The 71,426-nt window shown below is 49.8% G+C and overlaps 3 protein-coding genes across 4 annotated transcripts in view; 2 read left to right on the top strand and 1 right to left on the bottom strand.

The window, feature by feature from the left end:
- LOC147091931 (uncharacterized) overlaps positions 1–615 on the top strand; it is a 1,884-nt gene extending 1,269 nt beyond the window's left edge. Inside the window, exon 1 of the mRNA XM_085976940.1 lies at positions 1–615. This exon is cut by the window's left edge and continues 1,269 nt beyond it. The gene's annotated coding sequence lies outside the window, so the exon portion shown is untranslated.
- Positions 616–16,040: 15,425 nt separating this feature from the next.
- LOC147091930 (uncharacterized) lies at positions 16,041–34,647 on the bottom strand. 2 transcript variants are annotated; one of them, XM_085976939.1, is made up of 3 exons: positions 34,217–34,647; positions 30,246–30,457; positions 16,041–17,340 (listed from the first exon to the last, which is right to left on the bottom strand). In XM_085976939.1, exon 3 carries the CDS (start codon positions 17,231–17,233, stop codon positions 16,280–16,282), a length of 954 nt encoding a protein of 317 aa, XP_085833065.1. In that variant the 5' UTR covers positions 17,234–17,340; positions 30,246–30,457; positions 34,217–34,647; the 3' UTR covers positions 16,041–16,279. The 2 variants fall into 2 exon arrangements, with proteins under 2 accessions (XP_085833065.1, XP_085833064.1); XM_085976938.1 differs by having other exon boundaries at positions 34,378–34,647.
- A 367-nt stretch (positions 34,648–35,014) lies between these two features.
- LOC147091929 (uncharacterized) lies at positions 35,015–64,805 on the top strand. The gene is made up of 4 exons (XM_085976942.1): positions 35,015–35,110; positions 43,859–44,147; positions 49,773–49,927; positions 63,139–64,805. Coding segments are annotated over exons 3-4 (591 nt in total). The 5' UTR covers positions 35,015–35,110; positions 43,859–44,147; positions 49,773–49,925; the 3' UTR covers positions 63,728–64,805.
- Positions 64,806–71,426: the final 6,621 nt, after the last annotated feature.

Genomic DNA, 71,426 nt, shown 5'->3' with positions numbered 1-71,426 from the left:
GGGGGTCTGGAACTCACTGCCTGAAAGGGTGGTAGAGGCAGAAACCCTAACCACATTTAAAGAGTACTTGGATGCGCACTTGGGATGCTTTACCCTGCAGGGCCACGGACCAAGAGCTGGGAAGTGAGATTAGGCGGGATAGCTCTTTGTTGGCTGGTGCGGACACGATGGGCTGAAATGGCCTCCTTCCGTGCCGTAACTTTCAATGATTCTAAGTGGCAATAATCGATCCTCACAGTCACATTATGATTGAATTATTATTTGTGAATGTCGCTGTATTGTACAGTTATTATTCATAGAATAGATTCATAGGGACTTACAGCACAGAAGGAGGCCATTCGGCCCATCGTGCCTGTGCCGGCTCTTTGAAAGAGTCGTCGTGTTTAGTCCCACATCCTCACTTTTTGTCCGTAACCCTGTCAGTTGCTCAAGTTCCCGTCTGTAATGAAATCTGTTTGTCTTTATCCTGTATTTCCTGTACTCATGTATATTACCCTCCCCCACACGGTGTATAGTTTCACTTCCTCTTTCCTGACTCATTCCTGTGAGCCAGTCGGTGTGTTGAGATGTAGCTCTGATCTTAGTGATTAAAAGCCAACTTGTTAAAGTCTATAACTTCTAGTTTTGTGGTTATTGAAGGCACATCACCGTCCAACTCTGCTTTACAATTATTAACGGAATCAGCTTCCACCATCTTTTCAGGTCGAGTGTTCCAGATCCCCACAACTCTGAGTGGAAACATTTCTCCTCATCTCTCCTCTAGATCTTTTGCCAATATTTTTGAATCTTTGACCTCTAGTTATTGACCCACTCACCAGAGCGAATGTTTCTTTCCCAATTTATTCTATCAAAATCGCTCACCACCTTGAAAACCTCTAATAAATCGCCTCTGAACCTTCTCTGTTCCAAGGAGGACAGTCCGAACTTAGAACATAAGAAGTAGGAGCAGGAGTCGGCCATACGGCCCCTCGGGCCTGCTCCACCATTCAATAGGATCATGGCTGATCCAAACCTAGACTCACGTCCACATCCCTGCCCGCTCCCCGTAACCCCTAATTCCCTTATCAGCTAGGAAACTGTCTATCTCCGTTTTAAATTTATTTAATGTCGCAGCTTCCACAACTCTCTGAGGTAGCAAATTCCATAGATTTACTACCCTCTGAGTGAAGAAGTTTCTCCTCATCTCAGTTTTGAAAGGGCAGCCCCTTATTCTAAGATTATGCCCCCTAGTTCTAGTCTCACCCATCAGTGGAAACATCCTCCCCGCATCCACCCGATCAAGCCCCCTCACAATCTTATATGTTTTGATAAGATCGCCTCTCATTCTTCTGAATTCCAATGAGTAGAGGCCCAACCTACTCAACCTTTCCTCATACGTCAACCCCCTCATCTTCGGAATCAACCAAGTGAACTTTCTCTGAACTGCCTCGAGAGCAAGTATATCTTTTAAATATGGAAACCAAAACTGTACGCAGTATTCCAGGTGTGGCCTCACCAGTCTGCCAATATGCTTCTATTATGATCTCTTGATCTGTGGCCATAAAAACCTTCAGTCTCAGCCCTTATTATAGAATAATGGATGGAGTATATTCTTTGTGGCTTACACAATACTGCCTGAGCAATTTGGACTTCTGCTTAAAGCCCAAATCATAAGGCAGTAGAATGTACCAGGACAACCCTACCGGATTATTAATTTCAATTAATTTTATTACTTTTCCAACCTCTCCTCATAACTGAAGCCCCTCATCCCGGGTAACATCCTGGTAAACCTCCTCTGGCCCCTTTCTAAGGCCTTTACACCTTTCCTCAAGTGTGGGGCCCAGACTTGTCCACAACACTCCAGCTGAGGCCTAATCTGTGATTTATGAAGTTCCAGCATCATCTCTTTGCTTTTATATTCTACTATTCCTCTGTTTATAAAGCCAAGTAACCGGTTATTGGTTGTTTAATATCTGTGGGGCACTTGCCATCATGGGTTTTGCTCCTGTCTGGTGTCACTGGGGCAACTCAGAGTCACCCCTACAGGTGGTGAAAAATGGCCCAATCTCAATCGGATGACAAAGATGAGGAGAAATGTTTTCACTCAGAGAGTTGTTGGGATCTGGAACGCTCAGGGAGTGGGTTAATGAACCCCGGGATCCCTGATAGCCAGCCAGGATCTTGTGCTGCTGCTGTGCCAGAAGAGAGGAGAGGAGAGGAGAGGTCTCTCTCTCTCTGTGCCCAGGAGGAGAGAGCACATCTGTTGCTGCTGCAGCTACTATTGGGGTGCCAGAGGAGAGGAGAGGAGAGACCAGGAGACCAGGAGACCAGACCAGAGCTAACAACAAAGGGAAGCCATCCCATCATTGTTTCCCCAACTGGTCTCCATTACAGGAGAGGGAGAGAGGGGAGATAAACGAACATCCTACATCTGTTCAGAAGGAGGGACAGCCATTGGAAAACTTCTACAGGTGGGTGTCTCATGGGGCACTCTCATAAAGACTTCGTATTTAAGTGGGGGGGAAGGAAAGAAGGAGGAGAAGAAAACATCTAGGGGTGTGTGTGAGTGTCTTGTAAAAACTAGGCCACACACACCACTAGCAAACATCCCTCCCTATTGCTTGACCTGGGACAGCTGGAGCTGCCCAGGCGAAGTCATCATTTAATTATCACGTCGTTAAGACCTGGTGGTGGACAGAGCCTGGGCATCTCCAGCTTTATTTTCCCAGGTGAAGACATCTTCTCCCCCCACAAGAAGACCATCAATAGAGATTATTTTTCAGAGAGTGCACCCCTGCGAGCACCCACCCACCATCTTGAGTGGAGACCCAGCCCCTGCGGTCTCCCTCCTTCCCACCCCCCTTTCTCTCTCTCTTTGCCTCTCTCTAAAGAGGCACCTCATATCCATTAATTGCCCATTGAGCAGAGGGGAGAAGGCCCCTCTCCCAATTTAATCAACAAGGGGAGAGGTGTGCCTTCACTTTTAAAGCTCCCTCTGCTCAGGGAAAACAACCACTGAGGCCATTAACATCACCAGGCCTGTGACTTGGGGTGGGTGTAGCCCTTTATAATAAGCACCCCACGATGGTGACCACATCATCGCCAGTGACGGGGCCAGCAAGGTCATATGCAAGTGTGGCAGCCATGGCCAAGGCTGCTCCTGCTGCTTCTGCTGCCCCGTCAACTTTCCGCCTTCACACTAAAAAACATGGGGTGAAGAGCTACACTCACCCCAACATGACTATCGAAGCATGCGTGAAGGCCACGGCTGAGGTTGTCGGCCCTTCAGCCATCATCGTCGCCTCGAAAATGTATGACAAGGCTGTGTTCTTCCTGGGGTCGGAGCGGGCGGTGTCCCTGGCCGTAACCAAGGGGCTCACCGTGGGCGGGACCATCCTGCCGGTGGATCCTCTCAAGGCCACCATGCAGAGGATCCTCTTATCAAATGTCCCGCCCTTTGTTTCGGCTGAGCAGCTCCTCCTCCCCCACCTACGTCAACTGGGGGAGGTGAGGTCGGGGATCACACCGATCCCGCTCGGATGCAGGGAGGCCAGCCTCCGGCACGTCTTCTCCTTCCGGTGCCAGCTTTTTATTCAGCTGGCGCGGGAGGAGGACACCGAGGGCACTTTTATTGTGTGCCACGAGGGGGCTGCCCTCCGCGTCTTTTGGACGTCGGACGGTGTGCGGTGCCATGCCTGTAAGGAGGTGGGGCACGTACGAAAGAACTGCCCCACCTCCAAGACCACCAGAACATCTGAGGCGGCCAAGGCTGGCGCCGTCGCCGCTCTCCACCCCCCCCCGATTCTGTCCGCACGTCCTCAACATCTGATGCGCGGTCGACATCAGAGGCCAACACCATCATGGCCTCCGGCGGGGTGGAGGGAGACTGTCCGCACGGAGGGAAGGTGCAGAAGAAGATGAAACACCTTAGGGCAGGTCTCCTCGGTGAGCACGCGGATACGGACGATCTGCTGGAACTTATGCCCACATAATTTGCCCTGGTGGCGGCGGAGTCTCGGAGTTTGGGGGGGCCTCGTGCCCGGGTCCGCGATCGCAACTGCTGAGGCGGAAGAATTAAGACCTGCGACCGGGCTCGGGCTCGAGGGACCCGAGCAACCCGCTCGACGGGAGGGAGCGGAGGAGGAGGCCCTGGTAGGTATGGAGGTCTCCCAGCCTTCGTGTCCCTCCATAACAAAAAGGTGGCGCGATCCCTGCGAGAGGAGCAGGACCATGAGAGACAATGTCCCTCCTCGCGGAGGGAATCGTCACCCGCCATGGGTGCTGCGCCCCCCCCTACTATTACCGTCATCTGTATTCAGCAGGAGTTGCCTGTCCCTCGGGAGGGTACGACAGATGAGTCTGTCCCGCCTGCGACTCCTGGGGATGGGGAAGAGACCCTGCGCATGGGGGGGACCGCGGATCTACCCGCGGAGGAAATAACAAAAGAACCATTACATCTCGCCATGTCGGGCGCCCTGGAGACTGGGGTTGGTGAGGCCAGTGAGGCTGGGCTCGCCAGGACAGTCCTGACCATTCCCAGGCGCTGCTCGACGTGGCCAAGGAATGTATTCAAGCTCCCCAGTCTGCTGGGTCAGTGGCTGATGGTGGTGAGGGGGAAGAACCCCTGACTCCGCCTCCGATGCTGTCGCCGGGGGTGTTGGTGGAAATGGGGATAGTGTACTCCCCGGTTTCCCCATGCACCCCGGTGCCTGGGGCGGAGGGGGCCACCGAACCGCTGCTGCCTCCTGACCCGGCACCTCCGGAGGAGCCCAGGGAGGAATCCTCTGCTGCCGATCCTGGGGGTGGGATCGGGACCGAGGCGGGGCCGGCTGATGCCGACCTCTCGGAGGAGGACGGGAACCCGGTGGAGAGCACCAAGGACGAGTCAGTCTCCGTCGCCAGTGAGGCAGCGGATACCCTCGTGCCCCCCTCCGGGTCCCCCCTCATCCCCGTTGTGGAACTCCGGACTTTCTGGCTGCGTGCCGGGGTCGCCCTGGCAAAATCCGGCTGGCCCCAGAAAGATGGTCAGATCTGGCACTGCTCATCGGCTCCGTCCGTGCCGCTGTCAAATCCATGGGCGCGGACGAGGGCGCAGGGCCGCGTGAGCAGCGTTGGATCAACAAGTTCCTCGCTGGGCTGCTGAGGGAGTGGTGGTCGACAAGCGGCTGCTCTCCCTCCTCCCGTTAGGTTAAGTAGAGGTTGCACTATGCTCTTGTCATGAAGATAACCATAGCCAGCCTCAACATCAACGGCAGCAGAGATGCACGCCGTAGATTTAATAACTTCTTTGTCCTCCGGGACAGGAGGTATGCGGTGTGCTTCCTGCAAGAAACCCACACCGTTCCGGAGGGCGAGGCCACGTGGCTCCTGGAGTGGCAAGGAGGGGTCAGCATGAGTCACCTCTCCAACTATTCCAGTGGGGTGGCTATCTTGCTGGCCCCGCATTTTCAGCCAGAGATCTTGGGGGTCAAGGAGCATGTGCCGGGCCGCTTGCTCCAGGTCACTGTTCACCTGGGGGGCATGCCGCTCCATCTAGTGAACGTGTACGCCCCCGCGGCCGGTGCACAGCAAGTGCACTTCTTTGAACAAGTGTCCGCTCTTCTGGGCTCCATCGACATCGGCGAGTGCGTCATCCTCGGAGGGGATTTTAATTGCACCCTCGAGGCGAGGGACCGTTCAGATCCCCCGTACAGCCTGGCGGCGATGGAAAAGTTGAGGGACCTGGTCGGGTCCTTCGACTTGGTGGACGTCTGTCGAAATCTCCATCCCGACTCCAGCGCCTTCACTTACGTGAGGTCTGGAGGAGGAAGGTCCAGAATCGACCGCCTTTACATTTCCCGGGCGTACGTCTCCTGCGTTCCGGCGGTTTCCATGCGGCCGGTGCCAGGCATGGACCACCACCTGGTGTGGGCGGAGCTCGTTCTGTTACACACACGGGGGGGTGGTCCGCGTACTGGCATTTTAACAACCTGCTGCTGGAGGACGAGCGGTTCCAGGATTCGTTTCATCGGTTCTGGGCCGACTGGAGAAGGAAGGTGGGGGCTTCCCCTCCTTGAGGCTATGGTGGGACGTGGGCAAGGCTCACGTCCATCTCTTCTGTCAGGAATATGCGAGGGGGTCGACCAAGAGGCGGGAGGCCCAGGTCGGGCAGTTGGAGAGGGAGGTGCTCGACCTGGAGTCCCGTCTCGGTCAAGTCGTCAATGACCCGGCCCTGCGGAAGGTGTATGAAGAGAAGAAGGGCGCGCTGAAGGACCTACAGCTCGTCGGGTCCCGAGGCGTGTATGTGTGGTCGCGGATCCAGATCCTCTGGGACCTGGACCATGGCTCCCCCTACTTCTACTCGCTGGAAAAAAATGGGGGGTCCGTAAGCAGCTCTTGGGACTGCTGGCCGACGATGGATCTCTGCTCTCGGATCCGGAGGGGATCAGCGCAGAGACCCGGGCCTATTACGGAGCTCTGTTCACTCCGAATCCGTCCAGCGAGGATGCGCGCAGAGTTTTGTGGGAATACCTGTTGAAGGTCGGCCCGGAGGGCGCCGATAAATTGGACGCTCCGCTAAGCTTGGCGGAGCTGACCGGCGCCCTCGGCCAGCTCTCGAGGGGAAAGTCCCCGGGGCTGGATGGGCTAACCGTGGAGTTCCACAGGGCATTCTGGGACGTCCTGGGGGGTGACTACGCGCAGGTCCTGGGGGAACATCTGGTGACTGGGGAGATGCCTCTCTCATGACGCAGTGCGGTCATTGTCCTGCTGCCTAAGAGGGGTGATCTCCGCCTTTTTAAAAACTGGCGCCCAGTCTCCCTCCTTAGCACGGATTATAAAATTTTTGCCAGGGCCATGTCTGCCCGACTTGGCACCGTGCTGGCCCACATGATCCACCCCGATCAGTCCTACACGGTCCCGGGCCGGACTATCCACGATAACATCCATCTGGTTTGGGACCTGGTCCACCATTCCCAGAGGCCTGGTCTGTTGGTCACCTTCCTTTCCCTGGATCAGGAGAAGGCGTTCAACAGGGTGGATCACGGGTATCTCTTCGGGACTCTGCGTGCATTCGGGTTCGGGATGCATTTCATCACCTGGATCCGACTTCTGTACGCTGCCACGGAGTGTCTGATTAAAGTTAATGGGTCTTTGACGGCACCCCTTCGCTTCGGGAGGGGGGTGCATCAGGGATGCCCCATGTCCTTTCAGTTATATGCCGTCTGCATGGAGCCTTTCCTGCGCCGCTTGCGGAAGAGGTTGACGGGACTGGCTCTGCAAGGGCCGGGCGTGGAAGTTGTCCTCTCGGCTTATGCCGATGACGTGCTCCTCATGGTCACGGGTCCCGCTGACTTGCAGAGGATGCGAGAATGCCAGCAGATTTACTCGGACGCATCCTCCGCCAGGATCAACTGGGAGAAATGTTCTGGACTCCTGGTGGGTCAGTGGCGGGTGGACTCCCTGCCGGAGGAGTTCAGGTCCTTCGCCTGGAGCACCACGCACCTCCTCTACATCGGAGTCTACCTCAGCCCCACCGAGGACGCCTGGCCAGTCAACTGGCAAGAGCTGGAGGCCAAAATCACCGCTCGCCTAGGACGGTGGACAGGACTGCTCCGAGTGTTGTCCTATAGGGGTCGAGCGCTGGTCATAAACCAGCTGGTGGCCATGTTGTGGTACCGGTTGGTCACTTTGATCCCGCCCCCTGCGTTTGTCGCCAAGATGCAGAAGAAGCTCATTGACTTCTTCTTGGACAAAGGGAAGCACTGGGTCTATGCCGCGGTTCTGAGTCTCCCGTTTAGGGAGGGCGGTCAGGCACTGGTGTGCCTTCACACCTGGGCGGCGACTTTCTGTCTTTGGACCCTGCAGAGATACCTGTACATCGAGAATCCTCCTCGATGGTGTGCGCTGGCGACGTATTTCTTCCGCCAGCTGTACGGCCTCAACTATGACACGCAGCTCCTGTTTGTGGAATTGGGCCGTACGCGTGCCTACCTGCGGGAGTTGCCTGTCTTCTACCAGGAACTGCTGTGGGTCTGGAACAGCATCGCCTCCAGGTGGAGTTCTCCCCCGTCAGGAGTGGCAGCTCTCCTTCAGGAGCCGCTGCTCAGGAATCCGCACCTCCGTGACCGCTGGATCGGGCGGCTGGCGGAGGGCAGGGCTGTGCCTGGTAAGGTGACCAGGGTCGGGGACCTGCTCGATGGCGGAGGAGCGGGTTGGATGGTGCCGGAGGAGCTGGCGGCCAAAGCCATCGAGACGCTGAAAGTGGTGCTGGGCCCCGACTCCAATAGGTGTATCGAGAAGGCTCAGGCACGTGGGGTGATCCTGTCCAAACTGACCCCTGTTTGGACGGAATTCCTCATCGGCGCGCGGCCCTGAAACCTCTCTCGGGAACCGGCGCCTCACAACTTGAGCCGTCTCGAGGAAATGCCCTCCGTGCCTTTTAGTTCTGCGCGGAGGGGTTTCCTGTACGGGCTGCTCCTGCACACTCTCCACTTTGTCATCTTCACCTGCCGTCCGGACTCGCCTTGGCGTGCCATTTTGCCATCCGGCGGAGGTCCCCAATGGGGGGCTGTCTACGCGGGAGTCCTCCCTTTATCTGTTGGGGACTTGGCCTGGAGGGTGTTGCATGGAGCAGTCCCGTGCAATAAGATCTTAGATAAGTTCACGGACTCCCAGGCCTCTTGCTATTTTTGCGGCCTAGAGGAGTCCGTGTTCCATGTTTATCTAGAATGTGAGAGGTTGCAGCCCCTGTTCCATTATTTGAAGGGGCTGCTCCTCAATTTTTGGCTGCACTTCAGTCCCACGCTCCTGATCTACGGCCACCCAGTGCAGAGGAGAGAGGGCAGGTCAGAGGACCTCCTTGTAGGACTGCTCCTGGGCCTGGCCAAAGAGGCCATAAACAGGTCCAGGCAGCGGGCGGTCGTTCGGCCCGATTGCCTGCCTCTCTTCTGCGGCTATGTTCTCGCCCGTTGGCCCTGGAGATGGAGCACGCAGTGTCTGCTGGCACACTTGAGACCTTCCGAGAGCGGTGGGCGCCGCGGGGACTGGAGTGCATCATCACCCCGGCAATGTGATTTTAATTTAATTTGATAAGTTTTTAAAATTAATCCAGTGTTTTTCAGCTTCTTTACAGTCCATTTGTTCGGCTGGGAGAGGGGGAGGCTCCGCTCCGCGATGCAGAGAGCCCTGCAGGTGGAGAAGAATGTCGACCAGAGTCTGCTGGATCTGCACAAACTGTCCACTGGGAGCGCCGACCCTCAACTGTGTGAATTCCTGGAGACCCACTATCTGGATGAACAAGTGAAGATGATCAAGAAGCTTGGAGATCACCTGGTTAATTTGAAGAGGCTGGGACCCTTGCCTTGTAGGCATGAGGCCTTGTGACTTTGTACAAAGAGCCGAGACTTGAGCTCTGTGAATGTCATTAAAAAAAAAAAAAAAAAAAAACTGCGGGTAGGCCGCGCCACAGGGTTTATAAAGTTGGAGAACGGTCTCAGGCCCGAAAGAGATCCAGCGGCCGAATGTGTTCCGCCGGACGGCAGCGGTGAAGCTTTTTCTCAGTGACAGGCCCGGGTTACACGCCGCCATCTTGGTGAAGGAAAGAAAGACCGGCTGTACCTGCAGCAGGGCGCATGCGTGGCCATCTTGGTACAGGAACAAAGAGTGGGCGGGGCTTCAGGGTCCCAGTGACCAAGAGGGACAATCATTGACTCATTGATTTTATTCTCACTCTGCACACAGCGGGTGGAGAACTGAAGGTTTCAGGGTCCCAGTGACCAGGAGAGACAATCATTGACTCATTGATTTTATTCTCACTCTGCACACAGCGGGTGGAGAACTGAACCCAACCAGAGTAGAGGGAGGGGGGAAAATGGGAGTGGAGGAAAGAAATGTTGGAGATGGTGCGATGGGTTTGGATTTCAGCACAGGGAGGAGGGAGAGTGTGTGGGACGGGGATTTACAGCTTTGGGGTTAAAATGTGTTATTTTGGTCATATTTCTAGATTTGCCATTTTCTGCCCACAGGGCAATCACAGTGCACTGACCAACACCTCAGCTTGTCAGAATAGGGCAGGTGGAACCGAGCCAGAGGCAGCTCTGGGACTTCATCTTCTGAGCATTGGGTTGGGAAAGAAGAATTCCATTGTTTATTGGGCCCTGGCGAGCACTGACCTCCCTCCCACAATTTTAATATTTTGATGCATCTGTCTATTTATATACTAGGAATGTTTTAATTACTTTCACAGCAAAATGCATTTATTATTAAACCTCCACAGAAACAACTGTGGTAACAATTGAATAAAACTCAGAGAGTTGTGGGGATCTGGAACGCTCGACCTGAAAAGGTCATGAGCTGATTCCATCAATGATTTTAAAAGGGAGTTGGGCGGGTACTTGAGGATGAGGATCTTACAGGGTTATGGACAACAAGCAGGGATGTGGGACTAAGCACAAGTGCTCTTTCTAAGAGACAGCACAGGCACGATGGGCCGAATGGCCTCCTTCGTGCTGTACTTTTCAATGATTTTATGAAAACTAACAGAGCCAAACAAAGAAATGATCTTCCTTGGTTATTGATCATTTCACCCAATTTCAACAGAGTTCTCTATACACCAACAACAACTTACCTTTATATAGAGCTTTTAAAACATCTCAAGGCACTTTACAGTAGGGTAATAAGACAATAATCGACACACATATTTTGTTTGTGGTCCAGTGCACTGACACAAAGTTCCTTCACAACTATGACAATTTTATTGCGGTTGCTGTGAAGGCTGCACTCACTCTACTCGTACACCTGGTCTCCAAAGGAGGCAAAACAGGACTAATGCTGCCGAGCTCAGCTCTTTTTGATCAGAAACTATCAACTGTTTCGCCTCACCAGGAAATGCACAAAAGAGGCAGCAGTGCTGATTGGCTGCCCAGGGAAGTCCTATTTAGATTAAGCTCCTTCACCCAGAGGGTGCTGAGAATGTGGAACTTGCTGCCACAGGGAGTAGTTGAGGCGAAGAGCATGGATGTATTTAAGGGGAAGCTGGATAAACACATGGGAGAAAGGAATAGAAGGAGATGCTGATAGGGTGAGATGAAGAGAGATGGGAGGAGGCTCGTGTGGAGCATAAACACCACATGGACCAGTTGGGCCGATTGGCCTGTTTCTGTGCTGTACAATCTGTGTAATTCTATGTAATAAGAGAGGAGAATATGTTCCATAGAAACTAGAATTATCTGTTCCGAATTTTAATCCTGAACTTACAGTGATGTCTTTTGTAAACTGCTTTTACAGGAAATATCATCGGCCTTTGAATGTGGAAGGAGAAACGTTTGCCTGTTCTGTCTGTGGGAAAAGATTTCAAAGATCGGTGTGACTGGAAAAGCACCGAGACACACACACCCGAGTGAGAGTGTTCCAGTGCACTGACTGTGGAAAGAGCTTTAACCAGTTACACAGTCTGAAAAAACATCGCACCGTTCACAGCGGGGAGAAACCGTACACGTGTTGTGTGTGTGGATGAGGCTTCAACCGATTGTCCAACCTGGAGAGACACAAGAACACCCACACCACGGAGAAACTGTGGGAATGTGGGGACTGTGGGAAGGGATTTAGCTCCCCGTCCTGGCTGGAAACTCATCGATGCAGTCACACCGGCGAGAGGCTGTTCACCTGCTCCAAGTGTGGGAAGGGATTTAGTCAGTCATCCCACCTTCTGACACACCAGAGACTTCACACTGAGGAGAGACCATTCAGTTGCTCTCACTGTGGGAAGAGGTTCAGGCAGTCATCTCATCTCATTGAGCACCAGTGCATTCACACTGGGGAGAGACCGTTCACCTGCCCTGTGTGTGAGAAGGGATTCACTAATTCATCCACCCTGCTGATACACCAGCACATTCACACTGCAGAGAGGCTGTTCACCTTCCCCGTGTGTGAGAAGGGATTCACTAATTCCTCTGACCTTCTGAGACACCAGCGCATTCACACTGCAGAGAGGCTGTTCACCTTCCCCGTGTGTGAGAAGGGATTCACTAATTCCTCTGACCTTCTGAGACACCAGCGCATTCACATTGGGGAGAGGCCATTCACCTGCTCTGTGTGTGGGAAGGGATTCAATCAGTCATCCAACGTGCTGAGACACCAGCAAGTTCACAAGTGACTGCAGAGGTTCGATTCTGCTGTTATTGCTGCTGTTAATCACATCCAGGACTGAACCATGTTCATTCTGACAGTAGGGGTTTGTTTCTGCTGATGTTAATAACCACTATAACTGGGCTGGATTTTAATATTCTGGATATATAGCTGATTGAGTTGTCGGGGCTGCAGTGTCCCTTTAAGTACTGCTGTCTGATCTTTCCCCTTAATTTCTGATGAGTGTTCCTGAAATATTTTACAATAAAATTATGAACTTTTACTTCAATCGTATATTAATCTTTGCTATAAAATCTACAATTCATTGTCTGAAAGATTCCATTGATTATCATCTCCAATTAGAAAGTGCTGATTAATCCTCGCTGACAACTCTTACTGACTTGCACATTACACACAGTGGCACCTCCATTATCCACCAGAAAGAAGGGGAATGGGAATCGGTGAAGAATCGAGAGTCCCAAAATGTTGCCCCTCCCGTCTGGTACAGCAATCCCCTCGGCACGGGAATAGTGACAAGTCCAGTTATAGTGACGGGATGAGTTAAAGGTATTTACTCAGATGGGCGGAAGGTGGGAAGTGGTGTTCCATGGGGATTGGTGCTGGGACCACTGTTGTTCACCATTTACATAAATGATTTGGACTTGGGAATCAGAAGTACAATTTCAAAATTTGCTGATGACACTAAATTGGGGGGTGTAGTTAATACTGAGGAAGACTGTGATAGCATCCTTGTAGAATTATTCAGTTGTGTTCAGTAAATAACAACATTTTTTAATTTGCTTTGACTGATCGCATCACAATATAGTTATGTGAAAAACAGAAATCATTAAAAGCTCCCAATTTCAGAATTGTTAGATTCAAACTCAACTTCTTCCAAGTACAATCTAACATTTCAAACATTGTAATGGATGTAGGCGAGATATTAGGACTGTTGTCTAACACAATCCAAACACAGTGACACACAGACAGATGGGCAGGTGTAGCTTCACAGCGAATCCTTTCAAGCCTCACTAAAAAGTGGCAGACTGGCAATCCATTGTTCACTAATGGAGTTGTGATCTTTGTAAATTAAGAAATGGAAATGTGTCAAAGAGTTGATTAACAGAGTGGGGCATCATCTTCCTTTGATTTCTATTTCTGACACCAGGCAACAGAAAAAGGTCATTACAACACGACATAGACTCTTCAGGTGTGAGACATCAGACTTCAGAACAACACGTCTGCCAGCTCAGCCACAAACCCCAGTACAGTCAACCTTTCAGCAGCTGCAGCCCTGATTAAATAACTAGTAGTTTAACATGTCTAGTAGAACTTTTGTATCAAAATAGAAATGTATTTGTGACACACACACAATTAATAATTCAATCACAATGTGATTGTGAGAATCGATTATCGCCTCTTCATACCTTCTGTGTCCACCAGTCGAGGAAGGTATCAAGTGAACCGGTGGACACCGCCTGCTCCCTCTCCAGGGCCACCCGGGCAGGGACAAGACCATGGGAGAGAGGCAGGCAGCCAGAGTGACCCCCCGCCATGGGCCCCGCCCATCCTGGACCTACAAATTGCTGTTTTCGCCAGGCCCAAGAGCAGGTCCAGGAGAAGATCCTCCCACTTACCCACCACCCTCCGCACCGGGCGGCCAAAGATTAGGAGCGTGGGGCTAAAGTGTAACCAAGAGTTGAGGAGCAGCCCCTTCAGGTAACTACACAGGGGCTGCAACCTCTCACACTGAATATATACACGGCCCGTGGACTCCTCTAGGCCGCAAAAAACACATCTGGACTTGGAGTCCGGAAAGGAGCTTAAAATCTGTTGCACACAACAGCTCCCTGCAACAGTCTCCACCCCAGATCCCCAATGGAGCTGGGAAGGACTCCCGCATAGAGAGCCCTCCATTGGGGACCCCTGCCTCCACCAGACAGCAAGATGACCCGCCAGTCTGATTGAGATTGGGCAATAAACAAAATTAATCAATAAATGACACAGAAACCCGAGTCCCCGGGTCCTCAGCCCTGGTGTGAAGTACGCTGGCCACCAATTTTCCGTTACTAACTCGCACCTCAGGCCCCGCCCAGTCTGGTTTAATTACTAAATGTTTTCTAACTCGGGTTCAGGCCTGTCATTGTGAGGGAAACAAGGCCTCATTTATTGTTGTGCCCCACCCAAGCGGCTGTTAATGGCTTTAATAAACTGGCAACAAGGTTGTTTTTTGAAGGTGGAAAGAGGTGAAAAACGCAACTAGCGATGCCTCAAAACTCACGGACAGAGAAATCCACTTCATCAGCGCTCCTGCCACAGAACTCAATATCCACCCCCTCCACCACTGGTGCACTGTGTCTGCAGTATGTACGGTCTACAAGATGACCACGGTCAGGCCGTGTGGAGTCAAGGGCCAGGCAGCAGAATGGATGGAAAGATCGCTGCAAACTTCCCTTAACTCCAATCCTCTGATTTCTGTTTTGTAGCCAGCTTTCCATCCATTCTGCTGCCTGGCCCTTCACTCCACACGGCCTGACCTGGGTCATCTTGTCGATCTTACATACAGTTTATGGATAGCAAGCTGGTCACAAAACAGAAAACAGAGAGTAGGGGTTGGGAGCAGCTACTCAGACGGGCAAAAGTTGGGAAGTGGTGTTCCACAGGGATCGGTGCTGGGATCACTGTCGTTCACCATTTACAGAAACGATTTGGACTCGGGAATCAGAAGAACAATTTCAAAATTTGTCGATGATACCAAATTGGGAGGTCGAGTTAATACTGAGGAAGACAAAATGCAAGAAGGTATTAATAAATTTCAGAATGGGTGCGTAATTGGCAAATGAATTTCACTGCAGATCAGTGTGAGGTGGTGTGTTAATGAATTTCACTGTAGATCAGTGTGAGGTGGTGTGTTTTGGTGGGAAGAATAAGGAGGCCACACACTACTTGGACAAGGGGGTGAAATTGGATTGCTTTGTGCCTCCTGTGATATTCAGCGGGAGGTTAGCGGTGGCGGTAGACGGTAGCGCCCCGCGGCGGCGGTAGACGGTAGCGCCCCGCGGCACTGCACCGCTGGCAATGAAGTCATCGCCATGCACATCACCCCAGCTGCAACCTTGGGTTGCAACCCCTGACCTATCGCCGGACGATATGTCCGACAGGGTCAGGGGTCGTTCCTGCAGCCGTGGCGGCGCCACTTAAAGGGCAGGTGTCGGGCAGCAACTTTTTATTTTGGCTGACTGCCAGCACCTGCCCCCTTCCCCTTTCTTCTTTGGGGTGTCAGCCGCGATCGCTCAGCCCGGCGCTCCTCTTGATCCGTCACCCCACTCACCGGTGGTCCAGCAGGGCCCCGGTGTGCGCAGTGCTAGGCTCCTCCCCGTTAATCAGGGCGGGAGGTCTGCTATGACGCAGTGCTATGTGCCGACGGGCATGGCGCTGTTACACGAAGCACCGTGAAATTCACTGGTAGCGCCCCAAGAGGGAGGGGAGCGCTTCCAGTAGCACCCCGCCTCCTGCTTGGGGTGCTACCACTGAATTTAATGCGCAGGGGCGCTAACTTTTTCGGGGGGCTAAAATTAGCCCCGGTGACGTTAGCGACCCAAAGGGGGCACCACCGAATTTCCCCCTAAGAGTCTAAATGGGCTGGAGGAGCAGAGGGATCCAGGGATACAGATACACAAATCACTAAAAGTAGCAACACAGGTTAATAAGGCCATTAAAATAAAGCACTGGGGTACATTCCTAAAGGAGCCTTCTGTTCCGTGCCTAGGAGCTCTGAACCATGGCTGAGAATAGCTGGGACACGTTTCTCACACGCCTCGAGATTAACCCACACGGCAACTTTACTGTCAGTGAAGAGAGAGAAGAAAGACCAAAGTGCCGTTTGCCCCTCTCAGTGTGGCCCTGAAGGACTGCGTCCAGGCTGGAGTTCTGTTCCCGCCGTACGATCCTCCCCCAGATTGTCCTTTCTGAGCTCCAGCCAGGTGATGCTAAACATTCAGGAGGGAAGGACAAAAATCTACAACAATGTGTTTAAAACAAAGTTGATTTATTTGACATATATCCAGAATATTAAACTCCAGCCCAGTTACAGGGGTTATTAACATCAGCAGAAACAATCCCCAACTGTCAGAATGAACATGGTTCAGTCCTGGATGTGATTAACAGCAGCAACAACAGAATCCAACCCCTGCAGTCACTTGTGAACTCGCTGGTGTGTCAGGAGGTTGGATGACTGAGTGAATCCCTTCCCACACACAGAACAGGTGAACGGCCTCTCCCCAGTGTGAGTGCGCTGGTGTGTCAGGAGGTTGGATGACTGAGTGAATCCCTTCCCACACACAGAGCAGGTGAACGGCCTCTCCCCAGTGTGAGTGCGCTGGTGTCTCAGCAGGGTGGATGACTGAGCGAATCCCTTCGCACACACGGAGCAAGTGAACGGCCGCTCCCCAGTGTGAACACGTTGATGGCATATCAGTTCCCCGGAACTTTTAAAGCACTTCCCACAGTCCGAGCATTTAAAAGGTCTCTCCCCAGTGTGAACTCGCTGGTGTGTCAGCAGGGTGAATGAGCGAGTGAATCCCTTCCCACACACGGAACAGGTGAACGGCCTCTCCCCAGTGTGAGTGCGCTGGTGTACAGTGAGGTCAGATGACTGCCTAAACCCAGTCCCGCAGTGCGAGCACCTGAACGGTGTCTCGTCAGTGTGAACACGTTGATGGCGTATCAGTTCCTCAGAACTTTTAAAGCACTTCCCACAGTCCGAGCATTTAAAAGGTCTCTCCCCAGTGTGAACTCGCTGGTGTGTCAGCAGGGTGAATGATCGAGTGAATCCCTTCCCACACACAGAGCAGGTGAACGGCCTCTCCCCAGTGTGAGTGCGCTGATGTACAGTGAGGTCAGATGACTGCCTAAACCCAGTCCCGCAGTGCGAGCACCTGAACGGTCTCTCGTCAGTGTGAACACGTTGATGGCGTATCAGTTCCCCGGAACTTTTAAAGCACTTCCCACAGTCCGAGCATTTAAAAGGACGCTCCCCAGTGTGAACTCGCTGGTGTATCAGCAGGTGGGATGAGCGAGTGAATCCCTTCCCACACTCAGAGCAGGTGAACGGCCTCTCCTCGGTGTGAACGGTGCTTTTTGCTTCCATATTCAAAGGCCGATGATATTCAGTTCCTGATGAATCGAGTGACTGTCAGATCTTGACGTGATGTTTGGTTTGAGTTTCCCGTCTGCAAATCCTCCCCTTCTAATACCCTGTAAAATGAATTTAAAACGGAGCGTGAGAGAGAACCCACTAAAGAGGCAGGTTGTGAAATTGAGCTCAATGAATCTGGTCATTTGTGGGGCCGGCACTAGAAAAAAGCGACCATGAAAGCTGCCGGATTGTCATAAAATCCCACTGGTTCACTAATGTCCCTCGGTGAAGGGAATCTGCCACCTGGTCTGGGCCTCTGGCCTCTATGGGAGGAGAGAGATAGAGAGAGAGAGAGAGAGGTGGGAGTGGGCGAAGGAGATGGACTTTATACATCTGCAACTCGACCAGAACTTTGACAGAACCTCCAAAACCCGCAACCTCCAGCACCTAGAAGGACAAAGGCAGAAGGTGCATGGGAGCACCATCACCTCCAAGTTCTCCAAGTCACACACCATCCTGACTTGGACATATATCGCCGTTGCTACATCATCACTGGGTGAAAATCCTGGAACTCCTTACACAACAGCATTGTGGGAGTACCTTCACCACACGGACTACAGCGGTTCAAGAAGGCGGCCCACCATCACCTTCTCAACGGGAAAATGGGGATTGGCAACATATTCTGGTCTTGCGAGCGACGCCCACATCCCAAGAATGAATTAAAACAAATCTGTAGATGTAAACTGGGTTAAAAGCCTCTACAGAAATACTTCTTCCTAAAACAATACTCTTTTACATTGTAGGGACAGTGTCTGTGTAACAACCTAATCTCCCCCAGAATCCACCTCCCTTGACAGTCTCACATTGGAAATTGTTGGGTCCTCCTGGGCTCAGAAGTACTGGGGGTTAAACCCAGCAGCTTCTCCTCCATCTCCACTCCAGCTCAAACTGAAGCAACAAAAAGACCTACACAGGCGGCCAGGGACCTACCTTCCGTCAGCCTGCAATAAAACTCTTCCCGACAGCGGCTGACTAATGGCGGCCTCAGCGCCCACAATTCACCGCGCCCCAGAAACCGCTCTATCCAACGCGCTGATTTACCCGCTGAGAGTGCGCATGCTCCCCGGGGCTGCGGGCCATTCTGGGAGCCTGGCTCCTGTCCTTTGTCCCGAGTCGGACTTTGTGGAACCGGTTGAAGAAACCGGGAAGCGGCGGCTCGGATGGGGGAGGCGCTGCACTCTGGGTTTCCTGGTGCCAGGGCCCTGGCCACACGTCTGCTGGGCCCGGCTGCTCTGATTCTGATTGAGTTTTTTGATGAGGTAACAGAGAGGGTTGATGAGGGCAATGCGGTTAACGTGGTGTACATGGATTTCCAAAAGGCGTTCGACAAAGAGCCACATAATAGGCTTGCCAGCAAAGTTGATGCCCATGGAATAATAGGGACAGTGGCAGCATGGCTACTGAATTGGCAAAGTGACAGGAAACAGAGAGTAGTGGTGAACGGTTGTTTTTCGGACTGGAGGAAGGTATACAGTGGTGTTCCCCAGGGGTCGGCACTAGGATCATTGCTTTACTTGATATATATTAATGACTTGGACTTGGGTGTAGAGGGCAGTTTCAAAATATGCAGATGACACAAAACTTGGAAGTATAGTGAACAGTGAGGAGGATAGTGATAGACTTCATGAGGACATAGACAGGCTGGTGGAATGGGCGGACACATGGGAGATGAAATTTAACGCAGAAAAGTGCGAACTGATACATTTTGGTAGGAAGAATGAGGAGAGGCAATATAAACTAAAGGGTATAAGTCTTAAGTGGGTGCATGAAAGAGAGACCTGGGGGTATGTGTGCACAAATCATTGAAGGAGGCAGGGCAGGTTGAGAAAGCAGTTAAGAAAGCATGCGGGATCCTGGGCTTAATAAATAGAGGCATAGAGTCCAAAAGCAAGGTGGTTATGATGAACATTTATAAAACACTGGTTCGGCCTCAACTGGAGTATTGTGTCCAATTCTGGGCACCGCACTTTATGAAGGATGTGAAGGCCTCAGAGAGGGTGCAGAAAAGATTTACAAGAATGGTTCCAGGGATGAGGGACTTCAGTTAGGTGGATGGACTCGAGAAGCTGGGGTTATTCTCCTTAGAGTAGAGAAGGTTGAGATGAGATTTGATAGAGGTATTCAAAATGATGAGGGTTCTATACAGAGTAGATAGAGAGAAACTGTTCCCATTGGCGGAAGGGTCGAGAACCAGAGGACACAGATTGAAGGTGATTGGCAGAAGAACCAAAGGCGACATGAGGAAAAACTTTTTTATGCAGCGAGTGGTTAGGATCTGGAATGCACTGCCCGAGAGGGTGGTGGAGGCAGATTCAATCACCGCTTTCAAAAGGGAATTGGATTAAGTGCCTGAAGTAAAGAAATTTGCAGGGTTACGGGGAAAGGGCGGGGAGTGGGACTAGCTGAAGTGGTCTTGCAGAGAGCTGGCACGGACTCGACAGGCTGAATGGCCTCCTTCTGTGCTGTAACCATTCTATGATTCTATAAAATATTAGAAAGTTTGTTCCACAGAAGCACGGGGTTTATCTGCTTTTATTGATGAATTTAAAAAGTCTCTATTAAAACCTGAGCCAGTGTGTTGTGAGCCAAAGAGCCTTGTGTCCAATGAGGGGAATAAAGGCCCACAGCCTCCCCTGGCCCCGGGCCCTGAACAAGGGACTGGAGAAACTCGCTGCCCTGCGGATCAGACAATCAGCCGGCGCCAGTCCCGCCCCTCGGGCTCCCCGATTGGTTGGAGGACCCGCCGCCGGCTCGCTCCTCCAGCCCCGCCCGCTCCCTATTGGTCGGAAGCTCCCATCAATCAGTACATGGGCCCGGGTCATGTGTCCCCGAGGAGATCACGTGCTCCGTCCAACTGACGCCACTCGGTCCGGGGCCTCACGGACTCAGGTTTTTCTATTTCTCTTTATTCTCTCCCGCTCCACCCCACCCCGCGCAATTCTCCACCCAATCGGAGCGGAGAAAACTCACTTTGCGTCACCGATCGAGACTCTGGAACCGACACCAAGGCCTTTCCCCGGAATGGCCCGCGCCGACTCCGTCCGACAGGATCCGAGTGCGCAGGCGCAGCTCTGAATGGGGGAGGGGGGTTGGTGGCCTCTGGGCATGCGCGGTTATTACCCTTGGTGACCGGGAGGGGTCGCTGTGCCAGACTCGGTCCAAACCGCCGTTCCCTGTGCGCATGCGCGGACTCTCGGCTGTCAATCAACCAATAGCCAGAAGAGGTCGCTGGTGAGACCAGTGAAGGAAGAAAGACTTGCATTTCTATAGCGCCTTTCACCACCACCGGACATCCCAAAGCGCTTTACAGCCAATGAAGTACTTTTGAAGTGTAGTCACTGTTGTAATGTAGGAAACGCAGCAGCCAATTAGCGCACAGCAAGCTCCCACAAACAGCAATCTGATAATGACCAGATAATCTATGTTTTTTGTTATGTTGATTGAGGGATAAACACATTGGCTAGGACACCAGGTGTAACTCCCCTGCTCTTATTCAAATAGTGCCATAGGATCGTTGACGTCCACCTGAGAGAGCAGACCGGGCCTCGGTTTAACGTCTCCTCCAAAAAACAGCACCTCCGACAGTGCCGCACTCCCTCAGTACTGCACTGGAGTGTCAGCCTAGATTTTTGTGCTCAAGTCTCTGGAGTGGGACTTGAACCCACAACTTTCTGACTCAGAGGCGAGAGTGCTACCAACTGAGCCACTGGCTGACACTAAAGAACAAGCAGTTCTGATGAAGGGTCATCAACCTGAAACGTTAAATCTGTTTCTGTCTCCACAGATGCTGCCTGACCTGCTGAGTATTTCCAGCATTTTCTGTTTATATTAAAGAAACGAGGGAGTGATTGCTGACAGGAAGAATGTTGGGTCGACCTGCGCATGCGCACCTCCCTGGTGGCTGAGGCAAAACACCGACTTGCCCCCACCTGAGCCGCGCACGTGTACCAGATGTTGCGGCTCCGCATGCGCGCCCGATGTTCCAACCGCGGGGTTTTGTGCGCTGAGCATGCGCATTGCGGACTGATCGGGACGGGCGATTGTAGAGCAGGAGGGAGAGCGCGGGGGCCATGAGCACAGGCGCGGGACTCAGTCAACAGAGGGCTTTCTGCAGCGCTGGGGGCTTGTGGGTATTACAGCCGCCATTACTGCTGATCCTTTCAACCAACCTGTGCAGCAGCTGGGGCCTGAAAATCAGCTTCACTGCCCCTAGGTTCGGAAAGCGGAAAATTAAACAACAGTTTGCCTCTGATCCTTTTCTGAACTCGATTTACACGGTTATAGAAGTGGAGCAGTTACAGGTGGAAAGCTCAGACCAAACATCACGTCAAAATCTGAGAGTCGCTCGATTCATCAGGACCTGAATATCATCGGCCTTTGCACATGGAAGGAGAAAGCAGCGATGAGAAACTGCACACGTGTTCAGTGTGTAGACACGGATTCAGCCGATCGCCTGACCTGGTGAGACACGTGCACCGTCACACTGGGGAGAAACCGGGTTTAGGTGGGGACGGTGGGAAGGGAGTCAGTTCCCCGTCTGCATTGGAAGTTCAATGGCGCAGTCACACCAGGGACACTCCATTCACCTGCTCCGTGTGTGGAAACGGATTTGTTTGTTCATCCCACCTGCAAACACACCAGCGAGTTCACACTGGGGAGAGACCATTTCAATGTCCTGACTGTGGGAAGAGCTTTAAAAGCCCCGGGGATCTGAAGGGACACCAGCTTGTTCACACTGATGAGAGGCCGTTTACATGTTCTGACTGTGGGAAGAGCTTTAAAAGCCCCGGGGACTGAAGGGACACCAGTGCCTCCACACTGTGGAAAGGCCATTCACCTGCTCCGTGTGTGCGAAGGGATTCTTGCAGTCTGTTCACACTGCAGACACACCAGCTTGTTCATACTAACGAGAGCCTCTTTAAATGTTCTGACGGTGGGAAGAGCTTTAAAAGCCCTGCGGAGCTGAAGAGGCACCAACACCTACACACTGGGGAGAGGCCATTCACCTGATCCGTGTGTGGGAAGGGATTCGCTCGGTCCTCCAACCTGCTGGCCCATCAGCGAGTTCACACTGGAGAGAACCCCTTTAAATGTTCTGGCTGTAGGAAAAGCTTTAAAAGCTCCAGGGAGCTGAAGAGACACCGGCTCCTATACACTGGTGAGAGGCCGTTCACCTGCTCCATGTGTGGGAAGTGATTCACTCAGTCATCCCACCTGCTGATACACCAGCGAGGTCACACTGACGAGAGACCCTTTAAATGTTCTGACTGTGGGAAGAGCTTTAAAATCTCAAAGAGCCTTAAGGGACACCAGCGTATTCACACTGATCATCGAATCTAACAGCACAGGAGGAGGTGATTCGGCCCATCGAGTCTGTGCCGGCTCTTTGAAAGAGCTGTCCAATTTAGTCCCACACCCCAGCTTTATCCCCAGAACTCTGCAAACTCGTCCTCTTCAAGGACATGTCCAATTACTGTTTGAAAGTTCCTGTGGAACCTGATTCCAGCATCCTTTCAGATGCTGCGTTCCAGATCTTAACAACCCTCTGTGTGAAAACAATTCTCCTCATTCCCCTCTAGTTCTTTTAGCAACTATTTTAAAGCTGTGACTTTTGGTTACCGACCCACTTGCCAGAGTGAACAGTTTCTCAGTACTTGCTCGATCAAAACCCCTCATCATTTTGAACCCCTCTATTAGGTCTCCTCTTAACCTTCTCTGCTCTAAGGGGATGATGCGCTATCAATTCTAATAAAAGGCTAGGCAGAGTTCAGAACAACAGGCTTTTATTAACTACTGAATTGCACTTCAGACAGATCAGGACTATGCCTCTAGTGGACGACCGAATGCCAGGAGCTGCCATGCGGCCGCTCTTATACTCGGTAGCCCAGGGGCGGAGTCAGCTGAGGCATAGTCGGGCACAACAGTGAAACAAGAGTGAACGACAACAACAACAACAACAACAGTGAACACAGTGAACTACAGTGGTTTACCACAGGGGAACAATCCCAGCTTCTCCAATCTCTCCACATAACTGAAGTCCCTCATCCCTGGTACCATCCTGGTCAACCTCCTCTGCACCCTCTCCAAGGCCTTGACATCCTTCCTAAAGTGTGGTGCCCAGAACTGTACACAAGACTCCAGCTGAGGCCAAAACCCTGCAGCTGTACAACACCCTGGTTAGACCACACCTGGAGCACTGTGAGCATTTCTGGGCACCCCACCTTAGGAAGGATATATTGGCCTTGGAGGGAGTGCAGCGTAGGTTTACCAGAATGATACCCGGACTTCAAGGGTTAAGTTATGAGGAAAGATTATACAAATTAGGGTTGTATTCCCTGGAATTTAGACGGTTAAGGTGTGATCTGATCAAAGTTTTCAGGATATTAAGGGGAACAGATAGGGTAGATAGAGAGAAACTATTTCTGCTGGTTGGGGATTCTAGGACTGGGGGCAGTCTAAAAATTAGAACCAGACCTTTCAGGAGTGAAATTAGGAAACACTTCTACACACAAAGGGTGGTAGAAGTTTGGAACTCTCTTCTGCAAACGGCAATTGATGCGAGATCAATTGTTAATTTTCAATCTGAGATTGATAGGCTTTTGTTACCCAAAGGTATTAAGAGATATGGGCCAAAGGCGGGTGTATGGAGTTAGATCGCAGATCAGCCATAATCTCAATGAATGGCGGAACAGTCTCGAGGGGCTGAATGGCCTCCTCATGTCCTATGTTCCTAACTAGTGATTTGTAAATGTTTAGTGTAACTTCCTTGTTTTTGTATTCAATGGCCCTATTTACAAAGCCAAGTATCCCATACGTTTTCTGAAACCTCACCAACTTGCCGTGGCACTTTCAAAGATTTGTGAATATGGACCCCCAGGTCCCTCTGCTCTTGCACCCCCTCAAAATAGTCCCATTTAGATTATCCGGCCTCTCCCTGTTGTTTCTCCCAAAGTGCATCACTTCACACTTATCCTCATTTAATTTCATCTGCCTTGTGTCTGCTCATTTCACAGTCTGTCTCTGTCCTCCTGAAGTCTGCTACTACTATGCTCACTATTTACTACGTTGCCGAGTTTTGTATCATCTGCAAACTTTGAAATTGTACACCTATACCCAAGTCCAGGTCAGTTATATATAACAAGAAAAGCAATGGTCCTAATCCCGACCCCTGGGGGAACCCACTGCATACTTCCCTCCAGTCAGAAAAACATCCCTCAGCACTGCTCACTGCCTCCTCTCCCTTAGCCAATTAGCAGGAGTGGGCCATTCGGCCCCTCGAGCCTGCTCCACCATTCAATAAGATCATGGCTGATCATCGATCTCCATATCCCATGATTCCCCTAGAGTCCAACAATCTATCGATCTCAGCCTTGAATATACTCAAAGACTCAGCATTCACAGCCCTCTGGGGCAGAGAATTACAAAGATTCACAACCCTCTGAGTGAAGAAATTCCTCCTCATCTCAGTCTTAAATGGCCGACCCCTTATCCTGAGACTGTGCCCCCTAGTTCTAGACACTCCAGCCAGGGGAAACAACCTCTCAGCATCTACCCTGTCAATCCCCTTCAGAATCTTGTATGTTTCAATGAGATCACCTTTCATTCTTCTAAACTCCAGAGAGTATCGGCCCATTCTACACAATCTCTCCTCATCGGACAGCCCCCTCATCCCAGGAATCAATCTAGTGAACCTTCGTTGCACCGCCTCCAAGGCAAGTATATCCTTCCTTAGATAAGGAGACCAAAACTGTGCCCAGTACTCCAGGTGTGGTCTGACCAAGGCCCTGTACAATTGGAGCAAGACTTCCTTACTCTTATACTCCAACCCCCTTGCAATAAAGGCCAACATGCCACTTGCCTTCCTTATTGCTTGCTGTACCTGCACGCTAGCTTTCTGTGTTTCTTGCACGAGGACACCCAAATCTTTCTGAACACCAACATTTGAAAGTTTCTCACCATTTAAAAAAGATTCTGTTTTTCTATTCTTCCTACCAAAGTGAATAACCTCACATTTCCCCACATTACACTCCATCTGCCACCTTACTGCCCACTCACTGAGTCTATCTATATCCCTTTGCAGAGTCTTTGTGTTCTCCTCACAGCTTACTGTCCCACCTAGCTTTGTATCATCAGCAAACTTGGATACATTACACTCGGTCCCTTCATCTAGGTCATTAATATAGATTGTAAATAGCTGAGGCCCCAACACTGATCCTTGCGGCACCCCACTAGTTACAGCCTGCCAACCTGAAAAAGGTCGGTTTATCCCTACTCTCTGTTTTCTGCCTGTTAACCAATCCTCTATCCATGCTACTATATTACCCCCAACCCCGTGAGCCCTAATCTTGTGTAATAATATTTTATGTGGCACCTTGTCGAATGCCTTTTGGAAATCCAAATATACATCCACTGGTTCCCCTTTATATACCCTGCTAGTTACATCCTCAAATAACTCTAATAAATTTGTCAAACACCATTTCCCTTTCATAAAACCATGTTGACTCAGCCTAACCATGTTATGATTTTCTAAGTGCCCTGATACAACTTCCGTAACAATGGATTCCAGCATTTTCCCAACGACTGATGTCAGGCTAACTGGCCTGTCGTTCCCTGTTTTTTCTCTCCCTCCTTTCTTAAATAGCGGTGTTACATTTGCGACCTTCCAATCCGCTGGGACCGTTCTAGAATCTCGAGAATCTCGGAAACTTTCAAAGATCAAAACCAATGCATCCACTATCTCTTCAGCGACCTCTTAGAACCCTAGGATGTAGGCCATAGAAACATAGAAGAGAGGAGCAGGAGTCGGCCCATTCGGCCCCTCGAGCCTGCTCCGCCATTCAATGAGATCATCGCTGATCATCCAAATTCAGTACTCTGTCCCTGCCTTCTCTCCATATCCCTTGATCCCTTTAGCCTGAAGAAATATATCCAACTCCTTCTTGAATATATTTAATGAACTGGCCTCCACCGCCCTCTGTGGTAGAGAATTCCACAGGTTCACCACTCTCTGGGTGAAGAAATTCCTCCCCATCTCTGTCCTAAATGGCCTACCCCTTATCCTTAGACTGTGACCCCTGGTTCTGGACTCCCCGACCATCAGGAACATCCTTCCTGCATCTAGTCTGTCTAGTCCTGTTAGAATTTTATAAGTTTCAATGAGATCCCCTCTCAATCTTCTAAACTCCAGCGAGTATAAGCCCAATCGACCCAATCTCTCCTCATACGTCATTCCTGCCATCCCAGGTATCAGCCTGGTGAATCTTCGCTGCACTCCCTCCATGGCAAGAACATCCTTCCTCAGATAAGGCGACCAAAACTGCACACAATGCTCAAGGTGTGGTCTCACCAAGGCCCTGTACAACTGCAGCAAGACATCCTTGTTCCTGTACTCAAATCCTCTCGCTATGAAGGCCAACATACCATTTGCCTTCTTCACCGCCTGCTGCACCTGCATGCTTACCTTCAGCGACTGGTGCACAAGGACACCCAGGTCTCGTTGCACTTCCCCTTCTCCCAATCTATTGCCATTCAGGTAATAATCTGCCTTCCTGTTTTTACCACCAAAGTGGATAACCTCGCATTTATCCACATTATATTGCATCTGCCATGCTTCCGCCCAATCACCCAACCTGTCCAGATCATACTGGATTTTCAGGGCATCCTCCTCACAGCACACTCTCCCACCCAGCTTTGTGTCATCTGCAAATTTTGAGATATTACATCCAATTCCCTCGTCTAGATCATTAATATATAGTCAATAGCTGGGGTCCTTGGACAGATCCCTGTGGTACCCCACTAGTCACTGCCTGCCACTCGGAGAATGACCCGTTTATTCCGACTCTTTGCTTTCTGTCTGCCAACCGGTTCTCTATCCAAGTCAATACCTTGCCCCCAATCCCATGTGCCTTAACTTTGCACGCTAGTCTCTCATGCAGGACCTTATCAAAAGCTTTCTGAAAGTCCAAATAGACCACATCCACTGGTTCTCCCTTATCTAGTTTACCAGTTACATCCTCAAAAAATTCCAGTAGATTAGTCAAGCAGAATTAACTTTTCGTAAATCCATGTTGACTTTGTCCGATCCTGTCACTGTTTTCCAAGTGTTCTGCTATTACATCCTTTATAATGGACTCTAGCATTTTCCCCACTACCGATGTCAGGCTCACCGGTGTCTAATTCCCCATTTTTTCTCTACCACCTTTTTTGAATAGTGGGGTAACATTAGCTACCCTCCAATCCATGGGTACTGTTCCAGAGTCTAGCGAATTCTGGAAGATGACCAGTAATGCATCTACCATCATTAGGGCCACTTCCTTAAGTACCCTCGGATGTAGATTATCAGGCCCTGGGGATTTATCGGCCTTTAATCCCATCAATTTCCCCAACACCATTTCCCTACCAATACTGATTTCTTTCAGTTCCTCCCTCTCATCAGACCCTATGTCCCCCGACATCTCTGGGAGGTTATTTGTGTCCTCCTTTGTGAAGACAGAATCAAAATATGTATTTAATTGGTCCGCCATTTCTTTGTTCCCCATTATAAATTCCCCTGATTCTGACTGCAAGGGACCTACGCTTGACTTCACCAATCTTTTTCTCTTCACATATCTATAAAAGCTTTTACAGTCAGCTTTTATGTTCCCTGCAAGCTTACTCTCATACTCTATTTCCCCTCTCTTAATTAATCCCTTTGTCCTCCTTTGTTGAATCCTAAACTGCTCCCAATCCTCAGGTTTACTACTTTTTCTGGCCAATTTATATGTCCTTTCGTTGGATCTTATGCTATCCCTAATTTCCCTCATTAGCCATGGTTGAGTCACCTTTTTTGTTTTATTTTTATGCCAAACTGGGATGAACAAATTCTGTCGTTCATCCATGCGATCTTTGAATGTTTGCCATTGCCTATCCACCGTCAACCCTTTGAGTGACATTCCCCAATCAATCCTACCCAACTCGCGCCTCATACCATCGTAGTCTCCTTTATTTAAATTCAGGACCCTAGTCTCTGAGTCAACTATATCACTCTCCATCTTAATGAAGAATTCTATCATATTATGATCGCTCCGACCCAAGGAGCCTTGCACAGCAAGATTGCTAATTAATCCTTTCTCATTAAATAATACCCAGTCTAAAATGGCCTGATCCCGAGTTGGCTCCTCGACATATTGGTCCAGGAAACCATCCAGTATTCACTCCAGGAATTCCTCCTCCACAGTATTGTTACTAATTTGGTTAGCCCAATCTATATGTAGATTAACGTCACCCATAATAACTGCAGTGCCCTTATTGCACGCGTCTCTAATTTCCCGTTTAATGCCATCCCTGACCTCCGCATTACTGTTTGGGGGTCTGTACACCACTCCCACTAACATTTTCTGCCCCATGGCATTTCTCATTTCTACCCATACAGATTCCACATCATCAGAGCTAATATCCTTCCTTACAAATGTGTTAATCCCCTCTTTAACCAGCAATGCTACCCCACCTCCTTTTCCTTTTTGCCTATCTTTCCTGAATATTGAATACCCCTGGATGTTGAGTTCCCAGCCCTGGTCACCCTGGAGCCATGTTTCCGTAATCTCAATCATATCGTATTCATTTACCTCTATTTCCGCAGCTAATTCATCCACCTTATTTCGAATGCTCCTCCCATTAAGACACAAAACCTTCAGGCTTGTTTTTTTAATGCTCTTTGACCTTTTAGAATTATTTACTGCGGCCATGTTTGGTTTAAACACTTGATTTCTCTGTCTGCCCACTTTGTTTTTCTCCTTCTTGTCTTTTGCTTCTATCCTTGTTTCCCTTTCCTCTGTCTCCCTGCTCAGGTTCCCAAACCCCTGCCATTTTAGTTTAAATCCTCCCCAACAGCACTAGCAAACACTCCCACAAGGACATTGGTCCCGGTCCTGTCAGGTGCAGACCGTCCGGTTTGTACTGGTCACCCGTCCCCCAGAACCGGTTCCAATGTCCCAGGAATTTGAATCCCTCCCCCTTGCACCATTCCTCTAGCCACGTATTCATATGAAATATCCTTCTATTGCTACTCTGACTAGCACGTGGCACTGGTAGCAATCCTGAGATTACTACCTTTGAGGTCCTATTTTTTAATTTACCTCCTAACTCCCTATATTCAGCTTTTAGGACCTCATCCCGTTTATCACCTATATCGTTGGTACCTATATGCACCACGACAACTGGCTGCTCACCCTCCTCCTCCAGAATGCTCTGCAGCCGCTCCGAGACATCCTTGACCCTTGCACCAGGGAGGCAACACACCATCCTGGAGTCTCGTTTGCAGCCGCAGATATGCCTATCTATTCCCCTTACAATAGAATCCCCTATTACTAAAGCTCTACCCCTCTTTTTCCTCCCGTCCTGTGCAGCAGAACCACCCCTGGTGCCAGGAAGTTGGCTGCTGCTGCTTTCCTCTGGTAAGCCATCCCCCCCAACAGTATCCAAAGTGGTATATCTGTTTGAGAGGGGGATGACCCCAGGGGACTCCTGCAGTACCTGCCTGCGCCTACTACTCTGCCTGGTGGTCACCCATTCCCTTTCTGCCTGTGCAACCTTCACCTGCGGTGTGATCAACTGGTTAAACGTGCTATCCACGACGTCCTCAGCTTCGCGAATGCTCCAGTATGTATCCACTCGCAGCTCCAGCGCCGCAATGCGGTCTGCCAGTAGCTGCAGCTGGATACACTTCCCGCACACATGGTCGTCAGGGACAAAGTGTCCCTGATTTCCCACATAGTGCAGGAGGAGCAAACTACGGGGCTGGGCTGTCCTGACATGACTTACCCTTCAATTAATTTAAATTAAATCAAAACCACCAATTACATTGTATACTCAATGGCGCTTGTTTACCTACTATCCCCGCTGCACCACAAAGACCCTAGAAACTATAAAACACAGAATTTAAGCTTGTAAAAAAGGAGAAAGAAATACTCACCAACCAATCACGTACCTGCTTTCTGGTGACGTCACGCTTCGGTTAATTTTTACTTCTCTCCTCTGCTGTTGGATTGGTTTTAAACTGCCGGGCTCTGCTCACGCTCTCGGGCCTCACTCTTTTAAACTGCCGGGCTCTGCTCACGCTCTCGGGCCTCTTGGGCTTCGCTCTTTTAAACTGCCGGGCTCTGCTCCTGCTCCCTCGCAGGTCCGCTCTCAAGGGTTGCACTAGAGGGTACAGAGGAGATTTTTTTAAATTCGTTTCTCAGATGTGGGTGTCGCTGGCAAGGCCAGCATTTATTGCCCATCCCTAATTGCCCTCGAGAAGGTGGTGCTGAGCCGCGTCCTTGAACTGCTCCAGTCCGTGTGGTGAAGGTACTCTCACCGTGCTGTTCGGGAGGGCGTTCCAGGATTTTGACCCAGCGACGATGAAGGATCAGCAATATACTTCTAAGTCAGGATGGTGTGTGACTTGGAGGGGAACTTGGAGGCGGTGGTGTTCCCATGCGCCTGCTACCCTTGTCCTTCTGGGTGGAAGAGGTCGCGGGTTTGGGAGGTGCTGCTGAAGAAGCCTTGGCGAGTTGCTGCAGTGCATCGCCACTTGGTTCTTCTGAGTGCGGGAGGCTGGGGGGGGGGGGGCAAGGTTGACGAACATTTGTGCTGACCCTTGACCTCCCTTTCCCCCGCTCCCCAGTGCAGACCAGGATAGGTTGCACATTCCAGCTGCACACAGTGGGGGTGCTCAGATGATCCTGGCCTGGGATGCAGTTGGGGAGACTGCAGTTAGCCTCAGTGTCCATTGTGGCTCAGTGGGCAGCTCCCTCACCTCTGAGTCAGAAGGTTGTGGGTTCAAAGTCTCACTCCAGGGACTCGAGCACATAAAGCTAGGCTGACACGCCAGTGCAGTGCTGAGGGAGTGCTGCACTGTCGGAGGTGCCGTCTTTCAGTTGAGACGTTAAACCGAGGCCCCGTCTGCCCTCTCAGGTGGATGTAAAAGATCCCATGGCACTATTTCGAAGAAGAGCAGGGGAGTTCTCCCCGGTGTCCTGGCTAATATTTATCCCTCAACCAACATAAAAACAGATTATCACATTGCTGTTTGTGGGAGTTTGCTGTGCGCAAATTGGCTGCCGCGTTTCCCACATTATGACACTCTGAAAGTACTTCATTGGCTGTAAAGTGCTTGGAGACGTCCAGTAGTCATGAAAGGCGCTATAGAAATGCAAGTCTTTCTTTCCTTCTTTCTTTCAGTGCCCTGGGCTCCTGCTACTGATCACTGTCCAGTCACCCCCAGCAGCAAAGGCCGAGTCTGCAAAGGGGGCTTGATTTTGTCTGTGATGCCCCCCAAAGTTGAATAGGTGGCCAACAATCACTGCAACCAGTGACTATGGAACTGTATCCCAGTGCCTGCCTGCCCTTTACAATCGAGGGGGTGAAACTTGAATGACAATTAATAAAACTAAAAATCACAATTTATCTCGCGCCTGAAACTGAGTCAAATGTTCCAAGGGGCTTCACAGGAGTGTTAGCAAACACAACCTGACCCCGAGACACATCAGGAGATATTTGGCAAATCACGAAAAGCTTGGTCAGAGAAATCGGCATTAAGGAGCGTCTTTAAGCAGGAAAGAGAGGCGGAGAGGTTTAGGGAGGGAATTCCAGAGCTTAAGGCCGAGGCAACAGAAGGCACGGCCACCAATGGTGGAGCGATTAAAATCAGGGATGCACAACAGGCCAGAATTGAAAGAGCACAGATATCTCGGATGGTTGTGGGGCTGGAGGAGATTACAGAGCTAGGGAGGGGTGAAGCCATGGTTGGGGGGGGGGGGGGGGGGGGGGATTTAAAACCAAGGATGAGAATTTTGAAATCGAGGCGTTGCTTAACCAGGAGCCAACGTAGGTCAGTGAGCACAGGGGTGATGGGTGAATGGGACTTGGTGCCAGTTAGGACACAGGCAGCAGAGTTTTGGATGACCTCAAGTTTACATAGGTTAGAACATGGGAGGCCAGCCAGGAGTGTGTTGAAATCGTCAAATCTAGAGGTAACATAAGAACATAAGAAATAAGAGCAGGAGTCGGCCATACGGCCCCTCGAGCCTGCTCCGCCATTCAATAAGATCATGGCTGATCATCGATCTCAACTCCACTTTCCCGCCCGATCTCCATATCCCTCGATTCCCCCAGAGTCCAACAATCTATCGATCTCAGCCTTGAATATACTCAAAGACTCAGCATTCACAGCCCTCTGGGGCAGAGAATTACAAAGATTCACAACCCTCTGAGTGAAGAAATTCCTCCTCATCTCGGTCTTAAATGGCCGACCCCTTATCCTGAGACTGTGACCCCTAGTTCTAGACACTCCAGCCTGGGGAAACAACCTCTCAGCATCTACCCTGTCAATCCCCTTCAGAATCTTGTCTGTTTCAATGAGATCACCTCTCATTCTTCTAAACTCCAGAGAGTATCGGCCCAATCTACACAATCTCTCATCATAGGACAGCCCCCTCATCCCAGGAATCAAACTAGTGAACCTTCGTTGCACCGTCTCCAAGGCAAGTATATCCTTCCTTAGATAAGGAGACCAAAACTGTGCCCAGTACTCCAGGTGTGGTCTGACCAAGGCCCTGTACAATTGGAGCAAGACTTCCTTACTCTTATACTCCAACCCCCTTGCAATAAAGGCCAACATGCCATTTGCCTTCCTTATTGCTTGCTGTACCTGCACGCTAGCTTTCTGTGTTTCTTGCACGAGGACACCCAAATCTCTCTGAACACCAACATTTGAAAGTTTCTCACCATTTAAAAAATATTCTGTTTTTGTATTCTTCCTACCAAAGTGAGTAACCTCACATTTCCCTACATTATACTCCATCTGCCACCTTATTGCCCACTCACTTAACCTGTCTATATCCCTTTGCAGAGTCTTTGGGGGAGAAATTGAGTCACACCCCCTTTGGCCAAAATTGAGTGGTAGCACCCCAAGAGGGAAGTGGGGTGCTACTGGAAGCGCCCCGCCTCCCTTTTGGGGTGCTGTGAGGGAATATCGCGGCGCTACGTGCCGCAGCGCCATGTACTGCGGCACATCACGCCGCGATATTTCAGGCCTTCCTCCCCTTCTTAAAGGGGACATGCCTTGCGCAGCGCGACCCGGGGCACAGCTGGGCCACCGGGAATCAGAGTGCCGGCAAAAGAGCCCAGCACTCAAGAGAAGTGCTGGGCTCATGGAGCGCAGCTGGCACTCCGCGGGTGGGGGGGGGGGCAGGTCAGGAGGCCGGGGACCGCAGCGGAGGCGGTCAGCAACAAAAATGGCCACCTGGCACCTCGCCTTTAAATAGCACCACCCCGGCCGTGGGTAGGCCCCCCTGACCCTGTCGGACATAGCATCCAGCGGTAAGTTAGGGGGTGCTACCGAAGATCGCGGGCAAGGCGCGAGCGGGGCGCTGCGCACGGCGATGACGTCATCGCCGGCGGTGCAGGGCAGTAATGGTTACTGCCGCCGCTAACCTCCCACTGAATTTCACGGGATGCGTTGACGGCACCTTCAGCTGCCTAGGCCCTAAGCTCTGGAATTCCCTCCCTAAACCTCTCCTCCTCGAAGATGCTCCTTAAAACCTACCCCTTTGACCAAGCTTTTGGTCACCTCCCCTAATATCAACTGGCCTACTCCTGCTCCTATTCCTTATGTTCTCCTTATGTGGCTCGGTGTGAAATTGTGTTTGATTAGGCTCCTGTGAAACGCCTTGCGGCGTTTTACTACATTGAAGGCGCTGCATAAATGCAAGTTGTTGTTGCCAACTGCTGACTGAGGCCATGGGCGGCGGCCATTTTGTGCCCACCCGGCGGGCGGCGGCCATTTTGTGCCCACCCGGCGGGCGGCGGCCATTTTGTGCCCACCCGGCGGGCGGGCGGCGGCCATTTTGTGCCCACCCGGCGGGCGGCCCCTCCCTTCCCCCCTGTGAAAGGCCAGTGCTCGATGTCGGTCTGCACCAGCGGGTGGTTGAACTTGCGGCCGATCAGCCTCTTGGTGTTGAAGACGGTGTTGATGCCACCTGGTTTTTGGCGGGGTGGCCGATCAGGCGCTCGCTGCCGGTGACGGCCCCGGAGCTGGGCGCGGTGCGGTTGCCCTGGTCGCTGGCGATGATCTCCACCTTGCCGGGCTGGAAGACGCTGACGCACGAGTCGGTGGTGTCCGGGTCGATGGCGGTGACCGAACCACAAGGTGAGCTGAGGTGACCGGGGACCGGGGCTCCAGTGATCGGCCGCCGGGCGGCTGCCCGTTTCCCCGCTCGAGCTGTTTACAGCGCCGTTTGGATTTGGGTTTTCCCGCCCCGCGTCGGCCAATCAGAACGCCGCCTTTGTCCAGCCCGGGCACGTGGGGCAACGACGTACACCAGGGTGCGGACCAATCGGAATACGTCCCGCGTTGGTTCCCCCCCAACCGGGCCGCCACGTGAGCCGATGACGCCGGCGTCCAACTCGGACCAATCAGAAGACGGCGCGGTGCGGCGAGCCTGATTGGAGCGGGGGGCCAGGCGCCTGATTGGAGCGGGGGGGCAGGCGCCTGATTGGAGCGGGGGACCAGGCGCCTGATTGGAGCGGGGGGCCAGGCGCCTGATTGGAGCGGGGGCCAGGCGCCTGATTGGAGCGGGGGACCAGGCGCCTGATTGGAGCGGGGGCCAGGCGCCTGATTGGAGCGGGGGTCAGGCGCCTGATTGGAGCGGGGGGCCAGGCGTCTGATTGGAGCGGGGGTCAGGCGCCTGATTGGACCGGGGGCCAGCCGTCTGATTGGAGCGGGGGTCAGGCGCCTGGATCTCCAACTGCCGGCGGGGCGAGACCTGAGCGGGCAGCCCGGGTCCGGCCCCTGAAGCACAGACGGTGCCGGTGTGTATTTCCTTTTTATTTATATCCCCGGCCACGCTTCTGTCCGCTATATATATATTTATTTAAAAAAAACCCTGATAAAACTCTCTGTCCGCCTCCCCTCGCTCATTGGTGGATAGCTCAGTGTCAGTCAGTGCACGCCGCCGACGTCACAGGGTGGGCGGTTGGAGCAGGCGGGAATTTAATTTAAATTAAATCTCCCGTCAGCCTCCTCTGTCCCCAATCAGCCGGCGCAAGTCCCGCCTCGGGCTCCCTGATTGGTTGGAGGACCCGCCGCCGGCTCGCTCCTCCAGCCCCGCCCCGCTCGCTCCCTATTGGTCGGAAGCTCCCGTCAATCAGGCCCTGGGCCCGGGTCACGTGTACCTGGAGCGAGCTCCGCTGGGGGCCCGGATCGGCGGACTCTCAGGTTTGGATTCCCCTTTATTCTCTCCCCTCCTCTGATCTCAATCGGATCTGGGGGAAAACTCACTTTCCCTCACTGATTGCGGCTCTTCACCAACACCGACTTTACAAAGAAAGCCCCGCGCGGCAGCCTGGAGCTCAGGGTGCCCAGCGCGCAGGCGCGGGGGAGGATGATTGACAGGTGCCCAGGGTGTGTGCTGAGCATGCGCGGTGCGGGCCGGGCGCCTGTGGAGCAGGAGAGGGCGGGGCCATGGGGCGCATGCGCGGGGTCAGCCACAACTCAGCGCGGCGGCCGGAGCGCTTTCTGGAGCGCGGGGGCTTGTGGGCATTGCAGCCGCCATTACTGTGGATCAATCACCTCAACTACTCCTTGTGGTCGTGAGTTCCCCATTCTCACCATTCTATGGGTAAAGTCATTTCCACTGAATTCACTGCTGGACTTTTATATTTATAGCCCCTTAATTAGGATGAGATTCTGTTAAGCTGACCAGTATGTTGTTTTACTTTGTCTTTCTGATGAATGAAATATTACTGAGCCCCTGTACCCGTGTTATGGGATAATAAAGTGCCAGACAAGTAAAGGCACAACGTCTGGGTGTGAATCTAATAATAACCTCACGGACCGTATAGGTGTGATAACCAGACGGGCTTGTGGTTATAGTCTGGTCACAGATGGACTAAATTCCCTGAATTAGCAGGAGTTCAGGAGGCGGTCAACAGACGGGTCCAAACAATCCCATTTCCTGAGCGGTAACCAAGCTTGTGTATAAGAACAGGCCACTTAAGGTGTTGTCAGTTGGAACAGACTCGAGAAGATCGCGCACGAATCCACTGTACTTCTATTCTCCAGATTGAGGGAATTATCACTATAATATATCTACTAAAAGCAGAAATTTGCAGGGCTGTGGGGAAAGAGCAGGGCAGTGGGACTAATTGCATCGCTCTTTCAGAGAGCCGGCACCAGCACGATGGGCCGAAAGGCATCCTACTGTGCTCTATGATTCTATACCATCAGCTACTCTCTGCTCACAAGTACTGAGAGAACAGGGAAGAATCTTTAAATCCAGCCCAGTTATTGGGGGCTCTTAACATTAACAAGACCCAGTTGCCTGAATTAACATGGTTCAGTCCTGGATGTGATTAAAGGCATCAGAAACAGTGGAATCGACCCACCGCAGTCACAATGTGGACATTCTGGTGTGTCAGCGGGTGGGATACACCAGGGAATCCCTTTCCACACACTGAGGTTGACTCTAATGATCGGGAGTCCTCGGGTTTCAGATACCAGATAATCAAGCTCACAAGAACACAAATTGTCGCTCCAGGCTTTATTAAGAGCGCTGCATAACACAGATTGGGTGATAATTCAATAAATGCATCTTCCCCTCACCTCCCCTTTCAGCATTCCAAAGGGACCGCTCCCTCCGCGACACTCTGGTCCACTCCTCAATCACCCCCAACAGCCCTTCTCCTTCGCCTGGCACCTTCCCGTGCTAGCGCAGGAGATGCAACGCCTGCCCTTTTACCTCCTCCCTTCCCACTGTCCAGGGCCCCAAACATCCCTTCCAGGTGAAACAGCGATTTACTTGTACTTCTTGCAATCTAGTATACTGTGTTCGTTGCTCACGATGTGGTCTCCTCTACACTGGGGAGACCAAACGCAGATTGGGCGACCGCTTTGCGGAACACCTCCGTTCAGTCCATAAGGGTGACCCTGAGCTTCCGGTCGCCTGTCACTTTAATTCACCGCTTCACTCCCACTCTGATCTCTCAGTCCTCAGGCTATTACATTGTTCCAATGAAGCTCAATGTAAGCTCGAGGAACAGCACCTCATCTTTCGATTGGGCACTTTGCAGCCTGCCGGACTCAACATCGAGTTCAACAATTTCAGATAATTATCCCTGCCCCCATTTTTCATGCAGTATGATTTTTGCCACTCCCATTTGCAACATTTTATCTTTCCTGCCTCTTACAAAAGTACAGGATGTTCTTTCAATTCCTTCCTCCCCTCCTAACCTCCCCCACCCCGTCTCTGCACCTGCTTAATATCTGTTACATCTCCAGCTTTTTCCAGTTCTGATGAAGGGTCCCAGACCTGAAACGTTAACTCTGTTTCTCTCTCCACGGATGCTGCCTGGCCTGCTGAGTATTTCCAGCATTTTCTGTTCTTTTAAAAAAGCAGTTCGTTTTTAATTGATGAAGCAGAAACAAAAAACCCTCTGGAGCAAACACTTATGAGTAAAAATACTTTTCTCTCCCTGAATTAAATTTAAAATATTAATTTCCAGCGTTTGTAATTATTAATTTCAAGCACTTTTAGAGAAATATGGGTGGGGGTTCTCTTAAAGGGACAGGCGCTCTTTTTTTCTGGGTGATTTTCATTAAAGGGACCGTGTCCCCCTGGATAACCGATTTTAAAGGGACAGCGTCTCCCTTTCTATATAATGTATATGTAAGAGACTGACATTTAAAGTAGGGCAAATCCCCTGCTCCCGTGAGTGCTTGGCGAGAAATCAGGTGCTGTTTGCACTCGCTCACTCCCAATGTTCTGCGCAGGGACAGAAAGCAGAGAGTAGTGGTGAACGGTTTCTTTTCAGACTGGAGGGAGGTAAACAGTGATGTTCCCCAGGGGTCGGTATTAGGACCAATGTTCCCTCTTTTTTTTTTTGAGGTGCGTGGCCCCTTTAACGGGCTGCACGGCCCATTCAAATTTCCACGCATGCGCGATTTTTCCATTTATAGGGCGGTGAGCAGGCTGCGCGGGACCTCCAGACCACTGCGTGGCCGCGCAACTTAACGTGAACATTGATTTGGACCACTGCTTTTTTTGATATATAGCAATGACCTGGACTTGGGGATCCAGGGGAAAATTTCAAAATTTACAGATGACACAAAACTCGGAAATGTAGCAAACAATGAGGATAGTAACAGACTTCAGGAGGATGTAGCCAGACTGGTGAAATGGGCAGAAACGTGGCAGATTAAATTTAATGTAGAGAAGTGTGAAGTGATTCACTTTGGCAGGAAGAATGAGGAGAGGCAATATAAACTAAATGGTCCAGTTTTAAAGAGGGTGCAGGAACAGAGAGGCCTCGGGGGGTATGTACACAAATCTTAGAAGGTGGCAGGACAAGTTGAGAAGGCTGTTAAAAAGCAAACAGGATCCTTGACTTTATTAATAGAGGAATAGAGTACAAAAGCAAGCAAGTTATGCTAAGCCTTTATAAAACACTGGCTAGGCTTCCGCTGGGCACCACACTTTAGGAAGGATGTCAAGGCCTTAGAGAGGGTGCAGAAGAAATTTACGAGAATGGGACCAGGGATGAGGGATTTAAGTTAGGTGGAGAGATGGGAGAAGCTGGGGTTGTTCTCCTTAGAGCAGAGAAGATTCCGTACTGTATCATTCTATGATGCTATTCTACACAGACACACATACACAGATACTCACAAAAATACAGACAGACATATACACAGATTTTTTCTGCGTGTAAAGTTAAGGCACATGGGATTGGGGGCAAGCTATTGACTTGGATAGAGAACTGGTTGGCAGACAGAAAGCAAAGAGTTGGAATAAACGGCTCTTTTTCCGAGTGGCAGGCAGTGACTAGTGGGGCACCGCAGGGATCGGTCCTTGGACCCCAGCTATTCACAATTTATATTAATGATCTGGACGAGGAAACTAGATGTAATATCTCCAGGTTTGCAGATGACACAAAGCTGGGTGGGCGTGTGTGCTGTGAGGAGGATGCCGAGAAACTCCAGTATGATTTGGACAGGTTGGGTGATTGGGCAGAAGCATGGCAGATGCAATATAACGTGGATAAATGCGAGGTTATCCACTTTGGTGTCAAAAACAGGAAGGCAGATTATTATCTGAATGGCAATAGATTGGGAGAAGGGGAAGTGCAACGAGACCTGGGTGCCCTTGTGCACCAGTCGCTGAAGGTAAGCATGCAGGTGCAGCAGGCGGTTAAGAAGGCAAATGGTATTTTGGCCTTCGTAGCATGAGGGTTTGTGTAGTGTCCGTGTGTTGATAAAGACACTGAAGACAGGAGTTGGTTCATAGGTGTTACACAATATACAGGCTTATATAGCCCGAGTGGCCATTACCGGCATTACAGCACACCTGGGGCTCTTAAAGGCACATACACTACAATTCCTCCCCTTTTAGTTAACCAGTACATCATATTTTAAGTAATTATTAATTGTTATAAGAAAAATAATATACACATTGCTGTAGTTAATTAATTATAAGTCAGTCTCTCAGGAGGCTTCCTGACTCGGTCCGGATAACGCCTCGGGGGTGTAGCAGTTTCTGGTGGTGTAGTAGGTTCTTTCGGCAAAGCTGATTCGGCTTGAATGCCAGTGTCGGGTTCATCGGGTTCCAGTATCACCGGATCGGAGGTAGATATGGGTATCTCTACTTCATCGTTAGACGTATAGAGTTGTGGTGTAGGTTGTCCCTTTTCGGATGACTTTATGATTTGGTCAGCATGGCGCCTTATTATGCTTTCTCCGATGTCCACGGTATACATCAGTGGTCCTAGTCGTGTGCAGATAGTTCCAGGCTGCCATTTCTCGGTACGGTAGTCCCGGGCCAAAACTTGTTGACCTATCTGGAAGGTTCTAGTTGGCCTTTCATTCATGCCTTGAAACTGCCGGTTCTCCACGTCCCTTCTGATGTTGGGCTTGACCAAATCCAGCCGGCATCTTAGGTTTCTATTGAAGAACATCATGGCGGGAGTTTGGTTGGTAACCATATGTGTTGCATTCCTGTATGCGAATAAGAAGTTATCCACCTTGTGCTGAAGTTTTATGTCTTCATTACCCATGGCCTTTATGGCCTTCTTGAAGGTCTGGACAAACCTTTCAGCCAATCCATTGGTGGCGGGATGGTATGGGGCGGACGTGTAGTGCTTAACCCCATTGTTTTTTAAGAACTTTCTGAATTCTTCGGACACAAATTGCGGTCCATTATCAGAACATATCTGTTCCGGCAGCCCATTCCTGGCAAATATGGTCCTTAATACTGTGATGGATTTTTCCGTGGTGTTGGAGGACATCTTTATTACCTCCGGCCACTTGGAGTGTGCATCAACCGCGATTAAGAACATTGAGTCCATAAATGGACCAGCAAAGTCAATGTGCACCCTTTGCCAGGGAGATGAGGGCCACTCCCATGGATGTAGAGGGGCTTGTGGTGGAGCGTTTTGGACCTTCTGGCATCCTAGGCAGCTCTTGGTCATTTCTTCGATGTCTCCATCGATACCTGGCCACCATACAAACGCCCTAGCTAGGTTCTTCATTTTCACTCCACCCAGATGCCCCTCGTGAAGCTCCTTTAGCACTTTATCCTGGAGTTTGGGTGGAATCACCACTCTGGATCCACACATCAAGGTTCCTCGGCACACTGACAGCTGTTCTCTTCTTTGCGAGAATGCTGGCAACAGTGGTTCGCCATGTGCTGGCCATCCCTTCACTGTTAAATCGTAGACCCGTGAGAGAGTCGGGTCATTTCTCGTCTCCCTTTCAATGGCAGAATTTGTTACTGGTAGACATTCCACTATGGTAGAGTGGAACATCTCTACTGGGTCTACTGTAGGTGCCTCTTTTACCGTTGGCAACGGTAGGCGCGATAAACCGTCAGCATTCCCATGCTGTTTTGATCCTTTGTATTCTATGTTGTATTGGTGTGCCCCTAGAAAAAGGGACCACCTCTGTAGCCTTTGCGCTGTCATAATGGGAACACCCTTTTTAGGGTTGAATATGGAGATGAGGGGTTGATGGTCAGTCAACAAGGTAAATTTTTGTCCGTGTAGGTAATGGTTGAATTTCTTCACTCCCCATACCAGGCTGAGTGCTTCCCTGTCGATTTGGGCATAGTTACGCTCAGCTGAGTTTAATGAGCGTGACGCAAAAGCTATCGGCCGTTCTGAGCCATCAGGGAATTTATGGGATAATACTGCTCCTATGCCGTAAGGGGATGCATCGCACGCCAGTCTGATTGGCAGTGATGGGTTGTAATGAGCCAAAACTTCTTTGGATGTGATTAAGTCTTTGCATTTATGGAAGGCACGTTTACAGTCTTTGTTCCATTTCCAAATCACTCCTGTTTGTCGAAGTTGATTAAGAGGGTGTAGAAGAGTTGATAATTTCGGTAAAAATTTATGATAGTAATTTATTAATCCCAGGAACGACCTTAATTGTGAAACATTTTCAGGTGCTGGGGCTTTTATGACCGCTTCAATTTTTTCAGGTGACTTATGCAACCCTTCCTTATTAATTATGTGGCCACAATATGATATCTGATTTTGGAAAAATTCACACTTGGGGCGATTTGCTCGTAGGCCCCGTTCTTTCAGCCTATTGAGCACCTGCTCCAAATTGGCAAGGTGCTCATTGTCGTTTTCTCCTGTTACAAGGATGTCGTCTAGGTAGCATTGAGTCCCCGGAATCCCTTGCAGGACTTGCTCCATAGCTCTTTGCCAGATAGCTGGAGCTGATGCTACTCCAAAAACCAGTCGATTGTACTGGTACAGGCCTTTGTGTGTGTTTATCGTGAGATACTTTTTAGAGGCCTCCTCAACCTCCATCTGTAGATATGCCTGTGCCAAGTCAATTTTGGTGAAACGTTTCCCTCCGGATAGTGAGGCGAAAATATCTTCTATCCTCGGAAGAGGATACTGTATCGTGTGAAGGACCGGGTTTACAGTCACCTTGAAGTCTCCACAGATGCAAATTTTTCTCTGTTCTTCAGATTTATCATTATTCAATGCTTTTTTCATGACTGGAACGATGGGTGTTGCCCACTCGCTCCAACCTACTTTGGATAATACGCCTGCCTTTTCCAAATTCTCCAGCTCTGCCTCGACTGCTGGACGAATTGCGTATGGCACGGTCTTGCCTTAAAAAATTTGGGAATTGCTGCATCTTCCACTTTTATTGAGGCGGTGATGCCTTTCAAGGTTCCTAGTTTCTCTTGAAACACTTCTTTGGCGTTGGCCAAGATGTCTTTTAATCGTTCAGGTATGATGTCATCATTGTTTATTTTCTTACTGGTCACTGTCAGTGCCTGAATGGAGTGCCAGTCTAAACGTATCTTTCTGATCCATTCGCGTCCAAACAACGGTGGACCACCATCTTGTAGAATGTATAAATACAACTTTTGTATTTCTTTGCCGTTGTATACAACAGGCACCCTTATTTTTCCTTTGGGGTATACTTTCTGCCCCGTATATGTTTTTAAGATAATGGATGTGTCTTTTAGAGGTATATGCGAAAATAGCCTCTCGTAATCCCGTCGATTTATTACGGTTAGACCTGATCCTGTATCTAGCTCCATTTTTACAGGGGACCCTGCTATCGTGAGGGTAACCCAAATGGTTTGGTAATCATCTTTGGCAAGTACATTATGTAATTTGAGACAGCTTAGTCTCTTGTTTTCGGAGTCGCTATCGCTCTTCTGGTCTTCGGAGCTACTGTCTGTCATCATTTGTACCTTCCTGTACTTTCCTTTATTGATTTTTTTTTTCTGTCTGTGGATTTATATTGTCCAGATCGGCATACCCGTGCATTGTGTCCAATCTTTCCGCATTGCCTGCATGCTTTGTCCTTGAACCAGCAGTCCTTCTGGTTATGGGTGGATCTGCCGCAGCGATAACATCTTTCGAAACCCTGTGTCATTTCATGGGTGCCGAAGTCCTGTGTCTTTTGTTGTATCTCTGCAGCTCCTCTTGCTGCTGCTTTGTATGATACAGCCATACTGAAAGCTTTGTTCAATGTTAAATCTTTTTCAGAAAGCAGCCTTTTTTGTGTTCCTTCACTTAAGAGACCGCAAACGAATTTGTCTCGAAGATAATCTGCTAGTCCTGCCCCGAATTGGCAGTACTTTGATAGCTTTCTTAATTCGGTTAGGTAATCAGCGTTACTTTCATTCTTGTGTTGATTTCTCTTGAAGAATTTGAATCGTTCCGCTATCAGCAGCGGTGTTGGGTTTAAGTGCTCCTGCAGGGTATCAACAATTTCTTTAAAATTCTTGTCCTTTGGTTTGGCTGGAGTGATTAAATTTTGTAACAGCCCGTATGTCTTTGCGCCCATTAGGTACAGCAGTACTGAAGCTTTTTTTTCATCTTCTATTCCATTTGCAGTGCAATATACCTCTACTCTTTCCACGTATGTGGTTCAATCCTCTATTTCGCTATCAAAAGCATCAATATTGCCAGACTTAGGCATTTCAGAAAAGATATGGCGCTTCCTGCGCTTTCCCGCCGCTGCTGCCGATGACAACGCTGTTTCCCGCGGTTTCCGTTCTATGTTTTGTTATTTTTTATTTTATTTGTTTACAGTTGGAGACTCGTTCCCGCCGGACTTTCTCTGCAGATCTGAACGCTGACCTGCTTGCCGCGCCGGCCGTCTCCCGAGTGCTCCCTCCCAGTCCGTTATTGCTTGCCTCCGATTTCGCTGCCTGTCTCAGCTGTAGAGCCAGCCGCTGGAGCCCCAGCCTGACGCCCAGGAAGGATTAGCGCAGTACCTGCCACCAGCTTGGCCAGCTGGTGAAACCACAGCTTCTCTCACTTTCTTGAGTCTTCTGGACGCCCGAGGAATCGATGTCCTTGAGGTGCTGCCGAATTGCAGGTAAGTCCGTTTCCACTTCGTCGCCACTGTAGTGTCTGTGTGTTGATAAAGACACTGAAGACAGGAGTTGGTTCATAGGTGTTTACTAAGCAAAGTCTTGGGGGGGGGGGGGTTCTAACGGATATACACAATATACAGGCTTATATAGCCCGAGTGGCCATTACCGGCATTACAGCAGACCTGGGACTCTTAAAGGCACATACACTAAAGTTTAAGTACAGGAACAAGGATGTCTTGCTGCAGTTGTACAGGGCCTTGGTGAAACCACAAGTTGACTCAACCGTGGCTAACAAGGGAAATTAGGGATAGCATAAGATCCATGGAGAGGACATATAAATTGGCCAGAAAAAGCAGTAAACCTGAGGATTGGGAGCAGTTTAGGATTCAACAAATGAGGACAAAGAGATTAATTAAGAAAGGGAAAATAGAATATGAGAGTAAGCTTGCAGGGAACATAAACACTGACTGTAAAAGTTTTTATAGAAATGTGAAGAGAAAAAGATTGATGAAGTCAAGCGTAGGTCCCTTGCAGTCAGAATCAGGGGAATTTATAATGGGGAACAAAGAAATGGCAAACCAATTAAATACATATTTTGGTTCTGTCTTCACAAAGGAGGACACAAATAACCTCCCAGAGATGTCGGGGAACATAGGGTCTAATGAGAGGGAGGAACTGAAAGAAATCAGTAATTGTAGGGAAATGGTGTTAGGGAAATTGATGGGATTGAAGGCCGATAGATCCCCAGGGCCTGATAATCTACATCCTAGGATACTTAAGGAAGTGGCCCTAGAAATAGTAGATGCATTGCTGATCATCTTCCAACATTCGATGGAATCTGGAACAGTACCCATGGATTGGAGGGTAGCTAATGTTACCCCACTATTCAAAAAAGGTGGTAGAGAGAAAACAGGGAATTACAGACCGGTAAGCCTGACATCGGTAGTGGGGAAAATGCTAGAGTCCATTATAAAGGATGCAATAGCAGAGCACTTGGAAAACAGTGACAGGATCGGACAAAGTCAACAGGATTTACAAAAGGTAAATCGTGCTTGACTAATCTACTGGAATTTTTTGAGGATGTAACTAGTAAAATAGATAAGGGAGAACCAGTGGATGTGGTGTATTTGGACTTTCAGAAGGCTTTCGATAAGGTCCCACATAAGAGATTAGCGTGTAAAGTTAAGGCACATGGGATTGGGGGCAAGCTATTGACTTGGATAGAGAACTGGTTGGCAGACAGAAAGCAAAGAGTTGGAATAAACGGCTCTTTTTCCGAGTGGCAGGCAGTGACTAGTGGGGCACCGCAGGGATCGGTCCTTGGACCCCAGCTATTCACAATATATATTAATGATCTGGACGAGGGAATTGGATGTAATATCTCCAAATTTGCAGACGACACAAAGCTGGGTGGGCGTGTGTGCTGTGAGGAGGATGCCAAGAAACCCCAGTATGATTTGGACAGGTTAGGTGATTGAGCAGTTGTACAGAGCCTTGGTGAGACCACGTCTTGAGTATTGTGTGCAGTTTTGGTCGCCTTATCTGAAGAAGGATGTTCTTGCCATGGAAGGAGTTCAGCGAAGATTCACCAGGCTGATACCTGGGATGGCAGGAATGACGTATGAGGAGAGATTGGGACGATTGGGCTTGTACTCGCTGGAGTTTAGAAGAATGAGAGGGGATCTCATTGAAACTTATAAAATTCTGACAGGACTGGACAGACTAGATGCAGGAAGGATATTCCCGATGGTCGGGGAGTCCAGAACCAGGGGTCACAGTCTAAGGATAACGGTAGGCCATTTAGCACAGAAATGAGGAGGAATTTCTTCACCCAGAGAGTGGTGAACATCTGGAATTCTCTACCATGGAAGGCAGTGGAGGCCAATACATTAAATATATTCAAGAAGGAGTTGGATATATTTCTTAAGGCTTAAAGGGATCAGGGGGTATGGGGAGAAAGCAGGGACCGGGTACTGAATTTGGATGATCAGCCATGATCACTTTGAATGGCGGAGCAGGCTCGAGGGGCCGAATGGCCTACTCCTGCTCCTATCTTCTATGTTTCTATGTTAACATTCTCAGCACCTGGTGTCAAAATCAAACACTCCCAGGGCAGGTACAGCACGGGTTAGATACAGAGTAAAGCTCCCTCTACACTGTCCCATCAAACACTCTCAGGCCAGGTACAGCACGGGTTAGATACAGAGTAAATCTCCCTCCACACTGTCCCATCAAACACTCCCAGGGCAGGTACGGCACGGGTTAGATACAGAGTAACTCTCCCTCTGCACTGTCCTGTCAAACACTCCCAGGGCAGGTACAGCACGGGTTAGATACAGAGTAAAACTCCCTCGACACTGTCCCATCAAACACTCTCAGGCCAGGTACAGCACGGGTTAGATACAATAAAGCTCCCACCTTAGTGAGGGTGTAGAAAAGATCTACAATAATGGTTCCAGGGATGAGGGACTTCAGTTACGTGGACAGACTGGAGAAGCTGGGTATATTCTCCTTACAGCAGAGAAGGTTGAGAGTAGGTTTGATAGAGGGATTCAACATTATGAGGGCTGTACACAGAGTAGATAGAAAGAAACTGTTCCCATTGGCAGAAGGGTAGAGAACCAGAGGACTCAAATTTAAGGTGATTGGCAGAAGGACCAAAGGTGATATAAGGAAAATCTTTCTTACGCAGCGAGTGGTTAGGATCTGGAATGCATTGCTTGAGAGGGAGGTGGAGGCAGATTCAATCCTGGCTTCCAAAAGGGAATTGGATAAGTACCTGAATGAAATTTTTTTTGCAGGGCTACAGTGAAAGGGCGGGGGAGTGGGACCAGCTAAAGTGCCCTTGCACAGAGCCGGCATGGGCTCGGTGATCCGAATGCCTTCCTTCATATTGTAACCATTGTATGATTTTATACTGTCCCATTTAACACTCCTGGGGCAGCTACATCTCGGGTTAGAGACAGAGTAAAGCTTCCTCTATCTTTTCACATCAAACACTCCCAGGGCAGGTACAGCATGGGTTAGATACAGGGTAAAGCTCCCACTACACTGTCCCATCAAACATTCCCAGGGCAGGTACAGCACGGGTTAGATACAGAGTAAAGCTCCCTCTACACTGTCCCATCAAACACTCCCAGGGCAGGTACAGCACGGGTTAGATACAGAGTAAAGCTTCCTCTACACTGTCCCATCAAACACTCCCAGGGGAGGTACAGCACGGGTTAGATACAGAGTAAAGCTCCCTCGACACTGTCCCATCAAGCACTCTCAGGCCAGGTACAGCACGGGTTAGATACAGAGTAAAGCTCCCTCTACACTGTCCCATCAAACACTCCCAGGGTAGCTACAGCACGGGTTAGATGCAGAGTAATGCTCCCTCTACACTGTCCCATCAAACACTCCCAGGGCAGGTACAGCACGGGGTTAGATACAGAGTAAAACTCCCTCTACACTGTCCCATCAAACACTCCAGGGCAGGTACAGCACGGGTTAGATACAGAGTAAAGCTCCCTCTACACTGTCCCATCAAACACTCCAGGGCAGGTACAGCAAGGGTTAGATACAGAGTAAAGCTCCCTCTACACTGTCCCAGCAAACACTCCCAGGGCAGGTACAGCACGGGTTAGGTACAGAGTAAAGCTCCCTCTACACTGACCCATCAAACACTCCCAGGGCAGGTACAGCACGGGTTAGATACAGAGTAAAGCTCCCTCTACACTGTCCCATCAAACACTCCCAGGGCAGGTACAGCACGGGTTAGATACAGAGTAAAGCTCCCTCTACACTGTCCCATCAAACACTCCCAGGGCAGGTACAGCACGGGTTAGATACAGAGTAAAGCTCCCTCTACACTGTCCCATCAAACACTCCCAGGGCAGGTACAGCACGGGTTAGACAAAGAGTAAAGCTCCCTCTACACTGTCCCAGCAAACACTCCCAGGGCAGGTACAGCACGGGTTAGATACAGAGTAAAGCTCCCTCTACACTGTCCCATCAAACACTCCCAGGGCAGGTACAGCACGGGTTAGATACAGAGTAAAGCTCCCTCTACACTGTCCCATCAAACACTCCCAGGGGAGGTACAGCACGGGTTAGATACAGAGTAAAGCTCCCTCTACACTGTCCCATCAAACACTCCCAGGGCAGGTACAGCATGGGTTAGATACAGAGTAAAGCTCCCTCTACACTGTCCCATCAAACACTCCCAGGGCAGGTACAGCACGGGTTAGATACAGAGTAAAGCTCCCTCTACACTGTCCCATCAAACACTCCCAGGGCAGGTACAGCACGGGTTAGATACAGAGTGTCAGCCGTGGCTCAGGCAGCAGCACTCTCTCCTCTGAGTCAGAAGGTTGTGGGTTGAAGTCCCACTCCAGAGCCTCGAGTCTAAAACTCTGTGCTGCCCCTCCAGTGCAGTGCTGAGGGAGTAAAGCCCAGTGCAGAGTAAAGTTCCCTCTGCACTGCTCCACTTGTCTCAGCAGCGGGAGCAGCAGGTGGCGGAAGTCCCACCCCTTGGACACCCCGATTGGTTGGAGGACCTGCTGCCACCTCAGTCCTCCAAGCTCCGCCCACTCTCTCGCTATTGGTCGGCACTCCCGTCAGTTCCCGCCGTGGAGTTGATGACGTGCCCCAGTCCGGCTCCCTGCAGAAGACAAGGGGCTGCGGCTGCTCAATCCGCTGCGCTCGGTGCCGGGAGGGCGCTGGGACGGTGCGGTTTGTATTTTCTGTTTATTTATCTCCCCGCTCGCGCTTCTCTCCGCTATATATAAAAAACCCTCATTAAACTCACTTTCCGCCGGTGATCCGGACACTCGCGGTTGCCCGGGCCTTCCCCAGAATCTGAGGCACTGCACAGGCGCGGTAGCGGCTCAACTTCCGGTGCGGGGCCCGGCAGCGCATGCGGAGTAGGGGGAGGAGGCGGGGCCTGTTCAGAGGGGGAGGATGATTGAAGGGGCCCAGGGTGTGTGCTGAGCATGCGCGGTGCGGGCCGGGCGCCTGTGGAGCAGGAGAGGGCGGGGCCATGGGGCGCATGCGCAGGGTCAGCTGCAACTTTAGAGTCACAAAGGGACCGAGTGTATTCAGATCTCTCCCTTCCTCTTCTAATTTCCTGTAAAACCAGTTTATAAAAGTCATCACTGAAAGTACATAGAAACACAGAAGACAGGACCCGGGCCCAGGGCCTGATTGACGGGAGCTTCCGACCAATAGGGAGCGAGCAGGGAGGGGCTGGAGAAGCGAGCTGGCGGCGGGTCCTCCAACCAATCGGGGAGCCCGAGAGGCGGGACTTGCGCCGGCTGAGTGGGTCAGAGGAAGCTGACGGGAGATTTAATTAAAATTAATTTAATTTCCCGCCTGCTCCAACCGCCCACCCTGCAACGTCGCGACGTCGCCGGCGTGCACTGACTGACACTGAGCTCTCCACCAATGAGCGAGGGGAGGCGGAGCCTGGAGGACCAACCGAGGGGCTTTGGTCCTCCAACCAATCGCGGCGAAGGAGAAGGCGGGACCTGGGATCGGCCCGCCGCCATTTTGTAAAGGGGCCTGGTCAGAATCTGTGATCCTGGGAAAGTTTATTTTTAATGTTCCTTTCACATTTTACAGTTCAAACTAATTTTATTTTACAGAAGATACTTGTTTTAAACATAGAAGATAGGAGCAGGAGTAGGCCATTCGGCCCTTCAAGCCTGCTCCGCCATTCAATGTGATCATGGCTGATCATAAAAAAAGCAGTTCGTTTTTAAATTGATGGAACAGAAACAAGAAACCCTGTGGAGCAAATGTGAGTAAAAATATTTTTTCTCCCTGAATTAATTTTTTAAATATTAATTTTCTGCATTTTGAATTATTAATTTCAAGCACTTTAAGAGAAATATGGGAGTGGTGGGGGTTCTCTTAAAGGGACATGCACTCTCTTTTTCTTTGTGATTTTCATTAAAGGGACTGTGTCCCTGTGGATGACTGATTTTAAAGGGACAACGTCTCCCTTTCTATATAATGTATATGTAAGAGACTGACATTTAAAGTAGGGCAAATCCCCTGCTCCCGTGAGTGCTTGGCGAGAAATCAGGTGCTGTTCGCACTCGCCCTCTCCCAATGTTCTGCCAAGGGACAGAAAGCAGAGAGTAGTGGTGAACGGTTTCTTTTCAGACTGGAGGGAGGTAAACAGTGATGTTCCCCAGGGATCGGTATTAGGACCAATGGTCCCTCTTTTTTTTGGAGGTGCGTGGCCCCTTTAACGGGCTGCACGGCCCATTCAAATTTCCACACATGCGCGTTTATTCCATTTATAAGGCGGTGAGCCGGCTGCGCGGGACCTCCAGACCACTGCGTGGCCGCGCAATTTAACGTGAACATTGATTCAGACCACTGCTTTTTTTGATATATATTAATGACCTGGACTTGGGGATCCAGGGCAAAATTTCAAAATTTACAAATGACACAAAACTTGGAAATGTAGCAAACAATGAGGATAGTAAGAGACTTCAGGAGGATGTAGCCAGACTGGTGAAATGGGCAGAAACGTGGCAGATTAAATTTAATGTAGAGAAGTGTGAAGTGATTCACTTTGGTAGGAAGAATGAGGAGAGGCAATATAAACTAAATGGTCCAGTTTTAAAGAGGGTGCAGGAACAGAGAGGCCTCGGGGGGTATGTACACAAATCTTAGAAGGTGGCAGGACAAGTTGAGAAGGCTGTTAAAAAGCAAACAGGATCCTTGACTTTATTAATAGAGGAATAGAGTACAAAAGCAAGCAGGTTATGCTAAGCCTTTATAAAACACTGGCTAGGCTTCCGCTGGGCACCGCACTTTAGGAAGGATGTCAAGGCCTTAGAGAGGGTGCAGAAGAAATTTACGAGAATTTGATCAAGGTTCAGGGACTTCAGTTCTGTGGAGAGACGGGAGAAGCTGGGGTTGTTTTCCTTGGAGCAGAGAAGATTAAGAGGAGATTCCATACCGTATCATTCTATGATGCTATTCTACACAGACACACACACATACAGTCAGACACACACACAGACACAGATACTCACAAAAATACAGTCAGACACATTTTTTCTGCATGAACTTTTATTATTACTTTCAAAGACTTTAAGAAAAAGATGGGAGTGGTGGGCGAAGGGCTCTTAAAGGGACAGGGACTCTTCTTTTCAAAGTGATATTCATTAAAGGGACTGAGTCCCTCCTTGCCTGTGGAGGGCCAATTTTAAAAGGACAGCATCTCGAAATCAGGTGCTGTCTGCGTGTGAACCACCTCCTCCCAATTTCCTGCCAAGCTATCCCTGCGGGCACCACTCCACTCCAGGAGTGGCTCCTAGAATCATACAGCACAGAAGGAGGCCATTCAGCCCATCGTGCCTTTGCCGGCTCTTTGAAGGAGCTCTCCATTTAGTCCCACTCCCCCTGCTCTTTCCCCATAGCCCTGCAAATTATTCCCCTTCAAGTGTTTATCCGATTCCCCATTGAACGTTATTATTGACTCTGCTTCCACCGCCCTTTCAGGCAGCGCATTCCAAATCACAACAACTCGCTGCGTCAATAAAATTCTCCTCACCTCGCCTCTGGTTCTTTTGTCAATGACCTTATATCTGTGTCCTCTGGTTACCGACCCTCCTGCCACTGGAAACAGTTTCTCCTTATAAGCTACAGCTATACAAAGCCCTGGTTAGACCCCAGAGAGTGATAAAGTCATAACGGCACAGAAGGAGGCCATTCGGCCCATTGAGTCCGTGCCGGCTCTCTGTAGAACAATCCAGTCAGTCCCATTCCCCCGCTCTATCCCCGTAGCCCTGCAAGTTTATTTCCCTCAAGTGCCTATCCAGTCTCCCCTTGAAAACATTATGGCCTAGAAATTCAGTATAGCCACGTTCGGGGCGCTAAAGTCGGGCGGCCGCTAAAGTTTGCGCCCGGCGCAAGGTCGCGCCACCTTCGCCGATATTCAGTCGCATCGCCCCAAGAGGTTGCTGCTGCGCTAAAACAGGCGATGCACGACTATCTTTAGGCGCTAAGCTGGCGGTGCTGAGCGATACCCCCGAGGCCAGGCGCAGCGCAGGTGCAGCGAGTTGTTGATTGACGGCAGACACTCTGGCGCCGGTCAGCTCTTAAAGGGGGAGAGTGGATTTGTTTGCCTGCCACGCCCTGCACACTGCAGCCCTCAACCTAGGCCTGACCACTTCTGCTTCATCTGCACAACGCCCAGGGCTATGGAGAAGGCCAGGGAGAGAGCGCAGCGCTTCAGCGACGGTGACCTGAGGGTGCTGGTTGGCGGAGTGGAGCGCAGGCGCCATGTTCTGTTCCCAGAAGGTGGCAGGAGGCCGCTGCCCAGCGCCTACCGGAAAGCCTGGAGGGAGGTCTCAAACAGGGTGTCTTCCAACAGCGTGGTTGCCAGGACTCCTGTGCAATGCCGGAAAAAGTTCAACGACCTCACTCGGGTTGTCAGGGTGAGTACCCTTTCCAGTGTCCTCCTCATCCCTGCATGTGCACCTCAGTTTATGGGCAAAGGTCACCTGAAAGCCCTAATGGCCAGCCCTCATCCAGCAGCTATGGGACTGTCATGAAAATCACTTGCACATTCAGCACTTTACACACTGTACAAGCTATTCGGCCATGGGAGGCATTGCAGACAACATCAGGGCTTCACACTGTCAGGGCCAGTCCACCATGGGAGGCAGTGCAGACAAGATCAGGGCTTCACACTGTACAAGCTATTCGACCATGGGAGGCATTGCAGACAAGATCAGGGCTTCACACTGTCAGGGCCAGTCCACCATGGGAGGCAGTGCAGACAAGATCAGGGCTTCACACTGTACAAGCTATTCGACCATGGGCGGCATTGCAGACAAGATCAGGGCTTCACACTGTACAAGCTATTCGACCATGGGAGGCATTGCAGACAAGATCAGGGCTTCACACTGTACTTAGAGGCCGTCCTTTCTCTTGCAGGCCAAGGTGGCGCACAACCGGAGGAAGCTACGTGAGACCGGGGGAGGCCGTCCTGACGTCAAAGAGCTCTCCGACCTCGACCAGCGTGTGGAGCGCATTATGGCAGGCCGGCTGATTGGCCCCGTCGCCAGTGGAGATGCCGACCCTGTTCTGGGCACCAATGGTAAGGGCATCACCTTTTTGACCTCTCTCTTTCCACTTGCGCCTCAGATCAGCATCCTTTGCCACTGTCCGACCAATGCAGTGCATGGCAGCACTCATGCCTCCCTCGCTGCCGCCCTGTCCTCACTCTAAAGCTACTCTTGTGCCTCCCTGCTTTCAGATGGTGAATCGCCAGGTGAGGAGGCGGGCCCTCAAGCTGCCACTGTCAGCGCTTCCGAAATCGAGGAGGAGGAAGAGGAAGCCGGCCCATCAGTGCCACCCTCAGCCACGCCAGCCCATGGCGATGAAGGGGACACGTCTTCCCTGGAGGGGAGCCGGGGGGATGGGTCGGAGGAGAGTGAAGCTCCGGGGCCCAGCGGCCTGCAGCAACGCGGGAGGGGTGGGGAAGCTCGGCGGACTTCTCCCCAGAGGGTGAGTGCGGCCTCCAGTCCTGCGACGGTGAGCGCAGAGGAGGTGCGGCTCCTGGAGGAAATGGCCGTCCAGGCTGAGCGCAGGCACACTGAGCTCATGGCTGCAGTGGCAACGATGCCTGACTCCATTGAGTCTCTGTCAAGGAGTGTGCAGGAATTCGGAGCAGCACAGGCCAGGAGTCTGCAACAATTCAGTGCAGCACAGGCCAGGAGTCTGCAGGACTTCGCGGCAGCACAGGCGGCTTCGAGCCAAGTGCTCAGTCGTGCCGTTCATTCACTGGCTGTTGTCATGCGGACACAGACCAGGGCCACACGGGCACTAACTGCTGCCACCCTCGCTGGATCAGCCAGGCATCGCCAGGGCACTCGCCGCGCAGCAGCAGCCCAGCAGTCTGTTCTTCAGCTGTTTGCTGCGCATGCTGCAGTGCTGGCCCGTGTGAGTGCCAATGTATCAGGCGACCAGGGAGCACCTATGATCTGTCAGGTTGGCACCATTCCTGCAGCCAACACTGCCACTCCGCCATTGCAGCTGCCACGAGCCGCTGGACAGACTGCTGCCACCCAAGCAGAGTTGGAGCAGTCAGCAGCCGGACCTTCCAGGGCCAGAGCTGGTGCAGGCCGACCCCCAAGGGCATCTGCCATCTCATCATCTGACCCTCAGCAGCCTTCCCCCAGCCTTGCTGCAGCCACTGGGGTCCCATTGAGGAGGAGCTGCAGGGCGGGCAGGGGCCAGTCACGGATGCGAAAGGCATCGCCCTCGCAGGGCAAAAAGTAGAAGGTCTGCACAAATGCTTTGTGTTTGTTGAAAGGCCGAGACTGGTGTAGTTGTGTTTTTGTAAGGCTGAGACTGGTGTCTTTCTTTGTTTTTGTAAGGCCGAGACTGGTGTCTTTCTTTGTTTTGTAAGGCCGAGACTGTTAGTTTTGTGTTTTTGGAGGGGGCTTCTCAACATGAGGTTGCAATGTGGGAAGGGCAGAGGTTTGCAATAAATTAATGTTCTTAAATCGCACTGTGCATGGTTTTTTTTGCAAGTCCTGGTTGCCCTGCTCGGCTGAGGGCTTGTGGAGCGGCTACATTCATCTGGTGACATTGGCACAAGCCATTCCATGAGAGGGGGCCTAGAACCGACGTTCAATAAGCCAGCGACGGGCGGCCCTTGCACTTTCTGCCTCCCTCCTGTGCTGGTCCTCCTCCTCCTCCTCCTCCTCAGGTGGTCCTCCAATCTCTGGTGGCAGTGGCTGAGTCCTGCGGATAGCCAGGTTGTGCAGCATGCAGCAAACGACCACAAAATGGGAGACTCGCTCCGGCGAATATTGCAGGGCTCCACCGGAACGATCCAGACAGCGGAACCATTGCTTCAGGACGCCGATTGTTTGTTCGATGATGTTCCTGGTCGCTTGATGGCTTTCGTTGTATCCCTCTTCAGCAGGGGTGCTGGGCGCACGGAGCGGGGTCATCAGCCAGGCACACAAAGGATAGCCTTTGTCCCCGAGAAGCCATCCTCGTGGGTGAGGCTGGGCCTGGAACATGTCTGCCACAGACGTCTGGCGCAGGATGAAGGCATCGTGGCTGCTGCCTGGAAAGCGGGCATTGACAGCTAGGATGAGCTGCCTGTGGTCACACACCAGCTGAACGTTGAGCGAATGGTAGCCCTTCCGGTTGCAGTAATCCTCGGCATTCTCCAGAGGTGCCCACAAAGCCACATGCGTGCAGTCAATGGCGCCCTGCACCATGGGGAAGCCCGCGAATGCTGCAAAGCCCATTGCACGCTATTGCTGTTTGACAAGGGCCATGGAGAAGGAGATGAACTGACGTCTCCTTTTGAAAAGGGCATTGGTCACCTGGCGGATGCAGCAATGCACGGCGAACTGGGAGATGTTGGAAATGTCCCCAGTAGCGGATTGGAAGGAGCCGGTGGCATAGAAGTTGAGAGCCACCGTCACCTTCACTGCCACCAACAGAGACGTCCTGCTCCTCAGATGTGGCTGCAGATCACCGCCAAGCAGGTGGCAGATCTCAGTGACCACCGCCCTTCGGAATTGCAGCCTCCAAACACACTGCTCGTCAGACATGTTCAGGTAGGAGAACTGCTGGCGGTATACCCTGGGTGGGTAAGGCCTCCGTTCCCGACGCCTGTTGCCCCTCTCCGTCTAGCCAGGGCTGCCACTCTCTCACGGCGTCTGTGAACCCTTTGGATGCAATGGAGAAGGCCAGCGTTTGTAACCATTGCAGCCCCCATTATATGTTAGCAAACAATGATATGTCACTGAAGGCAAAGACAAGTGGAAAGCTGTGGCCTGAAGCCACAAGTACCTGTCCGAGTGTTGAGCCAAAGCAGAAAGCTCTCTACCTTGGTTTCTCTGCAAAGATTCGTCTCTCAAAAAGGTGTGCTGCCAAATGGCAGCCTTTTCTACTGCAGGAGGTGTGCCCTTTAATTTGCGCCCCCCGTGCCCCGCATCGACTGAGAACCGTTCCCCTCTACCAGTCGCTAGGGGCGCCAGGCGCACAATAGGGCGTCACGACTGAATTTCCGGTTTGGGGCGCACAAAGGGCGTTGCACGAGGAAATGACGTCAGGATCTGCGCGCGCAGCTGAGCGCGCGCAAAGACTTTGCGCCGCTGCTAAATCGTGAGTGAAGTTGGGGAGAGGCGCAGATCGCGCTGCGCCCGGCCGCTAGCCGCCTAGCGCCCAACATCTCCTCCTCCTAAGGCGCTACCGGCTGGCGCAAGCAACTGAATTTCTAGGCCTGAGTGTCTCCGCTTCCAACACTTCCGTCAGCAGCGAGTTCCAGGTCATCACCACTCGCTGCATAAAAAAGTTTTCCTCACACCCCCCCCTGTATCTCTTGCCCAAAACCTTAAATCTGCATCCCCTAGTCCTTGTACCATCAACTACTGGGCACAGCCTTTCCCCGTCTAGCCTATCCAAACCCATCATAATCTTGTACACCTCGATCAAATCACCCCTCAACCTCCTTTGCTCTAATAAAAACAAATCCAGCTTCTCCAACCTGTCCTTGTAGCTAAGATCCCCAATCCCCGGAACCATTCTGGTAAATCTCCTCTGCACCCTCTCAAGGGCCTTCACATCCTTCCTAAAGTGTGGTGACCAGAACTGGACGCAATACTCCAGTTGTGGCCTAACCAGCGCTTTATAAAGGTTCAGCATAACTTCTCTACATCTGTACTCAATACCCCTATTTATGAAGCCCAAGATCCCATATGCTTTGTTAACCACTCTCTCAATATGTCCCGCCACCTTCAGGGACCTACGCACATTAACTCCCAAGAACTCCCTGGAGCACTGTGTACAGTTCTGGGCACCGCACCTCAGAAAGGATATACTGGCCTTGGAAGGAGTGCAGCACAGATTCACCAGAATGTTACCCAGGCTCCAAGGGTTAGATTATGAGGGAGAGATTACATAAACTAGGCTTGTATTCCCTGGAATCTAGAAGGTTAAGGAGTGATTGAGGATTTTAGGGTTTTGAAAGGAATTGGTAGAGTAGATAGAGAGAAACTTTTTCCGCCGGTGGGGGAGTCGAGGACAAGGGGACATCACCTTAAAATCAGAGCCAGGCCATTCAGGAGAGAAGTTGGGAAACACTTCTTCACACAAAGGGTGGAAGAAGTGTGGAACCCTCTCCCACAGGAAGCAGTCGATGCCAGCTCAATTAATCATTTTAAATCCCAGAGCGATAGATTTTTGCTAGACAACGGAGCAAAGGGATATGGAGCCAAGGCAGGTGGGTGGAGTTAAGACACAGATCGGCCATGATCTCATTGAATGGCGGAACAGGCTGGAGGGGCTGAATGGCCTCCTCCTGTTCCCATGCTCCTATTTACTCTATCAAAACCCTTCCTGTTTTGAACACCTCTATTAAATCTCCGCTGCACCTTCTCTGCTCCAAGGAGAATAATCCCAGCTTCTCCAGTCTCTCCACGTAACTGAAATCCTCTGTGAATTTGTCGTTGCGCAGCAGGCTATAGCAAACAGCTTTCTTAAGAACATAAGAAATAGGAGCAGGAGCAGGCCATTCGGCCCTTCGAGCCTGCTCCGCCATTCAATAAGATCATGGCTGATCTTCTACCTCATCTCCACCTTCCCGCCCGATCCCCATATCCCTTGATTCCCCATGAGTCCAAAAATCTGTCTGTCTCAGCCTTGATTATACTCAATGACTGAGCCTCCACAGCCCTCTGGGGCAGAGAATTCCAAAGATTCACCACCCTCTGAGTGAAGAAATGTCTCCTCATCTCAGTCCTAAATGGCCGACCCCTTATTCTGAGACTGTGACCCCTGGTTCTAGACCCCCCAGTCAGGGGAAACAGTCTCCCAGCATCTACCCTGTCAAGCCCTGTAAGAATTTTACATGTTTCAATGACATCACCTCTCATTCTTCAAAATTCCTGGGAATATAGGCCCAGTCTCCTCAATCTCTCCTCATAGGACAATCCCCCCATCCCAGGAATCAGTCTGGTGAACCTTTGTTGCACTCCCTCTAAGGCAAGTATATCCTTCCTTAGGTAAGGAGACCAAAACTGTACCAATACTCCAGGTGTGGTCTCACCAAGGCCCTGTATAATTGCAGTAAGACGTCTTCACTCTTATACTCCAATCCTCTTGTAATAAAGACTAACGTACCATTAGCTTTCCTAATTGCTTGCTGCAACTACGTGCTAAAATGGGAAATGATAAAGGCAAGAAGTCACTTGTGAGAGTGGTGTACAGGCCCCCTCACAGTAACCACACGGTAGGATGGAGTATAAAGGAAGAAATAATGGGAGCTTGTCAGAAAGGTATGGCAATAATCATGGGGAATTTTAATCTACAAAGTCAACATGGATTTACAAAAGGTAAATCGTGCTTGACTAATCTACTGGAATTTTTTGAGGATATATCCGGTAAAATAGATAAGGGAGAACGAGTGGATGTGGTGTACTTGGACTTTCAGAAGGCTTTCGATAAGGTCCCGCATAAGAGATTAGCGTGTAAAGTTAAGGCACATGGGATTGGGGGCAAGGTATTGACTTGGACAGAGAACTGGTTGGCAGACAGAAAGCAAAGAGTTGGAATAAACGGGTCTTTTTCCGAGTGGCAGGCAGTGACTAGTGGGGTACTGCAGGGATCGGTCCTTGGACCCCAGCTATTCACAATATATGTATAAATGATCTAGATGAGGGAACTAGATGCAATATCTCCAAGTTTGCAGATGACACAAAGCTGGGTGGGCGTGTGTGCTGTGAGGAGGATGCCGAGAAACTCCAGGATGATTTGGAAAGGTTGGGTGATTGGGCAGAAGCATGGCAGATGTAATATAACGTGGATAAATGTGAGGTTATCCACTTTGGTGGCAAAAATAGGAAGGCAGATTATCTGAATGGCAATAGATTGTGAGAAGGGGAAGTGCAAAGAGTCCTGGGTGTCCTTGCTGAAGGTAAGCATGCAGGGGCAGCAGGCAGTTAAGAAGGCAAATGATATGTTGGCCTTCATAGCGAGAGGGTTTGAGTACAGGAACAAGGATGTCTTGCTGCAGTTGTACAGGGCCTTGGTGAGACCACATCGTGAGCATTGTGTGCAGTTTTGGTCGCCTTATCTGAGGAAGGATGTTCTTGCCGTGGAAGCAGTTCAGCGAAGATTCACCAGGCTGATACCTGGGATGGCAGGAATGACGTATGAGGAGAGATTGGGTCGATTGGGCTTATACTCGCTGGAGTTTGGAAGAATGAGAGGGGATCTCATTGAAACTTATAAAATTCTGACAGGACTGGATGTACTGGATGTTCCCGATGGTCAGGGAGTCCAGAACCAGGGGTCACAGTCTAAGGATGAGGGGTAAGCCATTTAGGACTGAGATGAGGAGGAATTCCTTCACCCAGAGAGTGGTGAACCTGTGGAATTCTCTACCACAGAAGGCAGTAGAGGCCAATTCATTAAATATATTCAAGAAGGAGTTGGATATATTTCTTAAGGCTAAAGGGATCAAGGGGTATGGGGAGAAAGCAGGGACCGGGTACTGAATTTTGATGATCAGCCATGATCGCGTTGAATGGCGGAGCAGGCTGAAGGGGCCAAATGGCCTACTCCTGCTCCTATCTTCTATGTTTCTATATAGACTGGAAAAATCAGATGGGCAAATGTAGCCTAGATGTGGAGTTCATAGAATGTTTTCGGGATAGTTTCTTTGAACAGCACGTTCTGGAGCCAACCAGAGAGCAGGCTATACTAGACCTGGTATTGTGCAGTGAGATAGGATTAATTAATGACCTCATAGTGAAGGAGCCCCTAGGTAGCAGCGATCATAATATGATTGAATTTTACCTTCAGTTTGAGGGAGAGAAGAGTGGGTCCAAGACTAGTATTTTAAACTTAAATAAGGGCAATTATGAGGGCATGAAAGCAGAGCTAGTTAAAGTGAACTGGCAAATTAGGTTAAGGGAGAGGTCAATAGAGATACAGTGGCAGACATTTAAGAGATATTTCAGAATACACAGAATAGATACATTCCAACGAGAAAGCAAAACCCCAAGGAGAGAAAGCTAGCTAGAAATATAAAAACATATATTAAGAGTTTCTATAGATATTTTTAAAAGAGTTAACAAAGTGAGCGTTGGTCCTATAGAAAGTGAGCCTGGGGAATTAATAATGGAAAATAAGGAGATGGCAGTTGAATTGAACAGGTATTTTGCATCAGTCTTCACTATAGAGGATTGAAGTAACATCCCAGAAATAGCTGTAAACCAGGAAATGGAAGGGAGGGGGAACACAAGAAAATTACATTCACCAGGGAAATGCTACTGAGCAAATTGTTGGAGCTGCGGGCTGACAAGTCCCCGGGGCCTGATGGACTTCATCCTCGGGTCTTAAAAGAAGTGGCTAGTGAGATAGTTGATGCATTGGTTTTAATTTTCCAAAATTCCCGAGCTTCAGGGAATCTTCCATTAGATTGGAAAGTAGTGACTGTAACTCCTTTATTCAAAAAGGGAGAGAGACAGAAAGCAGGATCTACAGGCCAGTTAGCTTAACATCTGTCATAGGGAAGATGTTAGAAGCTATTATTAAAGATGTTACAGCAGGGCACTTGGAAAAGTTCAAGGTAATCAGGCAGAGTCAACATGGTTTTGTGAAAGGGAAAGCATGTTTAACCAATTTATTGGAGTCCTTTGAGGAAGTAGCATGTGCTGTGGATAAAGGGGAACCAGTGGACATACTGTACTTAGATTTCCAGAAGGCATTTGATAAGGTGCCACATCAAAGGATATTGCAGAAAATAAAAGCTCATGGTGTAGGGGGTAACATATTGGCATGAATGAATAGAAGATTGGCTAGCTAACAGAAAACAGAGGGTAGGCATAAATGGGTCATTTTCTGGTTGGCAAGATGCAATGTGTGGTGTGCCACAGGCATCAGTGCTGGGGCCTCAACTTTTTACAATTTATATAAATGCCTTGGATGAATGGACCGAAGGTATGGTTGCTAAATTTGCTGATGACACAAAGATAGGTAGGAAAGTAAATTGTGTAGAGGACATAAGGAGACATAATGACCTCATAGTGAAGGTGCCCCTAGGTACAAAGGGATATAGATAGGTTAAGTGAGAGGGCAACGATCTGGCAAATGGAGTATAATGTGGGAAAATGTGAAATTGTCCATTTTGGCAGGAAGAATAAAAAAGAAGCATAATATCTAAATGGTGAGAGGATGCAGAGGGATCTGGGGGTCCTAGTGCATGAATCGCAAAAAGTTAGTGTGCAGGTACAGCAAGTAATTAGGAAAGCTAATAGAATGTTATCATTTATTGCGAGAGAAATTGAATACAAAAGTAGGGAGGTTATGCTTCAGTTATACGGGGCATTGGTGAGACCACATCTGGAGTACTGTGCACAGTATTGGTCTCCTTATTTAAGGAAGGATGTAAATGCGTTGGAAGCAGTTCAGAGAAGGTTCACTAGACTAATACCTGGAATGGGCGGGTCGTCTTATGAGGAAAGGTTGGACAGGCTGGGCTTGTATCTGCTGGAGTTTAGAAGAGTAAGAGGTGACTTGATTGAAACATATAAGATCCTGAGGGGTCGGGACAGGGTGGATGTGGAGAGGATGTTTCCTTTTGTGGGAGAATCTAGAACTAGGGGTCACTTTAAAAATAAGGGGTCGCCCATTTAAGACAGAGATGAGTAGAAATTTTTCTCAGAGGGTCGTGAGTCTTTGGAACTCTCTTCCTCAGAGGGCGGTGGAAGCAGAGTCTTTGAATATTTTTAAGGCAGAGGTAGATAGATTCTTGATAAGCAAATGGGTGAAAGGTTATCGAGGGTAGGCAGGAATGTGGAGTAATCAGGTCAGCCATGATCTTATTGAATGGCGGAGCAGGCTCGAGGGGCCGAGTGGCCGACTCCTGCTTCTAATTCGTACGTATGTATGTAAAACAGAGAGTAGTGGTTAACAGTTGTTTATCGGACTGGAGGAACGTATACAGTGGTGTTCCCCAGGGGTCGGTACTAGGATCACTGCTTTTCTTGATATATATTAATGACTTGGATGTGGGTGTACAGGACACAATTTCAAAATTTGCAGATGATACAAAACTTGGAAGTATAGTGACCAGTGAGGAAGATAGTGATAGACTTCAGGAAGACATAGACAGGCTGCTGAAATGGGTGGACACGTGGCAGACGAAATTTAACGCAGAAAAGTGCGAAGTGATACATTCTGGTAGAAAGAATGAGGAGAGGACATATAAACTAAATGGTACAATCCTAAAGAGGGTACATGAACAGAGAGACCTGGGGGTATATGTGCACAAATCATTGAAGGTGGCAGGGCAGGTTGAGAAAGCGATTAAAAAGGCTTATGGGATCCTGGGCTTCATAAATAGAGGTATAAAGTACAAAAGTGTGGAAATTATGATGAACCTGTATAAAACACTGGTTCAGCCCCAACTAGAGTGCTGTGTCCAATTCTGGGCACCAAACTTTAGGAAGGTTGTGAAGGCCTTAGAGAAGGTGCAGTAAAGATTTACGAGAATGATTCCAGGAATGAGTTACGTGGATAGACTGGAGAAGCTGGGGTTGTTCTCCTTGGAGCAGAGACGATTGAGAGGAGATTTGATAGAGGTGTTCAAAATCATGAGGGGTCTGGACAGAATAGAGAGAAACTGTTCCCATTGACAGAAGGGTCGAGAACCAGAGGACACAGATTTAAGGTGATTGACAAAAGAAACAAAGGCAACATTTTTACGCAGCGAGTGGTTAGGATCTGGAATGCAATGCCTGAAAGGGTGGTGGAGGCAGATTCAATCATGGCTTTCAAAAGGGAGTTGGATAAAAAGAATTGCAGGGCTACAGGGAAAGGGTGGGGAAGTGGGACTAGCTGAGAGTCGGCATGGGCTCGATGGGCCAAATGGCTGCCTTCCATGCTATAACCATTCTATGATTCTATCCTACAACATTCTCCCTCTTACCCCTTTCTAAACTCCTTTTACAGGGTTTTAGAAATGGAGCATTTACAGACAGGAAGCTCAGACCAAACATCACGTCAAGATCAGACAGAGTCGCTCGATTCATCAGGACCTGAATATCATCGGCCTTTGCACATGGAAGGAGAAAGCAGCGATCACAGCGCAGGCAAACTGCACACGTATTCCACGTGTGGACTCAGATTCAGCCGATCGTCCAATCTGCAGAGGCACAAGCGCAGCCATGCCAGGGAGAGACCGTGTAAATGTGGTGAGTGCGGGAAGGGGTTCAGTAACCCCTCGAGGCTGGAGATTCACTGGCGCAGTCACACCGGGGAGAAGCCGTTCACCTGCATGTTGTGCGGGAAGGGATTCACTCGCTCCTCCAGCCTGCTGACACACCAGCGAGTCCACACCGGGGAGAGGCAGTTCACCTGCACCGTGTGTGGGAAGGGATTCTCTCGGTCCTCCAGCCTGCTGACGCACCAGCGAGTCCACACTGGGGGAGAGGCCGTTCACCTGCACCGTGTGTGGGAAGGGATTCACTCGCTCCTCCCGCCTGCTGACACACCAGCGAGTCCACACTTGATGGGAGTGATTCGATTCTGCTGCTGTTAAATCACATCCAGGACTGAGCGATCTTCACTCTGGCAGTTGGGGTTTGTTGATACTGATGTGAATGGCCCACTCGAGCTGGGCTGGAGCTTAATATTTTGCATATATGTCAAGTAAATAAGCTTTGTTTCCAACATACAGTGTGTCGAGTCCTTGGTGTCTGTAAGACGAGAGCTGACTTATGACTGTCGGGGGCGGTGGGGGGGCTGCAGCGGCCCTTTAAGAACTGCTGTCCTTGATCCTCTTAATTCAGGGAATCTCAGCTGAAATTATTTTGCATTAACATAATTAACTTTCAACGACAATCGCAAATTAACCTTTGACACAATTTGGGGTCAGATAGGACCCACAAGTCCTGACTAATCCTGGCTGGCAGTATTTACTGACCTGTGTAGAAGACACAATGGGACCTTCCATTCACCCACCAGAAAGGGCGGGGAACTCCTGCTGGATGAGCGAGAGTCCCCACATTTTTCAGGTACAATGATCCCCTGGGAACGTGAACGGAGACAGATCCAGTAAGTGGTGTGGGAGTCACTGACCTACATTGGCTCCCGGTTAATAATTCTCATCCTGGTTTCCAAATCCCTCCATGGCCTCCTCACCCATCCCTATCTCTGTAATCTCCTCCAGCTCTACACCCCTCCGCCATATCTGTGCTCCTCCGATTCTGGCCCCTTGCCCGATTTACATCGCTCCACCATTGGCGGCTGGGCCTTCAGCTGCCTGGGAATGTGGAAATATAAAATATCCTGTATAGTTTTGTGTCAATTTCGTAAACATGATGGACGAGTTGACATGGGTTAAAAGTTCAAGTATTGAAATAGCTGATGCAAGACTGTTGGAACACAGCCAGAACAGAATGTGCTAAGTACCAAAGCCGCTCCCAAGGTCCATACTTAAGAAAAGACATACTTGCTCTCGAGTCAGTACAAAGAAGGTTCACTTGGTTAATCCCAGGGATGAGGGGATGGACATATGAGGAGAGGTTGAGTAGATTGGGACTCTACTCATTGGAGTTCAGAAGAATGAGAGGCGATCTTATTGGAACATATAAGATTGTGAAGGGGTTGGATCGGGTGGATGCGGGGAGGGTGTTCCCGATGATGGGTGAAACTAGAACTAGGGGGCATAGTCTTAGAATAAGGGGCTGCTCTTTCAAAACTGAGATGAGGAGGAACTACTTCACTCAGGGGGTGGTAGGTCCATGGAATATGCTGCCCCAAAAAGCTGTAGAAGCTACATCATTACATAAATTTAAAACAGAAATAGACAGTTTCCTAGAAGTAAAGGGAATTAAGGGTTACGGGGAGCGGGCAGGAATTTGGACATGAGTCTAGGTTCGGATCGGTCATGGCCCTGTGGGTAGCGGAGCGGGCCCAGGGGCTGTGTAGCCTGATCCTGCTCCTATTTCATGTGTCTAATTCTGTTCGATTCAGGAGATAGTTCTGTGATAGTAGATTGGCGGTTAGGATCAGATCAGCCATGATCTTATTGAATGGTGGAGCAGGCTCGAGGGGCCGATTGGCCTACTCCTGCTCCTATTTCTTATGTTCTTATGTACAGCCTGTTGATAAAAGGAACTGAAGAATGTAAGAAGAACAGGAGTAAGTCTGTGGTGACAGATGTCTTTGTTTATGTAGCAATGATTAACTATGTGAACATACAGGAATGTGATAAGATGTTCTATTCATTGTTCTTGTGCATGAAACGGTTTGATGTATGATAATGATGTGTCAATCAGGAGTTGTTTGTTACACTGTATAAATACAGAGTCCGAAAGAGTGCTCGTTGAAGTTGTTGTCTCAGCCATTGACTGAGACACGCTTCCCTTATGCAAGTAAAACATTAAAGTGTTACTTTTATGACGGAACACGGTGTCTAGAGTCTTACTCGGAGTCGAGATTTTGACAGGCCCTGAGCTCTGGAATTCCCTCCCGAAACCTCTCTGCCTCTCTCTCTCTCTTCCTTTAGACCTTCATTAAAACCTCCCTCTTTGACCAAGCCTTTTGGTCGCCTACCCCGATATCTATGCTCGGTGTCAGATTTTGTTTGGTGCCGCTCCTCTGACTTGGGAGCTTTTACTGTATAAAAGGCGCTATATAAATACAATCTGTTGTTGGAGATGGAAATGCAGAATGTTAGAGTCATAGAGTTATACAACACAGAAAGAGGCCCTTCGGCCCATCGTGTCCATGCCGGCCATCAAGCCCTGCCTATTCTAATCCCATTTTCCAGCACTTGGTCCGTAGCCTTGTATGCTATGGCGTTTCATGTGCTCATCTAGATGTTTCTTGAATGTTGTGAGGGTTTCTGCCTCTACCACCCTTTCAGGCAGTGAGTTCCAGATTCCAACCACCCTCTGGGTGAAAAAGTTTTTCCTCAAATCCCCTCTAAACCTCCTGCCCCTTACCTTGAATCTATGCCCCCTGGTTATTGACCCCTCTACTAAGGGGAAAAGTTCCTTTCTATCTACCCTATCTATGCCCCTCATAATTTTGTACACCTCAATCAGGTCCCCTCTCAGCCTTCTCTGCTCTAAGGAAAACAACCCCAGCCTGTCCAGTCTCTCTTCATAGCTGAAGCGCTCCAGCCCAGGTAACATCCTGGTGAATCTCCTCTGCACCCTCTCCAATGCAATCACTTCCTTCCTATAGTGTGGCAACCAGAACTGCACATAGTATTCCAGCTGTGGCCTAACTAGTATTTTGTACAGCTCCATCATAACCTCCCTGCTCTTATATTCTATGCCTCGGCTAATGAAGGTAAGTATCCCATATGCCTTTTTAACCACCTTATCTATCTGTCCTGCTGCCTTCAGGGATCTATGTACATGCACACCAAGGTCCCTCTGATCCTCTGTCCTTCCTAGGGTTCTACCATTCATTGTGTATTCCCTTGTTAGTCCTCCCAAAATACATCACCTCACACTTTTCAGGGTTAAATTCCATTTGCCACTGTTCTGCCCATCTGACCAATCCGTCTATATCATCCTGTAGCCTGATGCTTCCCCCCCACCGCTATTTACCACTCCACTAATTTTTGAGTCATCTGCGAACTTACTGATCATACCTCCCACATTCATATCTAAATCATTAATGTACACTACAAACAGCAAGGGACCCAGAACCAATCCCTGCGGTACACCACTTGACACAGGCTTCCAGTCACAAAAACAACCTTCAACCATCACCCTCTGCTTCCTGCCACTAAGCCAATTTTGGATCCAATGTGCCAAGTTGCCCTGGATCCCATGGGCTCTTACCTTCTTGACCAGTCTCCCATGCGGGACTTTGTCAAAAGCCTTACTGAAGTCCATGTAGACTACATCTACTGCACTACCCTCATCCACACACCTAGTCACCCCCTCGAAAAATGCAATCAAATTGGTTAGACATGATCTCCCCCTGACAAAGCCATGCTGACTATCCTTGATTAATCCTTGCCTCTCCAAGTGGAGACTAATTCTGTCCCACAGAATTTTTTCCAATAATTTCCCTACTGCTGATGTTAGGCTCACTGGCCTGTAATTCCCTGGTTTATCCCTACTACTACCCTTCTTGAATAATGGTACTACGTTAGCTGTCCTCCAGTCCCTCCCCTGTGGCCAGAGAGGTTCTGAAAATTTGTGTCAGAGCCCCTGCAATCTCCTCCCTTGCCTCACACAGCAGGCTGAGATACATCTCATCTGGGCCTGGTGATTTATCCACTTTTAAGCTCATTAAAACCACTAGTACCTCCTCCCTCTCAATACTAATTTGTTCAAGTATATCACAATCCCCCTGCCTGATTTATATGCCTACATTGTCCTTCTCCATAGTGAACACAGATGCAAAATATTCATTTAAAACCCCACCAATATCTTCTGGCTCTACACACAGATTGCTACTTTGGTCCCTAATGGGCCCTATTCTTTCCCTAGTTATCCTCTTGCCCTTAATATACTTATAAAACACCTTGGGATTTCCCTTTATTTTGCCCGCCAGTGTTATTTCATGCCCCCTTTGCTCTCCTAATTTCTTCTTTAAGTACCCCCCTGCACTTTCTATACTCCTCTAGGGCTTCCACTGTTTTTAGCCCTTTGTATCTGCCAAAAGCCTCCCTTTTTTTCCTAATCCATTCTCGTATATCCCTTGACATCCAGGGTTCCCTGGGCTTGTTGTTCCCACCCTTGACCTTTACAGGAACATGTTGGCGTTGTACTCTCTCTATTTCCTTTCTGAAAGACTCCCACTGCTCTGATGTGGATTTTCCTCCAAGTAGCTGATCCCAGTCCACTTTGGCCAGATCCTGCCTTATCATATTAAAATCGGCCTTCCCCCAATTTAGAACCTTTATTTCCAGTCCATCTATGTCCTTTTCCATGACTACCTTAAATCTCACCGAATTATGGTCACTGTCACCAAAATGCTCTCCTACTAACACTTCTACCACTTGCCCTGCTAGATTCCCTAGTATTAGGTCCAGTATCGCCCCCTCTCTTGTAGGACTTTCTACATGCTGGCTCAAAAAGCTCTCCTGGATACACTTTAAGAATTCCGCACGCTCTAAGCCTTTCACACAGATGAATGCTGGAGGAGGGGCGTGTCTAAAGTAAAAAGGCGGAGGTTGTGAATATTTATTTTATATTTAATCATATTTTCTAAAGTATTGTTTTATTTTAAATTAAATTGAAATGGGTTTATTTTTAGCCCACCATCATTATGGTTCTCCAGCCCAGAATACTGGTGGAGGCCTTTCAGCCCCATCGATGCCTGTTCTGCAATTCAATCAGAACATGGCTGATCCATACCTCGACTCCAGTTACCCGCCTTTGCTCCGTATCCCTCGATACACTTACGCAACAACCATGTATCCATCTCAGTCTGGAACATTTCTATTGACCCCCGATCCCACCAGCTCCCATATCCCTCGATACACTTACCCAACAACCATGTGTCCATCTCAGTCTGGAACATTTCTATTGACCCCCGATCCCGCCAGCTTCCATATCCCTCGATACACTTACCCAACAAACATGTGTCCATCTCAGCCTGGAACATTTCTATTGACCCCCCGCCCCCACCAGCTCCCATATCCCTCGATACACTTACCCAACAAACATGTATCCATCTCAGTCTGGAACATTTCTATTGACCCCCCACCCCCACCAGCTCCCATATCCCTCGATACACTTACCCAACAAACATGTGTCCATCTCAGTCTGGAACATTTCTATTGACCCCCCCGCCCCCACCAGCTCCCATATCCCTCGATACACTTACCCAACAACCATGTATCCATCTCAGTCTGGAACATTTCTATTGACCCCCCCGCCCCCACCAGCTTCCACATCCCTCGATACACTTACCCAACAACCATGTGTCCATCTCAGTCTGGAACATTTCTATTGACCCCCCGCCCCCACCAGCTTCCATATCCACTATGCTCGCTCTTTTATTTAAACACGACCTTTGTACCCTCGGAAAAGAGTTACTGGGACTTTGATTATCTGAGCCTCCACATTTAAAAAGGACCCATCAGCCATTCATTATTTTTGCCACAGTTGAATATTTCACATGTTTTATACTGCTACTAAGGGGTTAACTCCTAATGTCACACGAAGCATTTTTCAACAGGAAGGAATTCAGCTCAATCCTGACAAGGAGGAACGATCAGAGGCTGGGTATTCTGCAGCCAGTGGCTCACCTCCTGACTCCCAAAAGCCTCTCCGCCACCTACAAGTCAGCAGTATATTTATACAGTGCTTTCTTATCAAACTGGAACTGGCATTGCCTAATATGGTAGTCTCTGGTTACTGCATCGTCCAGAGACACAAGTCAACAGTTTCTTCAACATACATCAACAACGTTAGATGCACGTAAAAGTACCGTGGCCTTGCTGTGGTAAGCAGAACCCTTCTAGTCTGCAGACATTCTTATCATAACATAACATTTCTAATCTAAACATTCTATTCTGAAAATATCCAAGGGTGGTTGGTTGCTAAGTGATATCTGTATATCTCCCTCTCTCTCTAATACTAACCACATTTTTCCCCATATCGAATGAACTAAACACAAACACCTTTCAGAAGCTGAATTAACCGAGTTCCATGTACCAACATTGATTGAAGAATAAATATTGGCCAAGACATTGGGGATAACGCCCCTGCTCCTCTTCGAAATAGTGCCATGGGATCATTTATGTCCACCTGAGAGAGCAGACAGGGCCTCGGTTTAACATCCCATTGGAAAGACAGCACGTCCGACAGTGCAGCACTCCCTCAGCACTGCACTGGAGTGTCAGCCTAGATTTTTGTGCTCAAGTCTCTGGAGTGGGACTCAGAGGCAAGCGTGCCACCTACTGACCACAGCTCACAGTTAAATTATTGAAAGGACGGGGAATGTATGTAACAAGTCATCCATTAGCTTATTGTAGAAACTGCAACTCAATAGACTGTTTCAAATGAAGTGGCCCTAGAAATAGTAGATGCATTGCTGGTCATCTTCCAGAACTCGATAGACTCTGGAACAGTACCCATGGATTGGAGGGTAGCTAATGTTACCCCACTATTCAAAAAAGGTGGTCGAGAAAAAGCGGGGAATTATAGACCGGTAAGCCTGACATCGGTAGTGGGGAAAATGCTAGAATCTATTATAAAAGATGTAATAGCAGAGCACTTGGTAAGCAGTGACAGGATCGGACAAAGTCAACATGGATTTACAAAAGGTAAATCATGCTTGACTAATCTACTGGAATTTTTTGAGGATGTAACTGGTAAAATAGATAAGGGAGAACGCGTGGATGTGGTGTATTTGGACTTTCAGAAGGCTTTCGATAAGGTCCCACATAGGAGATTGGCGTGCAAAATTAAGGCACATGGGACTGGGGGCAAGGTATTGACTTAGATAGAGAACTGGTTGGCAGACAGAAAGCAAAGAGTTGGAATAAACGGGTCATTTTCCGAGTGGCAGGCAGTGACTAGTGGGGTACCGCAAGGATCGGTCCTAGGACCCCAGCTGTTCACAATATATATTAATGATCTGGACGAGGGAATTGGATGTAATATCTCCAAATTTGCAGACGACACAAAGCTGGGTGGGAGGGTAAGCTGTGAGGAGGATGTCGTGAAACTCCAGTACGATCTGGACAGATTGGGTGATTGGGCAGAAACATGGCAAATGCACTATAATGTGGATAAATGTGAGGTTATCCACTTTGGTGGCAAAAACAGGAAGGCAGATTATTATTTGAATGGCAATAGATTGGGAGAAGGGGAAGTGCAAAGAGACCTGGGTGTTCTTGTGCACCAGTCGCTGAAGGTAAGCATGCAGATGCAGCAGGCGGTTAAGCAGGCAAATGGTATGTTGGCCTTCGTAGCAAGAGGGTTCGAGTACAGGAACAAGGATGTCTTGCTACAGTTGTACAGGGCCTTGGTGAGACCACACCTTGAGTACTGTGTGCAGTTTTGGTCGCCTTACCTGAGGAAGGACGTTCTTGCCATGGAAGGAGTGCAGCGAAGATTCACCAGGCTGATACCTGGGATGGCAGGAATGACGTATGAGGAGAGATTGTGTCGATTGGGCTTATACTCACTGGAGTTTAGAAGATTGAGAGGGGATCTCATCGAAACCTATAAAATTCTGTCAGGCCTGGACAGACTAGATGCAGGAAGGATGTTTATGATGGCCGGGGAGTCCAGAACCAGGGGTCATAGTCTAAG

Source organism: Somniosus microcephalus, unplaced genomic scaffold (genome assembly GCF_052327205.1).
Source record: "Somniosus microcephalus isolate GS21.2 unplaced genomic scaffold, FLI_Smic_1.0 unresolved_chr3, whole genome shotgun sequence".
NCBI classification, from domain to species: domain Eukaryota; kingdom Metazoa; phylum Chordata; class Chondrichthyes; order Squaliformes; family Somniosidae; genus Somniosus; species Somniosus microcephalus.
Note: the sequence above shows the minus strand (reverse complement) of the source record. Positions and strands in the feature narration are given on the sequence as shown.

Excerpts from the sequence above, each read along its gene's own strand:
- LOC147091930 (XM_085976939.1), bottom strand. The coding sequence starts at position 17,233 with ATGGAAGCAAAAAGCACCGTTCACACCGAGGAGAGGCCGTTCACCTGC.